The following is a 72089-nucleotide window of genomic DNA, read 5'->3' as shown; positions in this document are numbered from 1 at the left end:
GACCTAGTGGGCAAAAATATGATTTGGTGTCACATGTGGATAATGAAGCACTTATAGGAGTAAATTTAGGGTAAACTTGGCTAAAAGTTAAAGACACTGTGAGCGAGGCTAGCCCCGCTCGCTCATCTTCTCGTGACGTCGATGTGACGTTTAGCTCTGACGTATGAGTAATCATCCATCCACCCAGCAATTATGTCTTACTGCTTCACACACACACACACACACACACACACACACACACACACACACCGTACGTAGCAATATTTAATCTACTGTAAGTATGGATGTTCCTTAAATGGACTATCAGTTGGGGAGAAACAAATTTACTCGAAGGAAATTACTTATCCTTTACATGGAAAATGTGACTATTGGTAGTACATGCTGCATGTATGTAAGCGAGCAGTAGTTTCTGGTTTCATCCCTTGTTGGTTAACCAACCTCCCCCATACCCAACCTTTCAGAGACACGCCAGTCCTCGTCGACGGATCGACTTGGTCGGCTAGATTTCGATCGCCGATAGAGTCGGTCTGTCGGCTCCCTGCTACGGGCCGCCTTTGGCAAAGGCCCGTGCTCCCTCGTGCACGAGGGAGCAATCTCCCCCCCCCCCTCAACCTTTCCTTCCTCACACAATCATCCCCACCCAACTACCCGACAACATCTTTGTCGTTGGCGGGGCTAGCCTCGCTCAAAGTGCCTTTAACTTTTAGCCAAGTTTACCCTAAATTTACTCTTATAAGTGCTTCATTATCCACATGTGACACCAAATCATATTTTTGCCCATTAGGTCGGGGTCTCAAACATCCACTGCCAAAATAACATCCTTGTCCGACGCTTTGTTAAAGTTTTACTTGCGAAAAACAGGGGAACACGGCCCCTGAAACCGTTAATAGTTGCTCCCCCGGCTCTTGCGTCGGGCTGCTTCTGGGCGCCTGCCCGGGGGGCCCGTGCCTCCGTCGCTGCTCGACGGCTGTTACTCGTGTCTGTGGCGGCGGCGGAGGCATCCCCACCCCCGTACCGAGCTTTCAATTGCTCGCTTCCCCTTACAGGGCCGCCCTTCGGCCAAAGGCCCTGTCCCTTATTATAGGGTAAATCCTTAAGTCAAGAAGCATCCCATGTGCTCCATTTTCTTTGATTTCGATGGGTGCCTTTAGTATTTAGGATTAAGGAACTGAAACAGTCACAGAATTAATGGGCAGCTAGGGGTAAGAAAAGACTGGGTAGAGGAGGATCAGGTGTTAAGGGTGTCAGGGTGGACAGGAGAACTGTTCAATAGAGGATGATTCCGGCGAGAAAGAATATGTCAAAAAATACCTGGTTAAGATGGTTTATTACACACACACACACACACACACACACACACACACACACACACATACATATATATATATATATATATATAGATATATATATATATAGATATATATATATATATATATATATATATATATATAGATATATATATATATAGATATAGAGAGAGAGAGAGAGAGAGAGAGAGAGAGAGAGAGAGAGAGAGAGTGACTGTGAGAACGTGTGAGAACGTGAGTGTGATAGTGTGAGTGTAAGTGTGAGTGAGTAAGTGAGTGAGTGTCTGAGTGTGAGAGTGTGAGTGTGTGAGAATGTGAGTGTGAGTGTGTGTGAGTGTGTGAGTGTGAGTGAGTGAGTGAGTGTGTGCGTGTGTGAGTGTGAGTGTGAGAGTGTGAGCGAGTGAGAGTGACACACACACACACACACACACACACACACACACACACACACACACACACACACACGGAAATATGAAAAAGATATAATCGACAAATGCAAGGACCGACCTAAATTATTTTATAGACATGTGAACGGCAAATTAAAGAACAGAGAAACAATCGGTAAACTGAAAATGGATGAACTACATATGAAGACCCAGCAGAGATGGCAGAAGTGATGAACAACAGCTTTCAAAAAGTTTTCACAAAGGAAGACGAATTCGTACAACCACCGGGCCAGGAAGGAGGAAGGGTTATGCAGGAGATACAGTTAACGGTGCAGGAGGTCAAGGAAAGCTTGAACAAGCTGGATGTAAGAAAGGCGACAGGGCCGGATGAAGTATCAGGGTGGATCCTGAAAGAATGTAGTGAGCAACTTGCAGAGAAACTGCACTCCATAATGAGCGCCTCCCTGAGTGAAGGAAGGGTACCACAAGATTGGAAGAGAGCAAACATTGTACCAATTTATAAAGGAGGAAAGAGAGAGGATCCATTAAATTACAGACCGGAATCACTCACTAGTGTGGTTGCGAAGATATGTGAGAGGCTAGTTAAAAACAGGTGGTCGGATTTTTTAGTTAGAAATGGAGAGAACTATCTCGGATTGCCAGTTTGGATTCAGGAGAGGGAGATCTTGTGTCACCAACTTGTTATGTTATTACTCAAGGGTGACAGATTTAATACAAGAGAGAGAAGGTTGGGGGGATGGAGTGTACCTGGATTTGAAAAAGGCATTCGACAAAGTACCGCACAGAAGACTAATTTGGAAAATTAAAAATAGTGGTGGAGTGGGTGATGGACTTAGTAAGTGGCTGGAGGACTTCCTAACTAACAGGGAAATGAGGACAATAATCAAGGACAAGGTTTCCCACTGGTGCCCAGTGAGGAGTGGGGTCCCACAAGGTTCAGTGCTGGCACCAATAATGTTTGCTGTTTATATAAATGATATGGTGGACGGAGTGACCAGCTATGTGAGTTTGTTTGCAGATGATGCAAAGCTATTGAGACGAGTCAATGATGTGAAAGACTGTGAGGCATTGCAGAGGGACCTGGACAAAATATGGGACTGGAGTGGTACATGACAGATGGAATTCAACCTTGAGAGATGTAAAAAAATAGAGTTTGGTAGGAGTGGCAGAAGATGTGAATATGATTATAAGATGGGAAGTGAGATAATATGCAGAGGAGTGGAAGAAAAAGATTTGGGAGTGACTATCTCAGAGAACATGTCACCGGACAAACACATCAACAGGATAACGGGACAAACTATGAATTTGCTGAGGAACATAAAGACGGCATTTGTGTATTTGGACGAAGAGATGATGAAGAAAATAATAGTTACAATGATAAGGCCAAGGTTGGAGTATGCAGCAGTGGTCTGGTCTCCTCACAAAAAGAACATAAGAAAGCTGGAAAGAGTACAGACAGCGGCAACTAAGATGGTACCGGAACTTAGGGATCGGACTTACGAGGGGAGACTCAATAGCATGGGGCTCACAACCCTGGAGAGAAGAAGAGAGAGAGGAGACCTGATAGTGGTGTACAGGGTGGCGAGCGGGGTGGAGAATCTGGACAGAGAGGACCTGTGTATGTGGAGCGAGAGAGAAACGAGAGGACATGGAAAGAAGTTGAGGGCGACCACGTGTAGGCGAGATGTGAAAAAGTTTAGCTTCCCAAACAGAAGCATTGAGCTGTGGAATGGACTGGAGGAGGAAGTGGTTTGTGCAAGAAACATTCATGATTTTAAGGAAAAGTTGGATAAGAGAGGATATGGAGACGGGACAGCGCGAGCGTAGCTCTTTTCCCGTATGTCACAACTAGGTAAATACAACTAGGTAAATACACACACACACACACACACACACACACACACACACACACACACACACACACACACACACACACACGAAAACTGAAATGTTTCAGTATCCCATGAAATATCTCTCGTTTTCCTTATTATTCTCCGCCGCCTCTCTGTCATACTACTGATGACGTCAAAACCTGCGCATGAAAAGACCTGGTCTATTCTCTTGATCTTGTTGACACGTTTAACTGGAGCTCTTCCGGTATCTTGACCGCATTTGTAATGGGATGATCTTCGGCAGCTTGTAAAATTCTTTCATCTTGTTCACGAGTAGTTCTTCTGGGAGGTTCTTGCACGATCTATTAGATTTTCACTCTTTCCCCATCTATGGATCCACCTTTGCACAGTTGATCTTGATATTCCCAGCTGCGTGCTTATATCTCAAGTGGATAACCCAGCATCTCGTAAGCCAACAAGTCTGCCTCTCAGGACTAGATCGACGTTCTTGTGTGTGATTCATGGTCCTTCTTGACTGGGTCTGATTCACCTCTCAGGATGGCAGCGTCCTTATCACTTCTGTTTAATACCACATAAAGCCCACTGCTTCGAGGGAACGATCAAGTGTTTGGAAACTGGTGCGACACAGCATATAGGTAAACAAGGATCCCTGGTAATCAAGCTTGCAAGGCTATAGTGAAACCAAATTGACGAGTCCGTTGTGGCATTGGCTCCCGCTGGTACTTTCCTCCCCTCTGTTCTGCCACACAGTCCCAACACCTATCTCTTCCTCTCAGATGTTAGCTATGGGTAACATATGAGAGGAAAAAATACATGTTGGGACTGCGTGGCAGAGCAGAGGTGGAAAAGAAGAGCCTTGGTAGAAACCCTTAGCTCCATCGACGCCTTGTCACAAGTTGAAGAGGAAACCCCCATCCCTCCCTCCACCACACAAGCCACAAGTGCCCTGCCAAGTAAAACTGACCAGGACTGGCAGGAGGTGTGCTCCTCCCACCCCAGCTGGCGCGGCTGGTGAGAATCAGGGAAGCCCAAAAGGAAGGTGACTCACGACCCCCCAGAAGACGCCGAGACAGCCCCATCCCCTCTCCGCTGGCCGGGCCAACCCACCCAGGCCACACAGACCCCCCGCCCTCTGTCAGCAACAGAACCACCCCCCTCTCCTTGCCGATCCACTCCTCCTCCCCCCTCCCGCCCTCCCCGCCACTATCATCACTACAACCGCGGAGACACATCACGGCAAACACACCATCGCCCCCAACCTCTCAGGACTCAGGCAAGTGCCGTCAGCGCGGCCACACAGTTAATTACTGCACTGAGACCATTTGCGACTTGTGTGGCCGACATGGGCACCTCGCTAACTAGTGTCGTAATAGGCAGGCAAGAGGCAAAGCGAAGTCTTGAGTGTGCGTACTGCCAGTGGCGAGGACACACCGATGACGAGTGTTACGCTCGAGCCGCCGACACCAGACTGGAACGACTGCTTCGAGCAATCCTGTCTGAACACCAGCCACCCATCATCCAACCTGCTCCCTACCAGCAAGCGGTGCACGCCCCGCCCTACCCATCCTGGCATCATCCCCCGCACACACCCCTTCCGCTGATCCGATAAGGCGATACAGACACCAGCGGCCTCAATTCCGCCAACGTACGAGGCTTTAGGACCAACATCGGGGAGCTGACACATGCCTTCGTCCTCAGGCACCACATCGACATAGTGGTGACAGTGGAGACCTTCCTGAACGACACGTGCGCCACCACCTGTGATAAGATCCCCGGGTACTCGCATTGGGCCAGACGAGACCGCCACACAGGACAGGGGGGAGGCACTGCTGTTTGCCACCGAAACGGCCTGCAGGTGGACGCCCTCATGACAGACACTCCCCTGGATATGGAGATGATGTTCCTCCGCATCATTCTCGAGGACAGGAGCGCTCTGCTACTCTGTGTCATGTACCGGCCACCGTGGCAAGGCAGCGCCCCCCTCATCTACCTCACAGAGCACCCGGACGACCTTATGGCTGCCCACAGCTGTCAGTACGCGATGGTTGTGGGCGACCTAAATCAACACCGAGCTCACAGCGGTGCATGGATTGCATAACCATGCATGTCGCGTTCCCGACACATCAGCGTGGAGGCTCCCTGGACCCTGTGCTCACAGACCTGCCGCAGACTGCGTGCTGTGCTGCCCACTAGACCGTGTGGGCAGTTCCGACCGCAACGCCGTACTCACCACCATCAGCCTGGCCCCAGCGCGTGAAGAAGAACACCAGCGAGTCATCTGGCTATGGGACCACGCGGACTGGACGATAGGGATGGGCAAGTACCGTTAATTTGAGTACCGGTAGTACCGGTACCGAAAACTCAAGTACCGTTAGTACCGGTACCGGTACCGGTACCCAAAGGAGTTTTTTTTTCTTAATGACTTCTGATGAAATTCCCAAACAAATTTCCTGTAAAGAAAACCCTCTCTCTTCCTTCAACTTAATATCAACTAGAGTAGAAATGCAACGTTTAGGAGCCTTCTGATTAATGTAAAATCACTTAGGTTTAAGGACAGATCACCTAGTCTGTACTAGGGGTGGGCAGGTACCGGTACCAGTACCGGTACTAACGGTACCAGCTAAACGGTACGGTACCGGTACCAGATTGCTCGGTACCGGTACCAGTTGCTCGGATTTAGTTATTGGATTTATTGATAATTCTTCATGTCCGATTTTTTTTTTTAGGTTGCTAATAAATATTGTTATTGTTATTAGACTATGATCGAGTACATCCATAATAACTATACATGCTATTTTTTTATCGAAAAAATAAATATTCACTTCATTCAGAGAGAGAGAGAGAGATCACCACTTAGTAAGTGGATATCTCGGTGATATGGGTAGTGGGTACTCGATCATAGTCTAATAACAATAACAATATATATTAGCGTTTTCTAAAGACTCGTGGGACTCACTAACTTTTAACCCAAGACTTCGTTTTCTTTTTACTTGCCACTGTTAAATTCTCTCTCTCTCTCTCTCTCTCTCTCTCTCTCTCTCTCTCTCTCTCTCTCTCTCTCTCTCTCTCTCTCTCTCTCTCTCTCTCTCTCTCTCTCTCTCTCTCTCCTGCTACACCTCCAATATTTAATCATCTTATATAATTCATCATGCAATTCTTTATAGCCAGAAACTCTCCAAGGGATTCAAACTTTTTCGTTAATGCTTTATTGGATAAATATGATCTCTCTCTCTCTCTCTCTCTCTCTCTAAAAGTTAACGAGTCATACGAATTTAACAGTGGCAAGTAAAAAGAAAACGAAGTCTTGGGTTAAAAGTTAGTGAGTCCCACGAGTCTTTAGAAAACGCTAATATATATTGTTATTGTTATTAGACTATGATCGAGTACCCACTACCCATATCACCGAGATATCCACTCACTAAGTGGTGATCTCTCTCTCTCTCTGAATGAAGTGAATATTTATTTTTTCGATAAAAAAATAGCATGTATAGTTATTATGGATGTACTCGATCATAGTCTAATAACAATAACAATATTTATTAGCAACCTAAAAAAAAAATCGGACATGAAGAATTATCAATAAATCCAATAACTAAATCCGAGCAACTGGTACCGGTACCGAGCAATCTGGTACCGGTACCGTACCGTTTAGCTGGTACCGTTAGTACCGGTACTGGTACCGGTACCTGCCCACCCCTACTGGACGGCTGCAAAGCAGGCCCTGGCAGCGACTGCATGGGGCACAGTCCTTAACGGTGACCCACAGCTTGACGTCTCTGCCTTCACCACTGTCCTCAACACAGTCCAGCAGCAGCACGTCCCCCACCGTACCTACTCAACCAGCCCAAAAGACCAGCCTTGGTTCGGGTACAGGTGCCGTGTTGCAGCCGAAAGGAAACATAAGGCCTGGGCACGATACAAAAGACACCCCACACAGAAAAATAAGGCCCAACACAGACGAGCCTGGAAAAATATGATAAGGACAGCAAAGTGGGCAAAAGTAAGGTGGGATGCCGACAGGAGGAGAAAGCTGTCCTCTAACCAAACCGACCCGAAACAGTGGTGGGGGCTGGTGAAGGAACAGCAAGGCCTTACACCCCAGGAACGTATCCCGTCCCTGAGGAAACCTGACGGAGACCTGGCCATCACCAGCCGGGAAAAGGCTGACCTGCTGGCCTGTCACTTCAGTCAAAAGATGACAACCCAGGAACCAGACAGGCAGCCGCCCACCCTCCCCCAGCTCATCGCCTCAAGACTAGAGAGTGTGCTAATCTCTGAGGACGCTGTCAGGAGACATCCGAGGGGCGTCAACACCAGGAAGGCGCCAGGCCCTGACAGCGTGAGTCCATACCTATTGCGGCGATGCTCCGATGAGCTCACCACCCCCCTCGCCCAGATCTTCCGGCAATGCCTGCAGAGCGGGGTGTGGCCTGCACAGTGGAAGGAGGCCAGAGTCACATCCGTACACAAGAAAATATCCAGGTCTGAGCCAGGCAATTACAGGCCAATATCACTCCTCCCAATCATCAGCAAGATATCTGAGAGGATCATCGGGGAGCAACTGACATCCTTCCTCTAGGAAAACCACCTGCAGTCACCGAAAGTTTGGTTTTCGGAAGGGCCGCTCTACCTCCGACCTCCTCCTTCTCCTCTCAAAGTCCTGGCATGATGCCCTCGATGACGGCCACCCCTCTCTCGTGATTGCCCTGGACATAGCTGGCGCGTTCGACTCCGTTTGGCACCGCGGTCTGACGGCGAAGCTACAGCAACTCGGCATCACGGGGGACCTGCTGCGCCTGCTCTCAAACTACCTGTTAGGTAGGAGCCTCCGCGTACCACTCAACGGAAGCACCTCGACCAGTTTCCCGGTGGAGGCCTCCGTTCCACAGGGGTCCGTCCTTGGACTTATTCTGTTGAACATATACTGTAACGCCCTCCTGCAAACCATCCGGCAGCAAGCGCCTACGCCGACGACTGCACCCTCTCCAGAACATACAAGAGGGAGGAAACCCAGGACGTGATGGAGTCCGTCAACAGACAGTTGGCAGACATAGTGGCCTGGGGAAAGAGATGGCAGGTCAGGTTTGCCCCTGACAAAACCCAGGCCATGGTAATATCACGCTCTCCGGAGGACGCGAGGCAACTCCACGGCAGGCTGAGACTCAGGAACGACACCATCCCTCTGCAGGCCTGCGTCGACATCTTAGGCGTGGAGGTGGACTCTCAGCTGCGGTTCAACCGTCGCCTTGAAAGGGTGGCGCATAAAGCCTCCCAGAAGGTGAACCTCCTGCGCCGCATGAAGAACCTCCCTGACGCTGAAGGCCTGAACACCCTCTATAAGGCACAAGTCCGTCCAGTGATGGAGTATGCACCGCTCACCTGGATGGCCAGCGCCCGCTGCTACCTCAGCCTGCTGGACAAAGTGCAGAGGAGGGCAGAACGCCTCATCAACGGCACCCAGCACCACCGACCGAGCCAGTGGGAGACACAGCGATAACAACATCGACTACATCGACAACAACAACAACAACAACAACAAAAACAAAAACAACAGCAACAACAACAACAACAGTAACAACAACATTAACCACACGAGTGACGGGCAGGAGCAGCCACGAACCAGCTGGACAGCCTAGAGCACCGCCGCCGCGTCGCTGCCCTGACGGTGCTACACAAGGCACAAGTGGGCCTAGTGCCCCACCTGACGGACCTGAGGGCTACCTGGAGGAGGTCTGAGCGCACCACGAGAACGGTGCTGAGCAACGCCTCCCTCCTGGAAATGCCAATGGCCCGCTCCAGCACCCACCAACGTGCCTTTTCCATCGCACCGGTGGTGTGGTGGAACAACCTCACTGCTGATGTGGACGTGACACAACTGTCCACTCAGCAGATGAAGGTTGCGTCCCACAGGTGACTACTCCTACACCCACCGTAAAAGCGTAAATGTAAACACTTGTAAATAGCTGTAAACATGTATATAACTGTAATCGCGGCAGAAGCTTTTGAATAGCTCCCCACCGGTCGGGGGAACTTTGGATAAGGAAAATATTTTTGCCATGTAGTCTACTAATGTACTAAACATGTTTTTAAATAAAAAACAGAGAGAGAGAGAGAGAGAGAGAGAGAGAGAGAGAGAGAATTACATAGAATTGCATAGAAAATCAGACCACACAGACCCCATGGTCCAGACTAGGTGGTTTGTCCTTAAACCTAAGTGATTCTACATTAATCAGAAGGCTCCAAAACGTTGCATTTCTACTCAAGTTGATATTAAGTTGAAGGAAGAGAGAGAGAGAGAGAGAGAGAGAGAGAGAGAGAGAGAGAGAGAGAGAGAGAGAGAGAGAGAGAGAGAGAGAGAGAGAGAGAGAGAGAGAGAGAGAGAGAGAGAGAGAGAGAGAGAGAGAGAGAGAGAGAGAGAGAGAGAGAGAGAGAGAGAGAGAGAGAGCGTGGGGGAGGAGGGGAGCTTATTGAAGGTGAGCTGCTTTACCAAGTTGCTTCCACAGGCCCTACTCATGCAATGGAGATAGTGACGCTCAAGTCAACGAAAGTTTTCGCTCATATCACGGTCCGAGTCAAGAAATGTGCTTGTTCAGGTTGCGGGACCCATGTCATTGTCACTTCCTCAGCAGATGAGTCGCACCATTAATTTTGATGGAGGATGTGTGTGTTTTCACAAGCTTGCTTTACTTTCTTGTCTATCTAAAGCTTTTGAATCTATCCTTAACCGGAAGATTCAAAAGCACCTTTCCACTTCTGACCTTCTATCTGATCGCCAGTATGGGTTCCGCGAGGGGCGTTCTACTGGTGATCTCCTAGCCTTCTTAACTGACTCTTGGTCATCCTCTCTTAGCCGTTTCGGTGAAACTTTTGCTATTGCGCTGGACATATCAAAAGCTTTTGATAGGGTCTGGCACAAAGCTTTGCTTTCTAAACTACCCTCCAACGGTTTCTATCCTTCTCTCTGTACCTTTATCTCCAGTTTCCTTTCTGACCGTTCTATTTCTGCCGTGGTAGACGGTCACTGTTCTTCCCCTAAATCTATTAACAGTGGTGTCCCACAGGGTTCTGTCCTATCTCCCACTCTTTTTCTGTTGTTCATTGATGATCTTCTTTCCAAAACGAACTGTCCTATCCATTCCTACGCCGATGATTCCACTCTGCATTATTCAACTTCTTTTAATAGAAGACCCACCCTTCAGGAACTTAACGACTCAAGGCTGGAGGCTGCAGAACGCTTAGCCTCAGACCTTACTATTATTTCCGATTGGGGCAAGAAGAACCTGGTGTCCTTCAACGCCTCAAAACACAGTTTCCACCTATCCACTCGACACAATCTTCCAAACAACTATCCCTATTCTTTGACAACACCCAGCTATCACCTTCCTCAACACTAAACATCCTCGGTCTATCCTTAACTCAAAATCTCAACTGGAAACTTCATATCTCATCTCTTACTAAATCAGCTTCCTCGAGGCTGGGCGATCTGTACCGTCTCCGCCAGTTCTTCTCCCCTGCACAGTTGCTGTCCATATACAGGGCCTTGTCCGCCCTCGTATGGAGTATGCATCTTATGTGTGGGGGCTCCACTCACACAGCTCTTCTGGACAGAGTGGAGGCAAAGGCTCTTCGTCTCATCAGCTCTCCTCCTCATACTGATAGTCTTCTACCTCTTAAATTCCGCCGCAATGTTGCCTCTCTTTCTATCTTCTATCGATATTTCCACGCTGACTGCTCTTCTGAACTTGCTAACTGCATGCCTCCCCCCTCCCGCGGCCCCGCTGCACTCGACTTTCTACTCATGCTCATCCCTATACTGTCCAAACCCCTTATGCAAGAGTTAACCAGCATCTTCACTCTTTCATCCCTCACGCTGGTAAACTCTGGAACAATCTTCCTTCATCTGTATTTCCTCCTGCCTACGACTTGAACTCTTTCAAGAGGAGGGTATCAGGACACCTCTCCTCCCGAAACTGACCTATCTTTCGGCCACCTCTTTGGATTCTTTTTAGGAGCAGCGAGTAGCGGGCTTTTTTTTATTAATGTTTACTTTTTTGTGCCCTTGAGCTGTCTCCTTTGCTGTAAAAAAAAAAAAAAAAAAAAAAAAAGAGTTGGCCGTCATCACCGTTGCATTGGATGAAAAGAAAGAATAAAACGAAGTTGGAAAATGAAGAATGTGGGTTCATTCTATCTCGTAATATAGGAAGAGTGAAGAGGAATGCCATTCACTATTTCCTCCTTTGATTAATGATGACAGTAAATGTTAGTTACTTTAGAATGAATGCCGGTACTTAAGAAAAAGTTATCCAAAGCTGAAAGATGCAATACTTCTCTCTGTTAGGGACATTGTAGGCTGCTGAAGCAGGACTGGAGTGAGACCGTCGGTGGCATCTTGGAGGAAGAATGCAAGGAGAGGGCATGAAGTCACAAGAGTGAAGCCAGCTTGGCTCCGCCCCCTCCCCGTATTTTCACTCACGTGACCTTGTAACGTTTCCATGACGTCACGAAGTAAACATGACCGCCAAGTGTGCCAGTCTATCTTTGCTGGGGTACCAGCGAGTGAGTGAGAGACCGTGCCTCGTTGGGAAATCATAGTGAATGGAGTACTCTAAATATTATTTTGCGCTCTCTGCTGGACAGGACTTATTATGAGAGGATGGTCACTTAAGTCAGGCTTAGTTGCCCTAAATGCGGCAGCTTTACGTGGAAACCAAGGCAAGCGAAGACTTTATCTACATATTTAACAATAAGTGATGTTTCTGAGTGCCAACATTCATCTGCACTTGTACTACCTACCACACAAGCTAACCCACTCTTAGGGGGTCGGTCATTCACAAAGCGAGTGTCTACATATCTAACAGTAACTAATACTTGAACAATGGTGCTGGCAACATATCTAATAATAACTATGTGTATCAAAGTGCCAACATTCATCATCACTCATACCTACCATACATTAATAACTTTTAGGGCTGGCCACTACTAAATCTAGTCATGATGAATGAACTCTTAATAAAGGCTAAATAACTTGACAAACATGTGAAAATTCACTTCACTGTCGTACAATGTCAATAATCTTTGCTTGACACCACTGGAATAAGTTATCTGAATCTGCAGGTGTGTTATATGTTGACACTGGAAGCACTCACTAGGATTGAAGAAACACTGTCTCTACTCGTTATTGTGTATGACTGAAACATCATTCCTACCTGTCATGAAGTGCTTTCCACAGACTCCAGTGTTCAGGGTTTGAAGTCTGGGCTCTGGAGATCCTCGATAACCATATACTTCTTTCAGCGATTAACTCCCTCCGCTTACCTTGCCGCGTTGGTATTTTAGGCAGGCGGTAAAACGATAAACTTGGGTGTTTATCTGCATTATTTCCACACCCAATAACACACCAAAGATGTGGCATTTCTGTCCTCAGACGGGCCACCAGTGGTGATGTGAACACCACAAAATAAGGATAGAAACTCGCGTCCCGTCAAATACAGTGGCCATGAAACCTCCCCAAGGTCCCCCAACAACTTAATCGGCAGATCCCGCCAACCCAGAATGCACCGCGGCCGTGACGTCATGGATTGGCGTGACGTCACGCGAAACTTCTCTATTCCACCCAAAACATTGACCGACGGGATGAACGCACCACACCCACACACCTCAACATGTTGTCTCCATGCCGGTTGCTCTGCCTTTGGTCGCACCCACAGAGCCAGGAATGGCAGCATAATATTTCCTCGGTAAGATACAATGATTTTTGTTGCGAAACATTACATAAGAGGCGAGAAAACTGGGCTAGAAAACGAGCGACACAAAAGAATGCGAACGATTGCCTAGTAATGATTTCAAGGAAATCATCAGTAATTCCTTTTCCATGGCTTTTACACGCAAGCAGATCAAATTGCTGGAATGTAGAGGCATTTGGGTGCTATCAGAGATGCTATGAGCACAAAGCTATTTTCCAAAACATGTGAAAAAAGTGAAATTGGTAGGACCAAGTCACCTTCAACCACATTCTCTCTCTCTCTCTCTCTCTCTCTCTCTCTCTCTCTCTCTCTCTCTCTCTCTCTCTCTCTCTCTCTCTCTCTCTCTCTCTCTCTCTCTCTCTCTCTCTCTCTCTCTCTCTCTCTCTCTCTCTCTCTCTCTCTCTCTCTCTCTCTCTCTCTCTCTCTCTCTCTCTCTCTCTCTCTCTCTCTCTCTCTCTCTCTCTCTCTCTCTCTCTCTCTCTCTCTCTCTCTCTCTCTCTCTCTCTCTCTCTCTCTCTCTCTCATTCTTATTCTCTAATTATCATTATCTCTCTCTCATTCTCATTCTCTCTCATTCTCATTTTCTTTCTCATTATCATTCTCATTATCTCTCTCTCATTCTCATGCTCTCTCATTCTCATTCTCATTATCATTCCCCCTCATTTTCATTCTCTCCCCTAACGTCGGCTGAGTCACAGGGCAGTCTGTCTACCTGTTCCGATGGAGACAAGAAGGGGTGGTGGTGTTGGGATCTTTCTTTCGAATTCTTTTAAGAAGATTAGGAGAAAAGCATCAGAAAGGTGGGATACTTTTGAATTAGTGCAAGTCATCTGTGAAATTGATAGAAGGAAATGCATCTTTATTGCATGTGGTGTATCGACCTCCAGATACAAAAGCAGAGGTCTTTATTGTTGAATTTCGCACATTTTTGGAGTGCGTGAATATGGTGAGTGCAAATGTGTTCATCTGTGGTGACTTTAATCTATGGATTGATGATCCTGAAATTTTTTCTGCCATGGCCTTCATTGAGATGATGGACAGTTTCAACCTGATTAATAAAGTGAACGAGATGACTTCTTTAGGGGGTCATGTGCTAGACTTGGTTTTCAGCGATATAGACGGTGGTCTAGTGCAAGGGGTGTGTGTTGATGAAATATGTTGTATATCCCCGGTGCATAAATTGGTAACCTTTGAAATTTCATACGTGAGGGAAGCAGTGCAGAGAAAAAAGATTACGTTCAGATTGCGAAAAAAATTTAAACCAGAAATATTGATTAACTCTGTAATACAGGAAATTACTATTAAATGTCGTGAAATCTGTGAACATGGCTCGCGCGTTACGTGGAAATTGTGCTACCTGCCTGGTTAAGCTATGTAATGGTTTAGCTAAAGATGAGTATTACAGCCTCTGTCCTCTGATTGAAAAGGAGATAGTGTTGAGAGGTCATGCACCTTGGTTTAATGCGGAAATGCTGTGGGCAAAAAGAGAGAAGAAGAAAAAAGAAAGACTGTGGCGTAGGCAAAAAACAGATGAGGCAAGAAGAGCATACCAGGAGGCGAGAAACAAAGAAAATCGGCTTGTGATAAAACGGAAAAGAGAATACTATCGGAATAAGGTTGTGGAGGCAGGGCCTGACATCAATAAATTATATAAGGTGCTTGACAGTTTGACTGGAAACAGAAAGGTTAACAAGCTTCCGGATGGTTTCGCAGATGAAGTGCTGGCAAATAAGTTTTTAGACTTTTTTGACAAAAAAATTGAGTTATCATGAACTTTAGAGGCGACCGCGGTTACCATGGATCCGCTGTGGAAACTCCAGTCCCTGAAATAAAGTTAACAAGCTTTCAACAAGTGGATGTGGCTGTGGTGAAAACTGTCATACACAAGGTGAAACTGACGTACTGTGATAACGATCCCTTGCCGATAAGTGACATCATTAAGAGTGAAAACTTTAGTGATTTCTTAAATATTATGACTGTGACGGTTAACACTAGTATCGAAAACAAGACTTTCCATGAGAGTGAGAAAGCGGCGATCGTGAAACCTATCGTTAAAGGAAAACTGGACCCACAGTGTTTAAGTTCTTTTAGACCAGTATCCAACTTGACGCTTCTATCTAAGATACTTGAAAATGTGATCTTAAATCAGCTAATGGAGCATTTGCTAGTGGTGCAGGCTTTACCGGATAATCAATCTGCATACAAGAGGCTTTACTCAACTGAAACAACTCTCTGTTCGGTGGTAAACAATTTGCTTGTGCTTATGGATGAAGGGAAGTGTGGTGTTCTGATTTTGTTAGACTTGAGTGCTGCGTTTGACACGGTGGAGCACAGTCTATTGCTTCAGGATTGTAAGAATATTGGAATTGAGGGTGGTGCGCTGGATTATCTGAGGAGTTACCTTGAGAACAGAACTTACTGTGTGCAAATAGGTAAATCGCTCTCTACTCATAAACTTTTGCAAAGGGGAGTCCCCCAGGGAAGTATACTGGGTCCAATTTTATTCTGTGGTAATACTATCGGTCTTTAACGTTTGCTAAGAAGGCATGAAGTTGACTTTAAACTGTATGCTGATAATATACTGTTCTATTTGTCGCTGAGTGATGTGGAAAACACTGAAGATAAGCTGAGCAGAATTATGGATGATGTTGGGAAATGGATGAATTCTAAGCAACTGAAGCTGAACGAGGATAAAACTGAATGCTTGATTGTCAGGAAGAACAAGGATCTCAGGAGGCTAGATATTTCCACTCTTCGGATAAAAGATGACACTATGACTGTAAAAAAGTCAGTCAAAGATTTAGGTGTGATACTTGACTGCACTCTATCATTCAAAGAACAGATCAATCAGGTGGTGAGAATGGCAGGCTACCATCTGAGAAATATTGCCTTTGTCAAGAAATACCTGGATAAGACTATGAAGATGCTTATATATAATCATGTAACTCGTAAGCTGGATTATTGTAACTCACTTTATTATGACCTTCCTATATACCTGCTGAAGAAACTACAACTTGTTATGAACAGAGCTGCAAGGCTAATAAAGGATCTGCCCCCTCGTGAGAGAATAACACCTGCACTTATAGACTTGCATTGGCTACCCATTAAGGCACGAATAGTCTACAAAATATGTGTCTTGACTTATCAAGGAACGCGACTTGGTAATCCTGGATATTTGAGAAATATACTACAGGATTATCATTTGGACACCACCATGTCAGTGAGACACAGTACAGAACGGTATAGACTCTATGAGCCCAGGGTCAGCCTGGAACTGGGTTTCAGAGCATTTGAGAAGAGTGACCCGTGGCTCTATAATGAGTTACCGGGGGATGTTGAGAACAGTGACAGTCTGGCAATCTTCAAGAAAAAGCTGAAAACTCACTTATTCACTAAATCCTACGACTTAACAAATATGAGGATTGAGGACAACTTTTGGTGCTAATATTACTGTTATAATGTTAGCTACTACGGCAGCGGACCGGGGCTTGAAACCTCATCAACGTGGTCGTGGACGTGGATTTAGACTTGTACTGTTGGAAAAGCCTACAGTACTTATCCAGCAGTTCCTCAGACCGGGTCGTGGTGACATCGTCCGTACCTGTGTGGAGGACAAAAAGAATCACTAGAAGCCTCAGCGGAGACCTCGTCCAGGGCAGCTATGATGTCGTCAACTCCAGCTTCATATTAACAATAGTTACGCCTACTGAAATGCCAGAATTTTTCTCTTTACTTTACTACTCCCACACGACCTCTGCGTGTAACGAAACACGAGAAATTAATCCAGACAAGGAAAGGTTTTGCTGGCGCCGGGGATCGAACCCGCGACCAGCGAGACAGGAGAGCCGCTCCTTAACCAGTTAGCCAAAAAGGTACCCCCCTGGCAGAGGGAGTTATGGGAAGCTCGCCCATCAAGTTGCCGCAGCACTACACGACTCCCTTTCCTATGTAGATTAATTTCTGTGTGTTGAGATTTCCCATTTTCAATGAACTTCGAAGAGCATGGGCCATCACTCTACCTGTTACCTACTCGGGGTGACACAACAGAACCACAGGAGAGGATGCCACCGCCTTGCCACTAGTGAAATGCCAGAATTTTCTCTTTACTACACTCCCACACGACCTCCGTGTAACGAAACACACGAGAAATTAATCCAAACAAGGAAAGGTTTTGCTAGCGCCGGGGATCGAACCCGCGACCAGCGTAACGGGAGAGCCACTCCTTAACCAGTCGGCCAAAGAGGTACCCCACTGCCATAGGGAGTTATGGGAGGTTCGCCCATCAGGCTTAGTCGCCGCGGCACTACTCTACGACAGGGGACTCTTCCACAAAATTCAACCACCGATGACGAATCATAGTCCCCAACCAAGAAACTGCTCTGCTCCTCATCCTCCTCTTCCAGTATAGCAAATCTGTTGCAGCAATGAGTAGGGTAAATGGCGTGGGGGGCGGGTTTGGCTCCTCCTCTCACGGGAGTGAAGCCTACAGTGTCAGGTGAAGTTCTTCCATTCCCCTGTGGCGAGACACCATCGGCTGATGGCGGGGCAGGTCTTGCTGCGGCTCCTGTGTCCTCTGAGTCTGACCCCCTTGTCCGTCCTAGTACTGTTAGCACCACAAAAAACGATCATTAGACCTATCCAGTTCCAAACATACTGTTATGCTGGACGTGTACTTGGGTTCCGTGTCGCCGTCAGGAGACTCCGTGGGAGGGAGATATGTAAACTCTTTGCACAGCTTCTGTAGTTTAATATTCTTCCTTAGTAGTACACTTCACTCTGACTCTTCACTTACCACTAGCTTACTATGACTGGGACTGTCTCCTCTCGCCCTCTTCTCCTATATATATCCAGAACAGTACAGTCTAGAATGTTACAGTATATTTTAGATCATACAAGAACATGTAGCAAAAATATATGCGAGTCGGCAACACTTCCCGCCTGGCGTCTGGCCGCGCCCCACGGGGCGCGGACGGCTCGCCTTGCTCCCCGCCCCCCTGTTCGCTCCTCCCAGAGCCTTCTAGAGGCCCATGGACCCCGGGGGAAGCCTCCAGCACAACACTATCCCCCCCTCTTAATTGAGATCGTCCCGATCACACACTTAACTATATACAAACATAAGAGAATTAATCAAAAACATAATAATCGTCGTATCGCTGTGGACGCCTGCGTTGTCTCCGTCTTCTACTCGGTGCCTCCTGCGCGTCTGTCTCCTGGTGCGCCTCATAAGAACATAAGAACATAAGAACGCAGGAGTCTACAAGAGGCCGGTAGGCCTGTACGAGGCAGCTCCTTTGACCCTAAGCTCCCGTGTATCTAACCCCACCTAATATCGCTGTCCATGAATTTATCTAGTCTATTTTTGAATGTGACAATTGTATTGGCACTCACCACATGACTGCTAAGCCTATTCCACTCATCCACCACCCTGTTAGTAAACCAATTTTTGCCTATGTCCCTGTTGAATCTGAGTTTATCCAGTTTAAGCCCATTACTTCGTGTCCTACCCGGTTCTCTTACCAACAAAACCTTATGAATGTCTCCCTTATTAAAGCCCTTCATCCATTTATAAACCTCGATTATGTCTCCACGCACCCTTCGCCTTTCTAGAGAATGCAAGTTTAACTGCTTGAGTCTTCCCTCGTATGGCAAGTTTCTCAACCCCTGAATCATCTTAGTCATTCTCCTCTGCACCGATTCTAACATTTTGATATCCATTCTAAAGTAAGGTGACCAGAACTGAACCGCATAGTCAAGATGAGGTCTAACTAATGCTAAATATAGTTTGAGGAAGACTTCGGGGCTTCTGTTGCTTACGCTCCTTGAAATAAATCCCAGTACCCTATTAGCTCGATTTCTAGCTTGAATGCATTGTGCCCTTGGACGGAGATCAGAGCTCACTAAGACTCCTAAATCCCTCTCGCACCCAGACCTACTTATGAGAGTGTCATTTAAGCAATAGTTATGTGAGGGGTTGTTCCTACCTACACCCAGAATACTGCACTTCCCTACATTGAACTCCATCTGCCATTTATCCGCCCAGTCATACAATCTGTTGAGTTCACCTTGGAGAATACTAGCGTCCTGATCCGACTCAATTACTCTACCGATCTTGGTATCATCTGCAAATTTACTAACATCACTACTAATTCCTGTATCTAAGTCATTGATATAAATAATAAACAAAAGTGGACCTAATACCGGACCTTGTGGGACCCCACTCGTAACACAGTCAGATCTTTTACCATTGATTTGCACTCTTTGCTTCCTATTGCTAAGCCACGCCTTGACCCAGCTCAAAACTTTACCCTCTACTCCGTGAGCCTGTAATTTAAGCAACAGTCGTTGGTGAGGAACTTTGTCAAACGCTTTACTAAAATCAAGATAGATTACATCATAATTTTCATCTCTGTCAACCGCCTCAAATACTTTATTGTAGAAGGACAAGAGATTGGTGAGCCATGACCTACCTTTTGTGAACCCATGCTGCGAGTCGTGAATTAAGCTATGTTTCTCTAAATGCTCCCGAATGTTCCTGGCTATTATGGACTCCAGCATCTTGCCTATAACCGATGTTAAGCTAATTGGGCGATAGTTTGAAGCAACTGACCTGTCCCCCTTTTTAAAAATCGGCGTCACATTAGCTACTTTCCATAGGCTCGGCACATAGCCAGTATTTACCGACATCTTAAAGATGTCGGTTAGTGGGTCACTGAGTACATTACCTAACTCCTTTAATACCCTCGGAAATATCCCGTCAGGACCTGGCGACTTGTTCTTCTTAAGCTTATCTATCTCATCCTGAACTACTTGCCTGGTAATGATTATATCCCTCAATTTATCGCCATCCCCGCCCTCGTACACCTGAACTCTTTCCAGTATAGTCGTTCGATCCTCCAGTGTGAATACTGAAAGGAAGTAGTCGTTCAACAATGTGCTCATATTTTCGTAATTTTCTACTAGCTCCCCTGTGTTTGTTTTCAGCGGTCCAATTTTCTCCCGTGTTTTTGTTCTATACATCTGAAAGAAGCCCTTAGGATTACTTTTCGCCTCAATTTGCTACTTTGATCTCATAGTTCTTTTTTGCTATTTCTTAACTAATCTAGATAGTTCGACGTACCGGCCCCTGAGATGTGTTTCACCATTCTTTATTTTCTGATAAATTCCCTTCTTTAACCCAATCTCGTGTTTTAGTCCACGAGTCATCCACTTAGGATCATTGTTTTCTTTTCTAAGTGTTAACTGTGGTATATGCTGTTCTTGCCCCTCTACTATTACTCTAACTAAATTATTGTAAGACATTTCTACCTGGTTCTCCTGGCTCTCCAATCCGCAGTTCTGGCCCTCATGAATCCCTAAATTATCCCAGTTTACCCCTTCAAGATGTCTTCGAAGCCCATCGTAATTTGCTCTTCTAAAATCTGGCACTAACACTGGGTTTGGTTCGCGGGTTACCGCCCAGTCTAAGCTAAAACGAACCGTTCTGTGATCACTATTTCCTAACCCTCCGCCCACCTCCAACTCACGTAGCAAGTTCCCATTATTGGTTAGGACTAAGTCTAATATGTCATCTCCTCTGGTAGGCTCAGTAACTACCTGCTTAAGGAAATTATCTTGTATAGCTTCAAGAAAGTCCTCGGCTTCCAGGTCACCCACTAGATCTTCCCAGTCTATATTCCTATAATTAAAGTACCCCATTACGCAGACATTTCCACTCATACTCGCCCTGCCAATCTCCTGTAGTAATATACTCGTGTCCTGCCTGTTAAGGTTGGGTGGCCTGTATATAACTCCTAGAGTTAGTTTTTCTTTCCCTTTGTAAACGTCCACCCAAACTGATTCTGAATCCATGTTAGTTTTGACTGAATTGTTAACTATACATTTAAGTGAGTCTTTAACATATAGCGCAACTCCACCTCCCTTTCTGCCCCTTCTGTCTTTGTGAAACATCTGATAACCCGTCATTTCAAATTCTGATCTAAAATTTCTATTAGCAGTGTCTATCCATGTCTCAGTGATCGCTATTATGTCAAAATTTCCTGAACAAGCTTCACCCCTTAGTAAGTCTATCTTGTTTCTGAGGCTCCTGCTGTTAGTATAGAAGATTCTTAGCCCGTCTTCTGTTACTCCCCTAGAATTACTTCTAAGCTGCCTGGTTATATTATGAGCTAGATGTCCCCTCCCATTACTCCTCCCCCCCCCCGCCTATACTAAAAAATCCCTCAGGGTACCAAGTGCTCGCTCAAGGGAGTCTGAGAGAGCCTCAACACCCTTGAACGTCAAGTGTATCCCGTCACGGGCGTAGAGGGCGTCGTTGCCAAAGAAGAGGTCCCAATTGTCGACGAACAGCCACCCATTGCGCCCGCAGTGCTCAGCAAGTCTGCTGTTCACTGCTATCGCCCTGGACAGCCATCCATCGCCAACGCCCCTCCTTGGCAGGACGCCACACACTACTGGCGACCCACCAGCGTCACGTATCCTGCCTAACAATTCTCTAAAACGCCTGAGAAGGTCCTCGCTTGGCACACGAGAAACGTCGTTTCCGCCACAGCTGAGAAAGACAATGGGGTTCGATCCCTCGCTTGCCATACACGCCTCAATCCTGTCTGATATATGGCCCACCCCTGCCCCTGGGAAACACACCCTCGTCCTGTTCTTATCCTTGGAGCAAAAACACCTGTCAACATAACGAACCTGACTATCACCAACAACAAGAACCCGACGGTCGGAAGGGGGGCCAGGAGGTGTGGGTGAAGGGGGGAGGGGAGGGACCTGCTGTGAAGAACGAGGAGAAATTGTGGATGAGGTGGAAGGTGGAAAGGAGGAGGAGGAGGAGGAAGAGGAAGAAGGAGAAAGGGAGGGTGAGGTGGTGGAGGGAGGAACGGACGAGGAGAGGGAGGAGGAAGAGGGGGAAAGGGAAGGTAAGGGACAGGTGTTGGAGGGAGGGACGAACGAGGAGGCGGAGGACAAGGAGGAGAAAGAGGGGGAGGAGGAGGAGGAGAAGAGTGGGCGGGAAGAGGGGAGAGGGGGGACGGAAGAGGAAGGCGAGGAATTGGAGGCGGAGGAGGAGGAGGGGGAGGAGGAGGAGGAGGAGGAGGAGGAGGAAGGAGGAGTAGGTGAAAGGGAGAGTGAGGTGGGGGAGGGAGGGACGGACGAGGAGAGGGAGGAGGAAGAGGGGGAATGGGAAGGTGAAGGACAGGTGTTGGAGGGAGGGACGAGCGAAGAGGCGGAGGACAAGGAGGAGAAAGAGAGAGAGGAGGAGGAGGAGGAGGTAGGCGGGAGAGGGAGGGGGACGGAAGAGGAAGGCGAGGCGGCGGCGGAGGCGGCGGAGGAGGACGACGCGGAGAAGGAGGGGTGGGAAGCGGGGAGATCGGAGATGGTCGAGGAGGAGGAGGAGGAGGATGGGAGGGGCTGCTGTGTGGGTGAAGACAATACTGGAGAGGAGGAGGACGAGGAAGAAGAGGAAGAGGAAGGGAAGGAGGAGGAGGCGGGGCTTGTTGCTGCTGCACTAACCAGTAAGTGTACCTGGGCGGCGAGAGTCGTAACCCTATTCTCTAACTCTATGATCCTCTGATCATCCTTCTGAGTCTTAACGCAGAACCTACAAACGTCCTTGGAAAGAAAGTACTGCTTGGCCATGCGAAGGCCACACCCAGAACAACGCTTGAGGGACGTCATGGTGAAGATATGGGCGAGGCAAGACGGAAACAATTAGGCGCGTTAAGACGATAACAAAGTACGCAGCTGCGGTGAGGTCGTCAGGTCAAATCTCTGGGCAAAAATGTGGGTAGGCGGTGGCCGAACTGGTAGCGTACTGGGCTCACATTCACCGCGTGATGGACGACCCGGGTTCGAATCCCCACGCTACCACTCGGATTTTTCAGTCACCGCCGAGTGGCTTAAAACTACCCACATGCTGTCCTGAAGACCACCCATCAACCCGGACTCTAGAGGAAGCCGTCCAAGCGAATCAAGAACGAGTTCCGGGGGGCAGCATGAGCCAATGCAAGATGGCGCCACTATAAACACTCGCCTGCGCCAGAACGGGCTGGACCGACCATCAGGCCCCACCTGGAAGAAGCCTTGGGCCGACCATCAGGCCCCACCAGGAAGATGCCTACCGGCGCAACAGGCAGCGACGTAAAAAAAAAAATAAATAAATAAATCTAGGAGAACAAACCAACAGCTGCTGTGAGGTCGCAGTCAGGTCAATTCCCCGGGGAAAAGGGTGTGTCTCGGGTAAAAAGGCGCGGTTATTTCTACCCACCAAGACAAAACATCGTCGTCGTCCGCTTCTTGGGGTGTCCCTGGAACATCTGCCGAAGCCGGGAGGTTATCTCCCTCGGCTGAAAGGTCCAGAAGGCCTATGTCGTCGTCGACCTCCTCTCGGTCCTGGACGTCCCTTGCGTTTTCGTCGGCTGCTGGGTGTCTGTAGTTGTTCCAGATGTAGTTTCCCGGACCGTGGTACCTCCATAGGCGGTTGACGTGGACAACTTTCGGCTTGGTCCTTTCCGTTCTCCGGATTCGGTAAGTCACGTTGGAGAGGCGTTCTAGCACAGTATAAAGACCTTCCCAGGGGCTCTGTAACTTCGGAGACTGTCCTTTCTTCCTCTGCGGGTTGTAAAGCCAGACTTGGTCTCCTTCCTTGAAGTCAACGTGGCTTGCCCTCATATTGTAACCGCGCTTCATGGCCTCCCCGGAGAACTTCAAGGCACCACGGACTTGATGGTGCACCTCTTCCAGCCGTTCCTCTAGTTGACGGGCAAAACTGGAGGCGTCCCTTGGAAGGCTTTCCCCAGGAGGCCTTCCTGTCAGTAGGTCCACCGGCAATCGCAGCTCACGTCCAAACATCAGCTTTGCCGGTGAATACCCCGTAGTCCCGTGGGCGGCAGACCTGTAGTCCATGAGAAGCGCAGGCAGCTTCTGATCCCGCGAAGACTGATCAATGTTGCACTGCTTGGCCAACTCCTGGCCCAACGTCCAATTAAACCTCTCCACCATTCCATCTGACTGTGGGTGCAGAGGGGTGGTCCGGGTCTTCTTGATACCCAGGAGCTTGCAGCACTCAGCAAGGACTGTTGGCTCAAAATTCCTTCCCTGGTCGGAATGGAGCTCGTTAGGCACACCGAAGCGACAGAAGAACTCCTCCACCAAAACCTTGGCGATGGTAGTGGCTTCCTGGTCAGGGATGGCGTAGGCTTCCGGCCACTTGGTGAAGTAATCCATTGTGACGCAGATGTACCTATTTCCGTTCGTCGTCAGAGGCAAGGGTCCTGCTATATCCACTGCCACCCGTTCCATGGGGGCTCCAACCTGGTATAGTTGCAATGGGGCACGGTGACGCTTCTTGGGGACCTTCTTTGCATAGCACACCTCACACGCGTGACACCATTCTTCCACGTCCTTCCTCATGCCAACCCAGTAGAACCTTTGGCGCAGGCGACTCAGTGTCTTCTTTACCCCAAGGTGTCCGCTGGTGATGCTGTCGTGCATTTCTTTCAAGACGCCTTCCCGGGACTTCATAGGTAGCACCGTGGACCAGTAGTGGTCAAGACCATCATGAGAGACCAAGTGTCGCTGCAACACCCTGTTGTCCATCCGAAGAGTGTCCCACTGAATCCAGTAATTCTTGGTGGTAGGGTTTTCTCTCGAGATTACTTCCCACCCAGGTCGCGTTGACGATTGACTCAGCCACTCCATAATTAGTCTCAGATCTCGGTCCTCCCGCTGCAGTTTTCCCAAGTCTTCCCATGGCACCTCCGCTGTCTGTTCCACTGTAGTGCGGCGGCACATATTCTGGACGCTTTCCCTCTGGAGGCAATGTTGACACTCAGGTAGGCAGGGGCGCCGGCTCAAGCTGTCCGCGTTACCGTGTATTAGCCCAGATCGGTGCACAATAGTGTAGTGATGCTGCTCTAGTTTACCTATCCAGCGAGCAAGCTGGCCCTCAGGGTTTTTCAGTGACTTCAACCACCGCAATGCAGCGTGATCCGTGCGGATGGTGAAAGTTGCACCGTACAGGTAAGCATGGAAAAAGTCACGGCTCTTGACTACTGCCAGGAGTTCTTTCCGGGTCACGCAATAGTTTTTCTCGGCTGGGGTGGGCTTCTTGCTGAAGTAGGCCACAGCCCATTCCACGTCGGCACATGCCTGGGACAGCACTCCACCAATCCCCTCATCACTGGCATCACAATCCAGTATAAAAGGCTTAGAGGGGTCTGGGTAGGTGAGTACGGGCGAGCTGATGAGGGCCTCCTTGAGCTTCTCAAAGGCAACCTGAGTTTCCGCTGTCCACTCAAACTTGCGCCCCTTCTTCGTCAGGAGGTGCAGTGGTGCAGCAATCGTAGCGAAGCCTTTCACAAACCTGCGGTAGTATGAGCACAACCCGAGGAAGCTCCGCAGCTCTTTCACGTTGGTGGGTGTCGGCCAGTCCCTTACCGCAGCCACCTTCTCAGGATCAGTGCGTACTCCAGCCTCGCTCACGATGTGTCCTAAGTACTGGACCTCCTTTTGGTACAGGCAGCATTTCTTCGGGCTAAGCTTAAGGTGTGCAGCTCTAAACCGGGCGAAAACCTCTGATAGCCTTTCCATCTCCTGTTCGAAGGTCTGGCCAAGACAATCACGTCGTCGAGGTAGATGAGTGCCGTCTTCCAGTGAAGTCCCTCCAGCACCCTCTCCATCAGCCGCTCGAACGTGGCCGGCGCATTGCAAAGGCCAAAGGGCATGATCTTAAACTGCCACAGGCCTTGACCATAGGAGAAGGCTGTTTTCTCTTTGTCCTGCTCCGCCATTTTGACTTGGTGATACCCAGACTTCATATCCAGTGTTGAAAACCACTTGGAGCCCACCAAAGCGTCGAGCGTGTCGTCGATCCGTGGGAGTGGGTATGAATCCTTGATGGTGAGATAGTTGAGGGCTCGGTAGTCCACGCAGCACCTGAGGGAACCGTCCTTTTTCCTGACGAGCACTACAGCAGACGCCCACGGGCTGCTGGACCGCTCGATTAACCCCTGTTGCCGGAGATCATCCATTACCTCATCCATCTCCTTGCGACGGGCTGGTGCCATCCTTCGAGGAGCTTGCTTCACTGGGCGGTGGCTACCTGTGTCGATGTAGTGCTCTACCAGGTACGTACACCCCAAGTCCAGGTCTCCTGTGGAAAACACATCTGCATTCCTCACGAGAAGCTCCCTGAGCTGTTCCACTTGGGGCTCCTCTAGACACTTGGGGCTCCTGTCAAACAGATCCCGCAGGTAGTTGAGCAGCTCCTCCTGGGGCTTCGTCAGGGCTCTCCTGCAGACACAGGTTCTCGGTTCCTGGTCGATCTCTTGGCACAACCCCACCATGGTCCCTTGTTCTATTTTCTTTGGGCTGAAGGAGACATTGGCCACGACGACAGGCACTTCCGCTGCAGCAGGGTCTACCAAAGTACTACCTACAATCACCCCGTTTTCTACCGGGCATCTATTTCCACTCTCTACCACACACAGGCTAGCCGGGGGGGCACCCGTAATTTGACAGGGTAACAGCATCTCCGACCTCGGAGGAATAATGGTGGTGCGCTTGACCGTCACTGGTAGGTCTTCCTTGTTCACAGTCGTCAGTGGCACCCTCCTTCCTCCTACAGTCAGCTGCTTAGCGCGGAAGTCCAGCTCGCACCTGTGGGAGACAAGATAATCCATACCTAGGATGCAGGGATCGTCCATGTCAGCCACGTAGACAGAGAGGAGCTCTTCCTTTCCTCCGAGCTCAAACTTCACGTCCACTGGGCCTCTGAGCTCTGCGTAGTGTCCTGTGACTCAGCACAGTCGATGCGGCGTCTTAGGAAGCCGACGATGACTCACCACATCAGGCCGCACCAATGTGCGTTCCGAGCCTGTGTCGACGACCACAGGCCACAACACTCCGTCAACCTTGCCCTCCACTTGGCAGCTTGTCATGGTGGTTCTCCTGCACACTGATATCTTCGGGGCATGTACAGGACAGACTGGTCGTTGCCCCCGTGAACCAGTCCTTCTTAGTTTCCCGAGAGGTGGTCCCTCGTTGGGGGCACATTTTTCCGACACTCATTCTTCCAGTGCCCCTTTTCTCCACAGGTCCAGCACTTGGGTCCTTCCCTGGGCTTCTTCTTAGCGCCACCTTCATATTCCTTCTTCCTCTTATAGCATTCGTTCTCCTTGTGCCCAACCTTCTCGCAGTACCAGCACGTTCCTTGGAACCTGTCTGTGTCGCTGACAGCGCCCTTCCGTGCCCTAAAGCCAGAAGTCGAGTCGTCCCTGAAGCTTGACAAGCTAGACCTAACAAAGGACTCAAACTCCATGGCACGTGCCAGAGCTTCCTGCATTGATGTTGGCTTAGCTTGGTTCACTTGTATCTTCAGCTGAGGGCTGTCCAGGGCATCGATGAATTGATCACGCAACAAAACCGTCAGCAGGTCAGAGGTGGCACCTGGGTATGCCTTGTGCGCCATGCTCTCAAGGTCCTGAGCGAGTTCCTGAAGAGACTCGCCGCGCCTCCTGTTGCGGGTTCTGAACCTAACCCTGAAGAGCTCGTTCTGGTGCTTGGTCCCATATCGTTGCTCCAGCGCCTGTGCCAGCCCGCTGTAGCTGCCCTTTGTCGCATTGTCGAGCTGAGCAAGGACCTCCAGCGCCGCCCCTTTCAGGCTAGTGGCCAGCTGTACCGCGCACTCTTGGTCATCCCATCCGTTCCGGGCTGCCAACAGCTAAAACTGAGCGCGGTAAGCCTCCCAGGAGACCTTGCCATCAAACTCCTGAGGCTTCTTTCTAACAGGCGAACCCAGCAGACTCATGGGGCTAGCGAAACTTCTTGCGGGGATAAACTCAGGCGAAACAGGGCTCAAACTACCCCGGACTTGCGTAGGAGAAGCATCATGGGTACAACTAGCCCCTGCAGGCACTGGCTGTCCGTTTCCAGCCAAGCAGTCTTCAAGGGCCTTCACTCTGTCACTTACTTCTAATATTTCTTTGTGTGTCGTCTCCCGTACCACCTCCATCTCTTGTTGAAGGTTTGTGTGTTCTTTCTCCACTTCTATCAGGCGTTGTCCCAAGTTCGTGGTCACATCAGTCATTTCTCTTCGCACTGACTCACTTCCATCTTGTACTGCTTTTAGCTGTGGCTGTAATCCTGTGAAGCGATCTTCTAACTGTTCTTTGAGTTCTTGGAGTGTTCCTTCTTGTTGCTGCTGTGCTCTTTCTTTTTGTTCTTTGAGTTCTTGGTGTGCTTTTTCTTGTTGTTCTTTGAGTTCTTGGAGTGTTCTTTCTTGTTGTTGCTGTGCTCTTTCTTGTTGTTCTTTGAGTTCTTGGTGTGCTCTTTCTTGTTGTTCTTTGAGTTCTTGGTGTGCTCTTTCTTGTTGTTCTTTGAGTTCTTGGTGTGCTCTTTCTTGTTTCTCCCCCTGTAGTCTCAAGGCTTCCAAAAGTTCAGTCAACATGTCGTCCCCCTGGGCAGCTTGGGAACGAGTCTCCATGGCGAAAAAACAAATGGTTACACTCCTGACGCCAATGTTATGCCGGACGTGTACTTGAGTTTCGTGTCGCCGTCAGGAGACTCCGTGGGAGGGAGATATGTAAACACTTTACACAGCTTCTGTAATTTAATATTCTTCCTTAGTAGTACACTTCACTCTGACTCTTCACTTACCACTAGCTTACTATGACTGGGACTGGGACTCTCTCGCCCTCTTCTCCTATATATATCCAGAACAGTACAGTCTAGAACAGTGGTTCTCAAACTGGGGGTAATTACCCCCATGGGGGTAATGAAGCCGTTTCTGAGGGGTAATGAGGTATTTCTAAAATTAAAAATACTTTAGAGTAAAATTCAGTAAATTGATAAATAATAATAAAGTAGAAGTGCAGTTTTTTTTAACAAAACTGCATACCCAATCCTGCGAATGCATATAATTTTTTTGGGGGGGGCGTAAACCCCCTTTAAAATATTCGTATTCTAATGAAATTTCGCCCATATGTTCCCTCCGGTTAGTAAAGCATTATGTAAGAAATTTCATTAGAATACGATAATTTGTTCCCTTTCTCAATTTTTGGGGGGGTCAATTCCCCACTCCGTAAACCCCCTTTAATATTGAGGTATCAAAAAACTTTATAGCCCACGACACTCACACACCCCAAATTGACAAAATGTGTGAAGTTTCATTGATATCCATCAAGAACTCTAGGAGGAGATGCGTGGCGGACAAGAACTCGAGGACAGACGGACAGACGGACAGACAGACAGACGGACAGACGGACAGACAGACGGACGGACATCCGGCACCCACTATGATCGGGCCGAAACGTCAAAATCGAAACCTAATCCTGCTCTCGCAGGATTGATAAAAACATGTAAATTAAAGAATTATTTAATGACTAACTAATATCAAACATATGCATTTTATGCAAGTTATACCAAAAAGGAAGTTACATTTTTTACAACTTAGTTATAAAATATATTAAAATTTATTAAAAACTAGGATTCCATTATTTTTTCTGATTAATGTAGCAATAAAATTTGTTATATTTATCTTAATCACCAAAAAAAAGGTTTCATTCCAATTAGCTATAAATTTAAAGTAAAAACGCTTTAATTTTATCTCTTATCAAAGGAAATAATGCCTAAATTTCTTATTCTGTATTAAATACTGATTTTCTAATAAAAAAATGCATTAAAATGAGTAAATAATTAAATATTATATTTTCCATTCCTATAATTTCATGTAAAATAATTGTAAATGAACAGGAATGGGGGTTAGGGGTAATTGTCCTCTACCTCTGCGCTGTCAGGGGTAACAATGTCAGAAAGTTTGAGAACCACTGGTCTAGAATGTTACAGTATATTTTAGATCATACAAGAACATGTAGCAAAAATATATGCGAGTTGGCAACACTTTCCGCCTGGCGTCTGGCCACGCCCCACGGGGCGCGGACGGCTCGCCTTGCTCCCCGCCCCCCTGCTCGCTCCTCCCGGAGCCTTCTAGAGGCCCATGGACCCCGGGGGAAGCTTCCAGCACAACAATACTGTTATTAACGTCCTTGTATATAATTTTTTTATTACTTTTGTTCATTTGAATTTAAATTGTTTGGTGAATAAAATAAGCTTGTTAGTAGATTTACTGTCTAGCTGTAATGTAGCCTTATATGGTGTGTGTGAGACATGGCTTAATTCTGCCATCAGTGACTCTGTTGTCAGTATAGCTGGTTACAATTTCTTTAGAAATGATTCTCCTTCTAACCTAAGAAAACATGGTGTTGGAATTTATATTAGGAATGACATTAAGGTTGGTAGAACCTTTAATGATCATCCCAACACAGTTGGGGTATGTTTGCCGGATTTTGGTGTTACTGTCTTGGTTGTTTACAGACCTCCAATTACGTAATTCTTTGGTGGACAATATAGAGCTCTCATCTCCTACCTTGAGTCTGTTTGTGAGGGTACAGAACTTATTCTGGCTGGGGATTTTAACCTGCCCTCCATTTATTGGTCCTCTGACGTTCCTGTTGGTAGTTCTTTACTTGGTGAGCAATTTCTTGATTTTTTTTTAGTTCTATGGGTCTTATACAGTGGGTCAAGCAGGCTACTTATCTTCGATCCAACAATATATTGGATTTGATCTTTACCACAGAAAATTATAAAATTTCAAATGGAAGATAATAACTTACTTTCCCTGTATCAGTATGGTTTTAGATCGGGGAGATCAGTTTTTGAGCAACTGTTATATACCTATGACTATGTGACTCATTTCTATGATAGTGGTATGTCAGTGGTTATGATATTTTTTTTATTTCAAGAAAGCTTTCGATGTTGTTAATCATAGATTATTACTCACAATGCTGTCTAGTATTGGGATTGGGGGGTGTTTGCTGGGATGGCTGAAAGACTATTTAAGTGGCAGAAAGATGCAAGTAGTTGTCCATGGTAGTGAGAGTTATAAAGCGGATGTAAGGAGTGGTGTTCCCCAAGGGTCGGTAATTGTCCCTTGCTTTTTCTCTACATCAATCATGTTGTTTCAGAACTAAATTGTAAGTTTTGCTTACTTGCTGATAATCTAAAATTATACCTAGCTACTGCAATTTCTAAGTCTAACTATTTAATTTCTCATAGTATTTTGCAGAGAGACATTAACACTCTTTACAACACAAGCAGTTCTTGTGGTTTATCTTTCTCGGTTGGTAAATGTGCCAGAATGAACTTTTATAGGAATTTCCTTGATGCTCCTGTTCCTTTACCATATTTTATGGGAACCCAAGCCTTACAAGATGTAGATAACTATAAAGATCTTAGGGTCAGGGTGGATTCCTCCCTAAAGTTTCACTTGCATGTGAGAGAAATCACTGGCACAAGCTGGAGGCATTGGTTACAGTATTTTAAAGGGTACCCTTTGCAGATCTCCTGATTTCATGAAGACAGTTTTCATCTCTCATATTTGCCCTATCTTGGACTTTGCCTCTGTGGTTTGGTTCACTGGCTATACAGAAGACATTAGGCTTTTAGAAAATGTTCAGAGGAGGTGGACAAAGAAAATTACAGGTTTTCATGGTCTGCCATATAGTGAATGTCTCGCTAGATTGAGTCTTTACTCCATTAAAGAAAGGTTGAGCAGAGCTGATCTTATTATGGTGTTCTACATTATGAAAGGGATTTGTCCTAATCTAGGTCACCTCTTGGTTAAAAATCACAACAGAGGCAAAAGGGGCCACTCCTTCAAGCTTTTTGTTCCTCGTTACAACACTGATGTTCGAGCTCGTTTCTTCTCAGTGCGGGTCATTAGCATTTGGAATAATTGACCTGAATCAGTTGTCGTAGTGAATTCTGTTAATGCTTTTAAACGGCATCTCGACACTTCTCTTGGTCAAATTTTGTATGATTTTGATTGACTTAGGGTTGTTGAGTATGACTTTGATTTGTAAAATTGTGTCCTGTGCTGTGGTCTCCACTCGGGATTGCCAACCTGACTGCATTGTCTTGCCACTTGCTCAAGAGTATTATGGCAGTGGTTTGTGTGGTCTTGGTGATGCCACATTAGCCAACCATCAGATCATTTAAAGGACTCTCTACTTGCTGTCTTGGTTGGAGGCGTCACTTGATTCTAGATGGGGTTCTCCCCATCTAGGTAAGAAATCCAATCAAAAGACAAGTGAATGACTAAGTCATGTGTGATTATTCCCCAAACAGGGAGTCTAGTAAGGAACAAAATGGGAACAATTAATATAAGTACCAAAGGTGTGTACTATATATCATATTAGAGATTTGTCAATAGAAAAAAAAATCTAGCATATGTGGGTTTGCATACAATTTACAAGAAAACTACATGCTATATTAACTCTGCACATGAGAAAACCTTATCCTGCTTGTATAGTGTACAGTATATGTATGATAAAACATTATGCCTTTCACAGGATTCACATGCAAATTAAACAATGTATTGACTAGCTTCAAGGTATGAGTGTGTCCCATTTGGGGCAATGATCTAGTACAGAGTCGAGTTTACTGTAGAACACCTCCTTCTCATCAGTCTCACACATCTTGATCTGTTTTGGCCCTTGAGCGTGCTGCATTCACTAGAGCTAATCCATTGCCTATCTCTTAGACTGGGGCCAGCAACCTGGGTGGGATTAGTCTCTGTTGCGCGCACTGACCTAAGGCAGAATAAAAACGCTGCTGGACTATATCCCAGTTTGACACCACCCTCCTGCAGTTGGTTGGAACAAAGCACTCCACTCTCGCAGGCGACAGGTCGGTAATGCGTTTGGTTTTGGGTGCAGGTGACCTGGTTCCTCTCAGGCTCTCTCTCTACTACTACTGCTACTACTGCTACTACTACTACTACTACTACTACTACTACCTCCACTACTATCAGCACTACTACTACTACTACTACTACTACCTCCACAACTATCAGCACTACTACTACTACTACTACTACTACTACTACTACTACTTCTACTACTACTTTTTTTATTTTATTATACGGGCCTCCATCTATTAAGAGTTGCGTTGTGAGCGGTATATTCTCTCATATCCTTTCACAAAGCAATTCATTGGCCCCACCCCGCCAATGACTGTGGCCGACAACCATCTCTATTTAATATTACAAACCTTACTAAACATATTACTTTTAAGCTAACAGAGCTTGTGGTTAATACGACTATCAACCACCGTCGCCTCAAAGTCCAGGTCGGCAATGCGGGTGGTTTTGGGTGCAGGTGACCTGTCTCCTCTCAGGCAGACCAAGGCTGACCTCAGTGGGGAGAAGGACAGCCTGCATCTCATCTAGGCGACCACACTTCTTCTTGGCTGCTGTTTCTTATCCGCCAGTGTTTCGGCGAGTCTTGCGTAGAAGCTCTGCGCCCTTGGTCCCATCCCTCCTGTCGTCGTGAATACTAGCGGGGTGAAGGAGCCTTGGTCCACATTCTGTATTCTTTCTTCATATGCTCTGTTCTTCTCTTGTTCGTTTCTTCTGTGGGCTGCATCAAGGGTCAGGTCTCTGTGGCAATGGGCCACTACTACTACTACTACTATTACTACTGCTACTGCTACTACTACTACTACTACTACTTCTACTACTACTACTACTACTACTACTACTACTACTACTACTACTACTACTACTACTACTACTACTACTACTACTATTACTACTACTATTACTACTACTACTCATCACTACTACTACTACTACCAATCATCACTACTACTACTACTACTACTACTACTACTACTACTACTACTACTACTACTACTACTACTACTACTACTACTACTACTACTACTACTACTACTACTACTACTACTACTACTACTACTACTACTACTACTACTACTACTACTACTACTACTACTACTACTACTACTACTACTACTACTACTACTACTACTACTACTACTACTACTACCCCTTATGCAAGAGTTAACCAGCATCTTCACTCTTTCATCCCTCACGCTGGTAAACTCTGGAACAATCTTCCTTCATCTGTATTTCCTCCTGCCTACGACTTGAACTCTTTCAAAAGGAGGGTACCGGGACACCTCTCCTCCCGAAATTGACCGTTCTTTCGGCCACCTCTTTTGATTCTTTTTTGGGAGCAGCGAGCAGCGGGCTTTTTTTTTTATTGTTTTCTTTTTTTTGTGCCCTTGAGTGTCTCCTTTGTTGTAAAAAAAAAACTACTACTACTACTACTACTACTACTACTACTACTACTACTATTAGTACTACTACTATTACTACTACTCTTACCGCTACTTCTACTACTACTACTACTACTACTACTACTACTACTACTACTACTACTATTAGTACTACTACTATTACTACTACTCTTACCGCTACTACTACTACTACTACTACTACTACTACTACTACTACTACTACTATTAGTACTACTACTATTACTACTACTCTTACCGCTACTTCTACTACTACTACTACTACTACTACTACTACTTTTTTTTTTTTTTTACGGGCCTCCATCTATTAGAGTTGCGTTGTGAGCGGTATATTTTCTCATATCCTTTCACAAAGCAATTCATTGGCCCCACCCCGCCAATGACTGTGGCCGACAACCATCTTTATTTAATATTACAAACTTTACTAAACATTTTATTTTGTTAACAGAGCTTGTGGTTGATACGACTATCAACCACCGTCGCCTCAAAGTCCAGGTCAGCAATGCGGGTGGTTTTGGGTGCAGGTGACCTGGTTCCTCTCAGGCAGACCAAGGCTGACCTCAGGAGGGAGAAGGACAGCCTGCATCTCATCCAGGCGACCACACTGCTTCTTGGCTGTTGTTTCTTATCCGCCAGTGTTTCGGCGAGTCTTGCGTAGAAGCTCTGCGCCCTTGGTCCCATCCCTCCTGCCGTCGTGAATACTACCGGGGTGAAGGAGCCCTGGTCCACATTCTGTATTCTTTCTTCATATGCTCTGTTCTTCTCTTGTTCGTTTCTTCTGTGGGCTGCATCAAGGGTCAGGTCTCTGTGGCAATGGGCCATGGGATCAAAGATCCTTATATCAAAATATGCCCTTTGTCCACGAGTCCAAAACCCTCTGGCGCTAACATCCACTCGTGCTTCGTTCGAAACATTAGCGGTGCGTCTGGCGAGGTGTTCGCCTTGCAGAGGGAGCAGCATGGGTTCCACAGTCACGTCGTGGCAGACTTCTTTCAGCATCTGAGCTGTTACGTCTCTTACTTCATCATGTCTCATGCAGACGAAACCTCCTCTCTTGCATGTCATGGCATGATTTTGGTTGAAGGGTGAGCCACAGTTACACATGTTTGGGAGCCCATCCACTGGCCAGCCATACCTGAGGGCAAGGGCATCAGTAAATTCTTTTTGTTTAAGTTGAAGCCTTTTGCCCTGATAGGTAGTGTGGTTAGCCAGTTTGAAGCGCCCACTTCCTGTGCAATATCTGTCCTCCTCCTTGTGTCTTCTGGGAGTTCTCTCATTAGGTCACTCAGAGTGTCTCTGTTTTCCTTCTCTGTTTTTGGAGATTTCATTCCTTAGTGACCTAATATCTTGAGGGTTGTCTTCTCCCCTTTCATTTTGATTGGTAATATATCCGGTCAAGGAGGCTGTGATTCGGATTGAGTTCCCGAATTCAGACTCAGCCAGATTTTGCGGGTTGGTGATGCCGAGCCCACCCATTCTTGGCGGCAACTCCAGCAATCTTCTCTCCTGGTCACTGGGACATCTCCCATTTGCTATCGCCGGTATGAAGGTGTTTCTGATAGCATCTTCCAGAGGTTCTAGTAGCGGAGCAACATCAGGAACTGTCCTCATGAGGTAGTTCCATTTATGCTTGACACCGTACGTAAATGCTGCGTAGGCTGCCTGCGGTTCTGTTTTGGCGATCTCGCTCAGTCTCTGCAGTTCGGACTCCCAGCGCTTTACAGCCGTTTTCACATATTCGGTTTTGTATTCAGCTGTTCCAATGGCTGCCCCGAGGTGTCTTTCTCCAGTCACTGACAGTTTCACGTTACTGCCCTGGAATGCTGTTTTGGCCCGATCGTATGCCTCTGGTTTTACAATCACCACAGACTTCGTGGCGTTGGGATGGTACCCTATTTTAGGGCCATGTTCATTGACGAGGTCCCACCATTTCCTGAGGTCTGCAGACTTTCCTACCCCGGTGAGGTCATCCGCATACGCCACCTGTTTGACGTTGGTGTTTTCATGGCGGATGATGTCCTGCAGCTTCATCATTCCCAGGGCAAACATTGCCATGGCCACTGGGTCCCCCTGGGTGGTGCCCTCTGAGGATTGTATGGCCACCGGGTCTCCAAGTCGTTGGTCATTATGACTGCTGATGAACAGTCTGGCAGGTTCCTTGTATGTATTTTCAATATATTGGGCGAATATAGGGCACTTGATTTTGATGTTGTGCAGTGCTGTTTACCTATTGATGTTGTTGAACGCATTTGCAGCGTCCACCATCAGCACCGCCTCGCATTCTGGGTCTTCGAACATTCTCCTGACAGCGTGAATGGCCGCTTCACATCCAGCCTGCTGACCCGCACACACTTGGAGGTTTCCCACCGCCTTCCTCGTCGTCCTTCACCACCTCCATGACAGCCTTGCCTATGATCCTCCTGAGCACCTCCCCTATCCCGATGGGGCGACAGCCTGGTTTTTTATCCAGCGGGATGAGCCGGCAGGCCATCAAAGGCTCGAGGTGTTGGCAATTCTCTGACGCCAATTTTCTTGCTAGGGCGGCTATTGCGTCGCGAAGATCCACAGCTGGATTCCCAAAGATGTTCTTACTGAGGAGGTGTTTCCACCCCTTGGCATCCAAGCCTGATGGTCCAGCCGCTCCCTGCGTGTGAAGGGCGTGCTTCCAGATCACGTCACCGCTAATATGGTCGAAGACAACTCGATGCGGTGGGGTGTAGTCTCCAAGGAATTTCATTTCTGGGTGTGCAGGTCTAGCATCTGGATGCTTGTCCTTGAGGATCTGGCGTGTCTCTTCCGTCATGGGAAGGACTCCCGCTGCCTCATCTTCTATTGACAGTGATCTAGTTGCCATGGCCACTTTGCCTTGTCTCATCTTGTCAGCAAAGTTTCTAGCCCTGTCGTTACTGTCCTTCTTGCGACTGTTACGTCTGCCAAGTCTCTCCTGCAGTGTTTTAGCCTCGTCAAGTAGCTTCCGGACGTCCCCTTTCCTCCACAGCTCCATTCTTCTTTGTACCGCCTTCACGTCCTCAGATTGTTTCGACTTTTTGTGAGTCCGTTGGCATATGAGGTGCGGTAGTATGGCCAGAATCTTTAAAGCGTAGGGGGCGATTTGCGTGGAGTTGTTGTACGCTCTAATGAGGTAGGTTTTCTCCTCTATCAAGGTTTTGGTGGCGTTACATCTCGGGGCCTCAAATACGTTATTGGAAGAAAACGTTACCACATGATTGTAAGCGTCTCGCACCCACTCCTCTGTCTCCTCGAGTGTCCACCTCTGCCAGAAGCGGAGCTCGCGCGAGGCGTCCTCACCCTGGTCACCTTGCCCTTGTCTCTCGCCACCTGCACCCCCCTCCACCTGATCATCTCCAGCGCCTTCATTGGCCTGTCCACCCAGCACCACTTGTGGTTGCTCCCCATTTTCCACATCCTGCCGTTGATTGTTTGGGTTTCGACAGTCTCCCCCTCTCTTACAGTTCACACAGGGCTGGCCTCGTCTTACGCATGAGCATTGAACACAGTTTTGATTTCGAGACGAACAAATGCAACATTGAGGGGGCTCCATTTCGGTGCCATTATGCATGCTAGTGTATCTTAGTTGCTATTTGTGGTGATGAATAGAGCAATAGTAGTAGACCCCACTTGACTCTTGTCTCCCCATATACCTACACACAGACATATACTTACATATGCTTACTCTACCTTTACGGTAATATTAGAATGATTGTTTATTTTTCCACTACCATTGCTCCTCGCCAACACTTTACAATTTTACTAATGCACCTGACCCTACACATTAAAGTTGAGTAGTAGTAGTAGTAGTGATATCATTACCAGCAGTTCGAGTCAGATACTCTGTGTTTTATGGCCCTCAGGCGAGGGTGGGAAGTTACTGGGCAGCGGGGCGGGGTTAGCAGGGACCCGGGAAGTGAGGGGATGTGCGTGGGTAGCGTTAGGGGGGTGGGGGGGGGGGGTTAGAGGCTGTTTACTGTTTGCCCTCGGTCTTGAAAACTGACCCACCTCCGCCCATCCCGACACGCCTGCCAGAACTCACCACTCCCCTATAAATCACTGACATTTAATCTATTTGACATACTGAGAAAATATATTGGATGATGTACATGGAAAAACTATAACTTGCTCTCTCTTCTCTCTCCCTCTCTCTCTCCCCTCTCTACTATCACACACCCTTCCCATCCTCCTCTAACACTCTCTCACCCTCTTCTCCACTCTCTTTCCCTCCTTTCCCCTCTCTCCCTCTTTCCCTCCCTCTTTCCCTCAGCTCTGCTTTCCAATTTTCCACCTTCCGGCCGTCCGCCACAGAGTCGAGCGTCGCTGACAAGCACCGAGGGGACGTGGGCTTTCTTCCGTAACCACTTGACCCAATATTTATCGTTACACCGATGTTTCTCACACTGCCGGCCAGCACACGGCCTCTCTCAAAAAGCAGTAATTCGTAATTAACACCTGCATCGTCAATGGCACCAGATTGCACTGTATTTCGTTACGTTCACTGCACGTTCACGCGTACGAAGGTATACATTCCAAGGCGGTATCGGCTATAGGACCTAACTTATGACACAAAACAAAGGAGCTAATCACAGCACGTCCTCTCCCTACGCTACTACTACTACTACTACTACTACTACTACTACTTCTACTTCTATTAGTATTACTACTATTACTACTACTCTTACCGCTACTACTACTACTACTACTACTACTACTACGGGCCTCCATCTATTAGAGTTGCGTTGTGAGCGGTATATTCTCTCATATCCTTTCACAAAGCAATTCATTGGCCCCATCCCGCCAATGACTGTGGCCGACAACCATCTTTATTTAATATTACAAACCTTACTAAACATATTATTTTTAAGCTAACAGAGCTTGTGGTTGATACGACTATCAACCACCGTCGCCTCAAAGTCCAGGTCGGCAATGCGGGTGGTTTTGGGTGCAGGTGACCTGGTTCCTCTCAGGCAGACCAAGGCTGACCTCAGGAGGGAGAAGGACAGCCTGCATCTCATCCAGGCGACCACGCCTAACCTAACCTAACCTAACTACTACTACTACTACTACTACTACTACTGCTACTACTGCTGCTACTACTACTACTACTACTACTACTACTACTACTACTACTACTACTACTACTACTACTACTACTACTACTACTACTACTACTACTACTACTACTACTACTGCTACTACTACTACTACTACTACTACTACTACTACTACTACTACTACTACTACTACTACTACTACTACTATTACTACTACTACTACTACTACTACTACTACTACTACTACTACTACTACTACTACTACTACTACTACTACTACTACTACTACTACTACTACTACTACTACTACTACTACTACTATTAATAGTACTACAACTACTTCTACTACTACTACTACTACTACTATAAATGATACCTCCACCCATGTTTATTTTCTCGACACTTAATCGTGGAGGGCTCCATAGCTTGGAGGTCATTAGCCCCAACTCTGTTCGCTAATGACTGTGGCATCCAACCATATCACTAATACTACCTAGCACTAAATCCCCTATCACCTATTACGCCCAGATCCCCCTTTCCTTCCCTACTCAAGTCACTCCCGACCCACCCTAATGTCACTCTCCACCACTGTGGCTTCATAGTCCATATTGGAGATGTTGGTGGCTTTTGGGCCAGAGTGTCTGGTGCCCCTGAGACATAGGATGGCCAACCTGAGCAGGGAGAACGAGAGGCGACACCTCATCCAGGCGACAACGTGGCTCCTTGGCTGATGCTTCTTTTCTGAGATTAGCTCCGCGAGGCGTGCGTAGAAGAATTGGGCCCTGGGACCCATCCCGCCGGATGTGGTGAAGACGAGGGGGGTGAAGCTGCCCTGATCCAAATGTTGGATTCTTTCACCGTATGCCCTTGTCTTCTCCTGCTCGTTCCTGTGGTGGGCGGCTTGCAGGGGCAGCTCACGGTGACAGGCAGCCATCGGGTCGAATATGCGGATGTCCATGAACGCCCGCTGTCCGCGCACCCAGAATCCGCGGGCACTTACATCAACCCGTGCCTCCTGTGAGGTATTGGCCGTCCTTTACCGAAGGTGTTCGCCCTCCAGGGGAAGCAGCGCCGGCTCGGTAGTGACGTCTTGGCATACCTCCCCGAGCATGCTGGCTGTCAGATCCCTCACTTCATCGTGTCGAATACAGACGAAGCCTCCCTTTTTACATGTCATGGTGTGGGTGACATCATTTGGTGATCCACATGCACAGAGATCAGGCAGTCCCTCAATCGGCCAGCCATATCTCAGAGCAACGGCGTCGACAAATTCTTGTTTGTTGAGGCTGAAGCCCTTTGCTCTGATTGGTAATGACGTTAGCCAGTTAGAGGCGCCTGCCTCCTGTGCTGTGTGTATTTTTCTACCCATTTCTGTGGACAGGTGGTGTGTAAGACGGTTCAGCTCGTCTTTTTGGGCCTGTTGCCTTTCTTCTGAGATTTTTCTTTTAATTTATCTTATTTCTGTTTGGTCTATCTCGCCCTCTGCCTCCTGAGCGATGATCCTGTTGATGAGTGACCTGGTAAGGCTGATGGAGTTTTGGTTCTCCTTATCAGCCAGCTTCTCAGGGTTGGTGATCCCCATCCCACCCAGTCTTGGGGAAAGTGATAGCGTATCCCTCTCCTCCTCCCCCAAAGCATGAGATTTCACCAGCGCCGGCAAGAATACATTCTTGACGTCATTTTCCAGTGGTCGGAGGAGTGGACTGATGCCGGGGATGGTGCGCATCAGGAACGTCCACCGATGTTGGATACCATGGGTGTACGCTGAATAGGCAGCGTGTGGCTCAGTCTTGGCAATGGCAGACAATGCATCTATTTCCCTCACCCATTCAGCTACTTTGTCTCCCACGTATTACTACTACTACTACTACTACTACTACTACTACTACCATTACTACTACTATTAGTACTACAACTATTACTACTACTCTTACCGCAACTACTACTACTACTACTACTACTACCACTACTACTACTACTACTATTAATACTACTACTATTACTACTACTCTTACCGCTACAACTACTACTACTACTACTACTACTACTACTACTATTACTACTACTACTACTATTAGTACTACAACTGTTTATTACTACTACTCTTACCGCTACTACTACTACTACTACTACTTCTACTTCTACTACTACTACTACTACTACTACTCGTGAACCATAGGACTAACCCTTAGTACCCCGCGGCTACCGGGCTGTGCATCGCGTCGCAGGACGGTCCTAGTATGGAGCTAACTTACGAAGGGACCAGTGACTTACAACCATCGCCGTGACTAAGTTACGACCACTTTTGAGCATCCGGTCACTGGCGGCGGATGCTCAAACGGTCCTAAATCCGCCATTGTGGTTGCAAGTGCTGCCCCGTGCGATGTTCAAAAAACGTCCTAGACGCCATCTTGTGACGTCAGGTCGCCCCTCAGCCTGACTGCTCGGGAGCGGGACTAGATCCGACCAGTAGGGATGGGCAAGTACCGTTAATTTGAGTACCGGTAGTACCGGTACCGAAAACTCAAGTACCGTTAGTACCGGTACCGGTACCGGTACCCAAAGGAGTTTTTTTTTTCTTAATGACTTCTGATGAAATTCCCAAACAAATTTCCTGTAAAGAAAACCCTCTCTCTTCCTTCAACTTAATATCAACTAGAGTAGAAATGCAACGTTTAGGAGCCTTCTGATTAATGTAAAATCACTTAGGTTTAAGGACAGATCACCTACTCTGTACCAGTTTCCGTCCTAGGCTCCTAGCCCGTCGCCATTGAAGGAGTGTTTCCGCCTCATCCACATCTCCACCTCTATACACAATATAAGGTACGTGTTTGCACTCCTACTTAGGTATAGCTTTACATTATGGTGGCAAGAGTCACAGGAACGCCTTTTACGCATGACGTGTGGGTTAGTTGTGGAGATTTAAGTGTAGCCGATTTAGGCGGTGGCTTGGTTGGCATACATCAATATTTTTTAATCTCATGAAGCTCTTATAGCCTCCATACATGTGTATAGCTTTATTTCAACGTGGCAAGGTTCACAGGAACGTCTTTCACGCATGATGTGTGTATTAGTTGTAGAGATTTAGGTGTAGCCAATAAGGCTTTGGCTCGGGTGGCTTGAATTAATATTTCTTATCCCATGCACCTGTAATAGCCTTCATACATGTGTATAGCCTTATTTCAACGTGTCAGGGGTCACATAAAGGTCGCTCATGCATGGTTTGTGCATTAATTGTGGAGATTTAGGTGTAGCCAATAAGGCTTTGGCTCAGGTGGCCTGGATTAGTATTTCTTATCCCATGAAGCTGTAATAGCCTCCATACATGTGTATAGCTTTATTTCAATGTGGCAGGGGTCACATAAATGTCACTCATGCATGGTTTGTGCATTAGTTGTGGAGATTTAGGTGTAGCCAAGAAGGCTTTGGCTCGGGGAGCTGTACTCATATTTTTTAAACATGTTTCTTTCTTTATTATTATTGTTATTTGCTTTACGTCCTCAATTTATTTTTAGATAACAGCATCATTGATATTTCTTTTCCTTTTAAGGGCCATTTAATTAGCTTACCGTAACATTGATATTTCTTTACCTTTTAAGGGCCATTTAATTAGGTTACAATTATGTGTCTTAAATAATTACCGTATGTTCTAGTCCTCTCTAGTAATGTAATTATTTCTGTGTTTCACAGATGGAGCTTGTTGCGGCATACATTTTCAATCGCAGACTGTGCAGGGAAAGGAGATATCGGGACCCACTCGACCCACTACATGTCAGTGATGAACACCTGTTGCAGGTGTATAGATTTCCCCGTCAGGAAATCATCAGGCTCTGTGATGAGTTTCACCCCCACCTGGAAAGGAGAACCAGGAGGGCACATGCACTCCCAACACACACCCAGGTTCTGGCTACACTAAGTTTTTTTGCGAGTGGCAGCTTTCAAGGTGTTATTGGAAATGGTGTTGGAAATAACCAATCAAGGGCCATTGATAAAGTAACTCGGGTACTTTGTGAAAAGGCCAGTCATGAGATAAAGATGTCAACCACAGCAATAGATATTAATAGAATTTTTAAGATAGTTTTCATGCATTTCATAATGATAAATAATGCATTAATGAATTTTCAACTTCACAGGAGACACTGCGTATCCTCTAGAGCCATTCCTGATGACCCCAGTTGGACGGTCGACAACACCTGGGGAGGAGCGCTACAACAAGTCATCACAGGACAAGATGCGTTGTCGAACGGACCTTTGGGATCCTCAAGTCAAGGTGCAGGTGCCTACATAAGTCAGGAGGAAGTTTGCAGTATGACCCCAAGAAGACTATGAAGATTGCGACTTCTTGTATGCTCCTGCACAACTACTGAGTGGATCGCTGCAGAAGAAGTAACAGTTCAGCCTGTGAGAAACAACAGACTGATTCCTGGTCAAGTTGTCAGGCAGGAATTTATTAGAAACTTCTTTTCCTGAGTATAGGTATGCATATATGTAGACCTTGCAGTTAGTAATAGATTACTTTCAAATGTGAATGTACATAAGAACAAAACAAGAAATCATAATGGCCACATGTTCGGCATTCTTGATCATAATTTATATGGCGATTATTATTAATATCTAATTAATATCAGCTTAGACCTGCAGATTGCATATGGTGCACCGGTGGCCGAGTGGTCAGCGTGTGTACGTGGTGATCCAGAGGACTCGACTCCCACCGCAAGACGCTGAGAGTTTTCAACCATTGACAAGTGGCGGAGGGTTACCAACATGCTGCCCAGCAGATCTTCAGTCAACCCTAACTTCAGCGTCTTTGATCAAGAGGGGCACCACCTCCACACCACTCATTCTTATCACCTAGTTTGATACCCTACTTGTCCATCTCACATGCCCCATGTATCTCAGCATTCTGCACTCTTGGCTCCATGTCATCCTCTCCAACTTGTTGGTTCGTATAGCATAACCGGCCTCACATACATAGAAGTGTTCAATATACCTAGGCTATAATATTATATTTAACGACTCTTATACGAGGTATCGCCCCATACAGAGGTGTCGAAGTAAGTCTGTCTGATGGTAGGCTGGCTGACTGCTGTCGGGACCCAAGCCAGCATGCCCTGGGGGTTGTGTGCGGGAGGAGGAAAGAGGGAAAAGGACAAATGGTGTGTGTGTCATTATCAGGGGTAACCACTACTGAGTGCAAACACTCAGTAGTTGTAGTCAAGGCTTAATTAAGTTGATGAGTGGTGTTAGACTGAATGAGCAGGTTTTTTACCACATGTTAGTGGGAACACTTGATAGGTTTTGTTTGTGTGTTGGTGCTACTTGTTTCTTGTGTTTACATGTTAGTTTATAATTAGACTGAGTTCTAGGTGTTATGAGCGACAATTTAGTCTTGTATGGCTGAATCCTGTCCCTTGAACCTTAATTCATCATCAGAATCTTTAAACAAATATATTTACCTTAAGTAATATTCTTAAAGTCACGCTACCCATATTATTTGGCAGATGATAACCCTGTGTGCGATAACGGTGCCTTATAAGACTTGGTAAATAAACTACTAATTTTACTCTCTGGTTTAAGTGATCAACAATTAATTCTACTTTGAGGTATAATTAACCAACATTATTAAGGAGTGCCCATGCCAGGCACGACATTAAGAATATTTTTCTGTTGACCAGCAGACTTACTATAGTCAAACCATTTCAAAATGTCTGTTGAGGCAGTGGCTTCTGCAGGTCCTTTCCTCCCTTCTGCTTTGCCACATAGTTCCAATTACCTATTTCCTCTGTTTCCTGTCCCCTCTTTCACAAACTGGGCACCTATAATGCACCACTACTTGATTTACATTTCTCAGCCCTGAGCATCTCTTTGTGGCACCACTTAACACTCCCTGTGCACAGGGCAGAGTTAGTAGCCATTTCTCTTCCACACCAAGTACCTTCCTGTATATATGATTTCTCAGTAATTACTTATTTGTTGTGCTGTATTAGCTGTTACGTGCTACATCAAGCTGTAATATCTACCCAAGCTGCGGGTTAATCCAATAAAAAAAAAAGTGAATGACTAAGTCATGTGTTATTATTCCCAAGCTCCATTGGCAATGGCGAGTACACATTATATAACTGAAGCATATTACACATTCATTGAACACAATTAAAACTAACTACCCTAATCAAATTAAATCTAACCTAACCTGATCTGACCTAATTGAACTAAATATAAGGTAACCTGGCCTTAATGCCTGCTCCCAAAATGAAATAAATGGAAATAAATCTGATATCAATTTGCAAAATATACCTGAGGAACAAAAGATGGAAAATGACAAGAATTGACTAAAAACTGACTAAAAATGACAAGATCAACGCAATGTGACAGGTCAGAATTGAGTCTTGAAAATGATTTATGATGATTAACACCTTCCCGGCGGCAGGGCAGATGTATGTACTACAAAAAAAAAAAAAAATGATCTCTGTATAGACGCTGTCGACTTTCATCCATACGTGTATATATAGATTCCCCGCAAGTGGGCATTCCAGATTGACGTCTATATATAGACTCTGCCGCAAAACTGAACAAACATTTGAATCTATATATAGATGTTATTTAAGTTTGATTGGTTATATGTATATTGATATATTTATATGAAGGTTTAGATTCTGTATCAGTGTAATCACTGACAGTAGATGAGTCAGAATCATCAAAATCATCTAAAAAATCAGCATCTATATCCTCAGCTACCAAAGAAATCATTTCTTCCGTCTTAAGAGGTCTCTTTCTCCTTGACATGATAGACTAATAATAAAATAAAATAGGAAAAAAATGCATAAAGTCCCAGTGTTAGCTGATGTGCATAGCACATCCGCCACCGACAAAGCACAAGCGGTGACTGTCCTTGAGAGGCAATGTCGGTAAGTGTATGGGGGTTTGAGATGCCAAATAACGATTTATTTTGTTAATTTTGTTAGCAGTAAGGAATCATCTATATATAGACCATGCTACAATCTAGTGTGGGCAAATGAAAGCAAACGTCTATATATAGACGCGCCGACAAAAGTCCCAATTTCGAAACGTCTATATATAGATCCTCTGCCGGGAAGGGGTTAAGAATGACAACTGTCAGCTTTGAAAATTACCTCAGCTGAAATAATACTGCATGAATTTAATCACCTTTTACATCCCTCCAACATCCTATACCATTCCCTCTCCAACATCCTATTCCATTCTGTCACTGCTGTTATCATAAGCCCTTTTCTCTTATATACATCACTCAAGTAGCATGTGCTCAATCATATTGTCGACCCCCTTTCACACATACATGAATGTCAAATCTTGCTTCCCCCATCAGGCACCAGTGCTCCCACCTGCCTCTCCCTTGTCCACTGCCCTTGCTAGGCCGGCCCCCAGGACTTTCCTCTCCTGAGCACTGTCAAATCTCTTCCTCAGCTCCCTCATCTCTCTCCTCAATGCATGTATCATGCATTCCTGAGCCTCTAACTTCCTCTTGTACCTACACACTTTGCAAACGTTGTTCACCTCTAAAACACACACCTCTGCTGCACCTGACAACTGCCCCACATCTAAAGTTCTTGACCATCGTTATTTCCAGCACGGTAACCTCCTCTCTGGCCAATACTCACTAGTCTTCCCCATCTTAGCTTGGCTGTACGGACAAGAAAAAATACTTACTCGCGGTAGTTTTCGTCACTGATGCCATTTGTTTGCAATCACCTTCCTTGATCCTGATTGGCTGTCTTCTTTGTTTCAATGATTTCCATTGGTTGCAATCACAGCAGCTGGTGAGCTGCCCGCCCTCTACCGCCTCACTCGTGGACCATAGGACTAACCCTTAGTACCCCACGGCTACCGGGCTGTGCATTGCGTCGCAGGACGGTCCTAGTATGGAGCTAACTTACGACGGGACCAGTGACTTACAACCATTGCCGGGACTAAGTTACGACCACTTTTGAGCATCCGGTCACTGGTGTATTATTAAGAGAGACAAGGGTAGCAAGTAATTAATTGACATTGAACAATTTTTTATTCAGTATATACTTTCTGAGTAGGAAAAGTAAAGATTTGCTGCTAAATACTAAATAGATATGGTTTCCTTTACAGGAAAAAAAAAAGATAAAAATGTTCCAAAAGAAATATATATATATATATATATATATATATATATATATATATATATATATATATATATATATATATATATATATATATATATATATATATATATATATTTCCTCTGATACCACAAACTTATCTTAGTGCCTTCCATGTATCTGATCTAAATGATGAAAGAAAGCATAATCCTGGCTGTTATATCTTTTATATTTTGCATAAATATCACATGTGTTTAATGTATTTCAAAAGAAAAAAAGTGTTCTTTTACACAGACAATAACTAAAATTCAATGTGTTTACATTTTATAAACTTGTAGCCAAATTGAAGCTCATACATCTTGTTGCATCTTTTTTCAACAGTGTTTATAATTTTCAATGCACAATATTTTTTTTAGTAAATATCCAACAATATTAGAATTGTTCAAAAGTGTACAGTAGTCATTTCTTTCCTTATGTTAAAAAAAACTTCAATAAATAATGCAGGTATCATGTGTATAAGTATAATAACCTTTTCATACATATTCGGGCCAAATCATTCCCACAGCAAAAGAGAAAAACCATGTTTTATACATAAACACAAATAAATACATTACCTAACAACAAATTAAATATGAATGTGAAAAACAAAAAAAATCAATTATAACAACAAAATCAATTATAACAAAAAAAATATTTTAATAATAATTGATATATATATATATATATATATATATATATATATATATATATATATATATATATATCTATATATATATATATATATATATATGGTAAGGCACCCATCTTGTATATCAGCTCCCCCCTTCACCTCGAGCTAGATCTGCCACTGAGGGGTTTATCGTTACCAAAAGAGTGTCAAAGGTTGCTTTTCTGAAAGCCTGGAATCTCGGCTTTTTAATGACATGTGATGGCCATCTGAGAAGCGTAGTTGTTACAAGTTATCACACATAATGTAAACAAAGGTTGCAAAAATTATGTGTACGAACCAAAGCAGAACAGGTCGACCGGGGTGATTCGGACCTTAAGGTGGACCAGGGTGATTTGGACCACCTACTTTCTTTGGGCTCTGGTTTCTATATAAATGGAAGTTATGCTGTTTTGCATATCCCATGTAGTTGAGCAACTATTCTAGCATTTTGAGTGTGATTATGGACCCATAAATCGATGTGTAACAAATGCTGAAACAAAAATGAATGAGATGAAAATGTTGACAAAATTAACTTCCGGCGAACTTTGTTTACAAAAACAGCTGCTTCGGTGAACTTTGTGATGACGCACGGTAAGAGTCGCAGAATATCCTTAAAACTTGCAATCTATATAGTTTTTTCCTCTATCTTATCATGGAATTATCAGAAAAGTCCTAAGATCACTTGCTTTTTTCATATTCATGTTCAGTTTTGCACCATAATCACCCCAGTGATGAAAACATGTCCGGGGTGATTATGGACCAGCTGTAAAGCCCATTGGGAGAGAGTTAGTTGGTAATGTACATTTTTTCTTTCAATTCAGGTTACTGAAAGCAGCCTAGAGGTGACTATTTTTAAGTGTGCTACCAATTATAAGTGTGACAGGCAACATGCCTAGAAAATATATAAGAAAAAACAGCAAAGACCCAGAAACAAAAGCGAAGATTAAAAGATGCAATACAAGGTGTTAGAAACAAACTATACACTGTAAGTATCCTGCTAAGATGTTCAAAGTCAGTAAAACAACCCTCTTAAGACATCTGAAAAACAATGTGAGTGATGACAACTGAGGGTAGTGAATCTGATAAGCCAAAATGTGCTGGAAATCCATTCAACCTCCCAAAAGAGTGTGAAGAGCAACTTGCAGTGTCTAACAGTACTGGCAAAATGGAGTTTTGGGCTTGCTCCTAGTGAGTTATGTGATTATGTGAAACAGTTTGTGACAGAAAAGAAGAAAGAAGAATCTTAAGTTGGTGATTACATAAGAAAATATTGCAGATTCAAAGACAAAAGGCCTGGTGAAGATTGGGTCTACTATTTCTTGAAAAGATTTTTTTGTGTGTGTGAAAAAGGCATCAACACTTGAAAAGGGCTAAAAAGAGTGCAGTTAGTGATCCTGAAGTCACTTACAGTTTCTACAGTTTAGTTGAAAATGAATTCAAGAGACTGGGAATTTCAAACATGCCTGAGCGTATATGGAATGCAGATGAAACTTTTTTTTTTTTTTTTTTTTTTTTTACTGTGAGGTCCAAGTCATGTCATAACCAAATTACATTTGTTGTTAACCTCTGGATATGACAAGCTAATATTTTCGAAGGAAATTAATGATTTTTATATTGGTCCATAATCACCCCAGGCTGGTCAACAATCACCCCAGAGTATTGTCTAAATCATCCCAATTTTTTGTACAATGTGGTCCACACTTTTTTGGGATGTATCTTTATAAGTTACAGTGGAAATTAGTTTTAACTCCAGTACCACATAGGCAATGACTCACTTATATTTGCATTGAATAGTCTTTTTTTTGTGTGTGTTTCAATAAATATGGGAACTAAATCAAAGTCTGTCAAAACCTGCTCTGAATCACCCCGGTCGACCAATATCTCAAAATCTAAAAATGGTACAACAAATGAGGCATGGATTCCTATGTTTTAGGGCATGGCAAACCAAATATGGCAAGATATTTGATCTTTTGGCATGGTCAATCACATCTTTTTTACTTTTTTGGACAAATGATATCACATTTTCTGAGAGCCTGGAATCTCAGCTTTTTAATGAGATATGATGGCCATCTGAGAAGCGTAGCTGTTACAAGTTATCGCACATAATGTAAACTAAGGTTACGAAAATTAAGCGTATGAACCAAAGCAGAACAGTAAGATATCTCAAAATTAAAAAAAAATTATATAACAACAAATGAGGCATGGATTTCTATGTTTTAGGGCATGGCAAACCTAAATATGACATTGGCACTGCTGTATAAGGTTAAGGTCATGACTTTTTGTCATAGTCAATCACATTTTTTTACTATTTCGCACAAATGATGTCATATTTATCTCTATTTTCCCCGTCCATAATTTTTGTAAAGACAGATGTATACATTCTTGAAATACCAATGAAATGCTCTTTCAAATGATATATAACATTTGTATAATATACATTCATAATAATAATAATAATAATAATAATAATAATAATAATAATAATAATAATAATAATAATAATAATAATAATAATAATAATAACAATAATAATAATAACAATAATAATGAAAATATGTTTTAGGCATTTACTATGTAGGTACATGTTCTCATATCCCAGAATTACAAGTGTTCAGTGAAATCAAGACAAGAGCATTGTGTTTTATCTTTTTTCAGGTGCAAGATCAGTAAATGGCATGGAGTATTCACAGCTCACTTGGCATGTATGCATATTTACACCCAAATGAATGATGACATGCAGCTGATGACGCAAATCATAATTTCCAAGGGTGTAGATATGCATTAGGGTGACACTTATTTGTCGACTTATGAATTTCAACTGGGACGAGCAGTCAGAATGTTCCATTTGCTCAAAAAACACCGTGTAAAATATTTTTGAAAAATATTTCTATTTAGAGGTCGCTCAATGAGCTTAAAGTTTAACATTTTTTAAAAATTATGTTACTATGGTTCTTGATTTATAATTATAATTCATAATTAAATTTTGGCTAGCATTTTAAGTAGAAGACTAATCAACACAATAGAAATACCAATTTATGCACAAAAAACAAATTAAATAAAATCAAAGTAAGGCACAGCACCCACTCTGTATGTCACGTTATTAGAAATAAATAATGAAATACATGAATAAGGTGTAGCCTAGCAACCACTCTGCATGCCATGTGATTTATATCATACAAATACTTGTATATATATATATATATATATATATATATATATATATATATATATATATATATATATATATATATATATATATATATATATATATATATATATATATATATATATAAATATACATATATATATATATATATATCTATATATATATATATATATATATATATATATATATATATATATATATATATATACAAACACAATATGGTATGGTATGGCGCCCATCTTGTATATTAGCCCCTCCTTCACCTGAAACTGGATCTGCCACTGTTCATTAATGTCATAAAAAATCCTGTAAAATTTGGGAACAGCCTAACACTGACTCACTACTGCTTCCGATATGCCGTGGTATCTACAGTAGTTGCTTGGGTGATGCTGTGAGAGACAGATGCACAGTCACTTCCCTCTCTACTATAAGCAGTTCTACACTGCAGCCTTGACAATAAGCCCCCCCCTTACTGGTACCATGGCATCTGGAACCAGAGCTATGACAAGTGTCACCCTATTTGATTCATTCGAGTCTACTATCATGGGGAGCATGCTGCCAACATGCAAACAGGTGCTTCAATACTATCTCTACCTCCATCTTAACCAGATGATGACGACAAAGGAAGCAGCGGCGGAAACGATCAAACTAGTGAGTACCTTATGGGATCGAGCACGTATTCCAATACAGAAAGTGCAGCAAGCAAGAGAGAAAGTTGTACGACTACATGATTACTGGAAAAGTCTAAAGAAGAACAAAAACAGGCAAACAGAAAAACAACAGAAGAACGAGAATGATTTCCTTCTGTCCCTTGATCGCCTCTTTGACATTGCACATGAAGATGCAATTTCAATGATTACAATCGCCGAGGACAGGGAGTTTCTAGGAGCACAGAGGGAGGAGGTGCACAGGGGCACAATGGCAACAACACAGGACATGTCTCTTGCACGTTGAGAAGAACAAGGAGAAGAAAGAACAGCGAATGAAGCGCTCTCAAGCTGAAAAGCGTAAACTGGAAGAAATAACTGAACTCGTATCCAGCTCTACATCAAGTTCCAGCAGCTCCAGTCCCATTCATTCCCCTTTTCAGTGTCGTGGTGCAGAAGAGGCTGCTGACAGCTGTGTTGCAGGGCCACCTTCAGTCGTCATACCCCCAGTAAAGTGCACCAGGAGCTCGAAGAAAATCATGAATGCACAACTCTCAGCCTTGATGGATAGAGCCAAGATATCCGATCGTGCAGGAGTTCATGTGCTTGCAGCAGCTGCAAAAACCCTTGGTCATGACCGCAAAGAGGTGGTGTTAAACCGCAAGTCCTTCCAGCGAGACCGGATGAAGTTTCGTGCATAAGCTGCCAAAGAAATTAAAAATTTGTTCAGGCCTTTGGTGCCACTGGTTGTGCACTGGGATGGCAAGATGGTGCAGACAATGGCAGGTGGTGCTGCAGCTACAGGTGACTGACTTTCTGTTCTGGTATCAGGATATGGCGCTGCAAAGCTATTGGGAGTCCCAGTCCTTCCCAGTGGCACTGGACAAGCAATGGGCGATGCTGTGATGACTGCTCTCGAAAACTGGAGAGTAATGGATCGCATTTCTGCCCTATCCTGTGACACCACAGCTTCGAACACAGTGATTTCGGCAGGGGCATGTGCCATAATTGAGCAACGGCTCAACAGTAGAGTTCTTCACCTCGCTTGTCGTCACCACATCATGGAATTGGTGTACGAGAAGGCATTTACAGCATGCATCGGCCGTTCCTCTAGGCCTGATATTTCTCTCTTCAAGCGATTTCAGACCAAGCGGAAGGACTTTGACAAAGCTCTGCCTGAGCTGTTCACAGACAATGACATGCCTCCACATCTTGAACGTGGCAATGACCTCATGATTGAGTTCAACCAACTACTGGAAGAACACATGCCACGAGACGACGACAGGGAGCTACTAGATCTATCTATAATCATCTTGGGTGGACAGCCAAGGTGTGGGATTAGGATATTGCGTCCTGGTGCCCTTCACCGTGCCCGCTGGATGGCAAAAATCATCTACGCCATCAAAATCCACCTGTTCCGAAATTCAGAGCATTTTCGCTTCACTGCAAGCGAAAAATATGGAGTTCACCGATTCATCACTTTCAGCATCTCGACGTACATTGTGTCTTGGTTTCGCACACCATCTCCAGCTGCAGCCCAGGCACAAGACCTTCAATTTCTTAATATGCTGGTGTCTTACCCTGACAAGGCAGTGGCCAAGGCGACAGCTACAGTCTTAGGGCGTGTAAAGATGTGGAATAGTTAATGATATTTAATGTAAGAATGTATGTGTCAACACACAAGCTTAGTGCCTTTGCTAGGATATTAAGGAACACGTAGGTGCTTATGGTTGTGAGAACAAAAGCTTGGCTGACACTAAATCAGCAAATGATGACACCGGAACGTTGTAAGTTCCGGTGAGCATCACCGGAAGATCAACACTTCCGATGAAAGAGCAATGCACATATATACCTTCGCCACACACTCAAGAGAGGAGAAGATCCGGGGCAAGGATCGAGACTAGACGAGCTCCTCCGTCCTTGGGTGTGGCTTTTGTCTTTTTTTTTATGCGGCCGCTCACATAAACTTTGTAACTATTGTGTAAATTTGTCAATACCATTTTTATACTAAAAAAAACACACACCTTTTAATGTCCCAGAGAGAGAGTGAACTAAAGTGAACTCAAAGTGAAATACGGCTCCACTCAGCCAAACATAATCTACCTCACTTAAATTAAAGGGCTACTGTGTTATCTCGCCATCTTCAATCAACTGGTGAAGCATGCAACGGCAAACCGGACCTGACGAGAGATAGCAGCTAGTTCGTGCCCTTAACACAAAACATAACACTTACCCGCAGTTACACTATAAAAACCTGTAACAGGCGCCATCTCTGGTACTTGAGTGAGAAGCTGGTTGCTCCTGCATTTTTTATGATCACCTGGCTATTGAGACAAAGAGGGAGATGTTGAAGGCTTTACAGGAGGAAGAGGGCTCTGACGATCCTCATCGACGAGCAGCAGTCAAGCTAACATCTACTGCACTTGCAGAGAAAACTGTTGCAAGTTTTGTGACGTCTGCCATGCCATCCTTCTTTGAGATCCTTGGGTTGGATGCAAGTTTCCTGACACTTAACCCAATGAAGTGGCCCGACAATAAGGGATACATCCACGCCTCCTCCTGTGTCAAGGAACTGCACACTGTGAATGACTTTGCTGAGCGGGGCATCGCCCTGATTCAGGACTTTAACCCTGTAAGCTCCAACGTTTTCAAATTTTCGTGCTTCTAGCATTGTACTCATTTATCTGAACAATGATAATGCTCATGAACACTAAGTACTGGTACCAAATCAATAGTGTAAAACAATAATGAATAATGAGTGAAAAGAAGCTACTGGAAAGTAAAAAGAAAAAGTGTATAGAAAAACCGGAGGTAACTCTTTCTCTCCCTCCTTCCCTCCCTCCCTCTGTCACTCATCACAGGCTTGGAGGAAGAATGGAGACATCTCCACTCGGCAAACAAATGTCGTACACACGCATCATGTAGCTACCTCGCCGTTAATTTTATTATTCAGAAAAAATCAGCACAAAATAGACAGCGATGGTGATAAGAGATACGTACAGGTGTGTCTGAGAGAGAGAGAGAGAGAGAGAGAGAGAGAGAGAGAGAGAGAGAGAGAGAGAGAGAGAGAGAGAGAGAGAGAGAGAGAGAGAGAGAGAGAGAGAGAGAGAGAGAGAGAGAGAGAGAGAGAGAGAGAGAGAGAGAGAGAGAGAGAGAGAGAGAGAGAGAGAGAGAGAGAGAGAGAGAGAGAGAGAGAGAGAGAGAGAGAGAGAGAGAGAGAGAGAGAGAGAGAGAGAGAGAGAGTGGTAGAGAGAGAGAGAGAGAGAGAGAGAGAGAGAGAGAGAGAGAGAGAGAGAGAGAGAGAGAGAGAGAGAGAGAGAGAGAGAGAGAGAGAGAGAGAGAGAGAGAATTTTTGCCACTTAGGTAAGACACACTAACACACAGACACATCCATGGTGGAGAGCCTTTGAATTTTTTTTTTTTTTTTTTTTAATCATTAGTAAGTTTCTGATACGTCAAGGGGGTGGAAATAGGTCGACCAGAAATATAATTTTATCCATTGCTGGGGCGGCGCGGCGCGGCGGGGACAGCGAGAGCTTTTATACAGAGATAAGAATCATAAGTATCACACTATAGGCATTGCAAATACCCTTAGAAGAAAGATTCGTTACATCGTGATAATAAATAAATACCTAAATAACCTGGTCAGGAAAGACGGACAATAAGACACAATCAATCAGTCAACTTGCATTTCCATTTCTATATCCTCGTTTTGACATTCAGGAAAAAAAAAAATTCACCCCATCAAAATCGTACCAGTAATTTGTCTAGTTAACTAATCACATATCTTAATTTCTCTTTTCCATTATGGGGAGAAAAAAAGCAGAAGGATAACCAGCTCTGAAACCTGCTGCAGGAGAGAGAGAGAGAGAGAGAGAGAGAGAGAGAGAGAGAGAGAGAGAGAGAGAGAGAGAGAGAGAGAGATACAGTCACTCAAGGACGTATATGTTTTTTCTTTATTAGTTATAAGAATTGTCTGGCCAAAGTAAAAGAAATAAACAAATGTTATAATGTACGAGACAGTTATCACCTCATGGTAATACCAAAATAAGTATTGTATGTACCAGAATTCATCATTCAAAACAAGCATGTGTAGCCGCCGCCACCCCCAGAGACACCCCCGCACCCCCATGAACGACACGCACACTCGAACGCACGCGCATAGGTTTCCTTCCTCCTCCCTTGTGCATTTATTCCTGCCCTTGTCTTTTTCGTTTCGTCATACTACCCCCTTCTACTAGTTGTACCATCACACTTTGTACTGCCTGGGGGTTGGGATAGCATGTCCCTCCCTATTGTTGTTTACTTGCAACAACAAACTATCAATCAATCATCAATCACAAGCTTGTGTCACTGGCCGCACCGCTACCAACGACGATATAGCCTATAGGTTTCCTTCATTTTAGTTACCAAAGCCAGTTTGTTTGTTGGTCAGCTAAAGCTTTATAAACAATAAATGCAAAACATGCAGTACACAAAACAGGTATATATATATATATATATATATATATATATATATATATATATATATATATATATATATATATATATATATATATATATATATATATATATCGTAAGTATTTGTGTATTGTATAGGTTATTGTACATCTGGTAGTCTGCAGCCATTTCCAGTCGTTCCATAATGTATTGACTGTGTTTAAAAATGATGGGCGTCGGTTTCTCGAAATATTCGTGTGTAGCTAAATAACGAAGATTCATATGCCTCTTATTGATATCACACATTAATCCAAGGTATTTTCTGCATTTTTCTGGAGGACTGTTTTTCTTTACAATCGATAATAACAAAAGTGTATCGTTTTGATAGAAGTGGCTCAGGAGGGCCAGATTTGCCCCCCTCTGTGCTTGTAGGGTTAACCTGGCCATCACAAAGACGAAGGACAGAGGCAGTTCCTCTTCAAGTAGTGGAGAAGAGGAATTACCCTAATGCCCGTAAGTCCACATTGACTTCGAATTAGGCTACACTGAGTGGGAGATGGGCGACCATGAGACCCCCCCATGAGGGGATACTCGAGAAGAGGGGGACCTAAAATCAGTGCTGTGAAATGAAATGTGTTTACAACTTTATTTATTGCATCAAATAAGGTGACTTTTAAATTCTAAGTGTCAAACCATTTTCTAAATCACCTATGACGGCACTAAGAAAATGTCCATTCTCTTTGAAAAAAAATAAAATTCAAACTCATTGAGCTACCCATAAATATTATTATTTTTAAAATAACTTTGCATACCTTGTTTTTGGAGCAAATGGAACATTAATTCATTGAGCTACCCATAAATATTATTATTTTAAAATAAATTTGCATACCTTGTTTTTGGAGCAAATGGAACATTTTGATATATGTATATATATATATATATATATATATATATATATATATATATATATATATATATATATATATATATATATATATATATCTATATATATATATATATATATATATATATATATATATATATATATATATATAAATATATATACTTGTAACAGTAATAGTATCGTGGTATCGTATAGGTTATTGTACATCTGGTAGTCGGCAGCCATTTCCAGTCGTTCCATAATGTATTGACTGTGTTTCAAAATGATTGGCGTCAGTTTCTCGAAATATTCGTGTGTAGCTAAATAACGAAGATTCATATGCTTCTTATTGATATCACACATTAATCCAAGGTATTTTCTGCATTTTTCTGGAGGACTGTTTTTCTTTTACAATCGATAATAACAAAAAGTGTATCGTTTTGATAGAAGTGGCTCAGGAGGGGCCAGATTTGCCCCCCCTCTGTGCTTGTAGGGTTAACCTGGCCATCACAAAGGACGAAGGACAGAGGCAGTTCCTCTTCCAAGTAGTGGAGAAACACCGGAGGAATTACCCTAATGCCCGTAAGTCCACAGTGACTTTGAATTAGACTACAATGAGTGGGAGATGGGTGACCATGAGACCCCCGCATGAGGGGATAATACTCGAGAAGAGGGGGACCTAGAATCAGTGCTATGAAATGAAATGTGTTTATAACTATGTTTATTGCATTAAATAAGGTGACTTTTAAATTGTTAGTGTCAAACCACTTTCTAAATTACCTATGACAGCACTAGGAAAATGTCCATACTCTTTAAAAAAAAATAATAAAATTCAAACTCATTGAGCTACCCATAAATATTATTATTTTTAAAAATAACTTTGCATACCTTGTTTTTGGAGCAAATGGAACATTAATTCATTGAGCTACCCATAAATATTATTATTTTTAAAAATAAATTTGCATACCTTGTTTTTGGAGCAAATGGAACATTTTGACTGCCCGTCCCTGGTAAAAAAAAAAAAAATCAAATACAGGTCACCCTAATATGCTAGCACGTTTCGTAAAAGATATTATGTAATACTTGTTTTCTTTTTCAGGTAGCCATCTTTGAATACTGAAAATATGGCATGTCGAGAAGGAGGTAGTTCCATGGAGTCACGGCAGAGAGAATGAAGGTCCCCATTCCTGTATCTTCCATACTTCAAAGAGCAATGAGGATCCCGGTGTAGGTCTGACGAAGGTCACAGATATTGCATCCTGGCAGTCTTTGCTTGAAGCTGCCCACATTCGTCAGTTTCAAGCTGTCTTCAAGGTAGCAGAGAGTCTAGGTGACGATGATGTGCATGCTCCTGATGTGTACTATCACAGGGCATGCAGAAGTGCCTTTACCCACAAGAAGACTCTGGCTAGGTTGAGAAAATAAAGTCCTGGAAAGCCATTAAGCAATGTACTCAATGACATACAGGACAACTTCGAGCTACCCAGAAAGATGGCTCGTGGATCCATGTTCTCAACCAAAACAACCAGTGTGTGACAGGATTTGCATAGCATTTTGCAAAAAGCAGGACAAATACAGAAAAGGCATTCACACAAGGGAGCCTCTTGTGAAATGTGCAGAGTTGCGTTGTGATGAGAGTCCGCAACATAGCAATAAAGAGAAATGATGCTGACATCCTAGCAATTACTTCCAGGGATTTTGTTGCTGCTGAGGCACACTATCATCGTGTTTGCTAGCATCACTACACTTGCAGTGGTTCCTTGCACTCAAATCAGGCAGAATCCACTAACCATGATGACAATCGTATTGTCATGCTGAAAGTGAGGCTTACAAGAAACTGTATGCTTATATCAGGAATACGATCATACCAGAATGCTCTGTTGTAAAATAGTCACATCTGTTAGATAAGCTGATCCAGTTCATGAGAGCAGACGGTAGTGTGACAAATTAAACACTCTACCTAAACACACATCAGTAGAAATCTTGCCAAAGAATTTGGCACTAGCATTTATTCAGTTTCTGATCATGATGGGAAAGTCCTGATATTCCCCGATAGTCTCACCCGGGAAATGCTGGTCATAGAGAATAGGGCTCTTAGGAAAAAGATATATGATCTTGAAAGATCAAGAGATGGCATTGAAGCCTCATGCCAGGTTGTTGCCAATCAAATCCATCAAGATGTGAAGGATCTCATTCAGGACCAGCCATGGCCACCTCTACCAACAGAGTTGGACGCTTATTCCTCTGTTGTGCCTTCCTCCCTGAAGTCATTGCTGTCTTGTCTCTTACCAGGCAATGATGAAAAGGAACAACAACTCAGAGACTCATTTGCCATGGGTCTAGTGCAGTGGCCCCCAACCTTTTCTTCAAGTGACCCCAATCATGCACCTCTAGACATGACCACGACCCCACTAGTTTAGTTGTAGTGAAGACTCAATACTCGAACGTCTTGGAAGTCGAACTCTTCGATACTCGAACGCAAAAGTTCGACTTGGTACTCGAAAAAATATCTGGTACTCGAACGTCCGCACATGTGGTTGTAAACAAAGGGTCCTGGCCTCTCCCTCCCCGCCGCCGCTGCCGCCACGGTCGTGAGAACAACAACATTCTCCTGCGTTGTCTGTGTTTTTCATTTAGAAACTTACAATGACACCAAAGAGGCTTATTAGTGGTGAAAATAAGCCTAAAAGGAAGAATGTAGTGACGACCATTGAACGAAAAAAGGAGATTATTGATAAATACGAGAAAGGAGCAAGAATCACCGATCTTGCAGCTGAGTATTGTATGGCGAAATCTACAGTAGCCACCATACTGAAGAACAAGGAGGCCATTAAGGGAGCTGATGTGGCGATGGGTGTGAAAAAGCAACTTAAGCGACCTGCGGCAGTGGAAGAAATGGAAAAATTGTTGATGGTGTGGATAAACGAAAGGCAGATGGCTGGTGATTCTATGTCAGAGGGCATAATTTGTGCGAAGGCTAGGCGGCTCCATGGTGATCTTATTTGTGATACTACCTCTGACTCCAGTGAAGATTTTAAAGCTAGTAAGGGGTGGTTTGGGTATTTCAAGAAGAGACTGGAATTCATTCTGTTGAGGCACGGCGAGGCCGCAAGTGCTGACAAAGTTGCCGCCGAGAAGTTTGTGCCTGAATTTAAGAAATTTGTGGATAACGAGCGTTAAGCCCACAACAGGTCTTTAATTGTGATGAGACAGGCCTGTTTTGGAAAAAAAAATACCAAACAGGACCTATATAACAAAGGAAGAGAAGTGTTTGCCAGGACACAAGCCCATGAAAGACAGGCTAACCCTGCTTCTGTGCGCCAATGCTAGCGGCGACTGCAAAATTAAACCGCTGCTGGTGTACCATTCGGAAAACCCCAGGCCATTCAAGAAGAACGGTGTGCAAAAGAGCAAACTCAGTGTGATGTGGAGGGCAAACAAGAAAGCCTGGACAACCAGGCAGTTCTTCATGGAGTGGTTTGTGGTGTCTGCACCTGCAGTGAAGACATACCTAATAGAGAAGAATCTACCACTCAAGGCCCTCCTGTTGATGGACAATGCCCCTGCACACCCTCCAGGCGTGGAAGAAGAATTGGGTAAGGGGTATAAATTCATCGAAGTGATGTTCCTCCCCCCCAACACCACGCCACTGATCCAACCCATGGACCAGAATGTCATCGCCAGCTTTAAGAAGCTGTACACAAAAGCACTTTTTGAGAGGTGCTTTGAGGTGACTTCTGAAACAGAGCTCACTCTGAGGGAGTTTTGGAAGAATCACTTCAATATCCTCCACTGCCTAAGGCTTATAGATAAAGCCTGGGGTCAAGTTTCTGTGAGGTCCTTGCAGTCTGCCTGGAAAAATCTGTGGCCGACCTGTGTGACAGCCAAGGATTTTGAGGGATTCGAGCCTTCAGTCCAGGAGTCTGCTGTGGTGGAGGACATTGTGTCTCTGGGGAGGGCCATAGGCATTGAGGTGGACAGTGATGATGTGGAGGAGCTGGTGCAAGCACACTGAAGACCTCACCACTGGCGAGCTGCGTCAACTTCACCAGGAACAGCTGCAGGAGGTAACTGAGGAGCTGTCTTCAGGGGAGGAGGAGGGGAACAGCAAGGAAAGAGTCTCCACTGCAGAGATCAAGAAATATTTGCGGCAGTGGACAGAGTTGGGAAACTTTTTGGAGAGGTGCCACCCTGATATTGCTGCCGTACACAGAAACATAAACCAGTTTGATGAAAATTTGATGCAGCATTTCAGAGACATTTTGAAAAAAAGGTAAAGGCAGATCACATTAGACAGATTCTTGTTGAAAAAGGATTCTAGTGAGAGTGCAAGTCTTAGTGAGCCAAAGCCCTCCACTATTGGGATCACAGGAATCACACGAGGAGACGAGTTACCAGACGGTGACTCGTCCTCCGACAAATAACCTCCCTCCTCCCCTCCTCTTCTACGTTATCCATCACCAGCCTTCACTTACGGTAAGTACAAATCAAAATTTTTAAAAAATTTACATTGAAATTTTTGTAAACTTAAGGTTTTGCTAAGGTTAGAACGAATTACCTGATTTATAAGCATCGGTAGTCGAACTTTTTGATACTCGAACAGCCATTTGGAACGAATTAAGTTCGAGTATTGAGTCTCCACTGTACATGTGTTATTATAATGTAATAACACCATGTTTGATCTTTAGAGGTCTTGGGGACCCCAGGAAAAATGCTCATAATCCCACTTGGGGTCGCGACCCCAAGGTTGGGAAAGGGGAGTCGTGTATGCTATATCTCATGGCAAAGTCAAGACTTCCAAGCACATACTGTTGGCTTTTGCTGTAAAGTCACTTACTGGCAACGTCCAGCTCATCAGAATCCTAAATAGATCCGGTCAGTGTGTCTCCTACAACGTGCAGGAGGGAATTGACACTTCACTGTGCATGTATAAAGTAGAACAGGATGGTGTGGTTCTTCCAGACCAGGTGAAGCCATATGCGCCCACGACTCTAGCCTGGGACAACATCGACAGGCTAGAAGAGACACTGACAGGTTGTGGAACATCTCACAGGGCCAATGGCATTGCAGTGCAACCTCGGGTGTTTGGTCCTGATCCACCTAGACCAACTCATGATGTGCCAAAGAACAAACAGAGAACCATCTCTATATCTCTGCCAGTCTATGCTGCAGGAACTAGGTGTGGTCCTCCCACTAGATGCTATGTTGAGGCCCAGACAGATGTCTGTGCTGATGCTTTGTAGAAAAAATTTTATGGCTGCTATGCAGACTGCACTATGCCACAAATCAGTGTCCATAGCTGGACAGGTTACAACATCTTGGCATCAAACCCTGTGGATGTTGTTCCCAGTGTTGTCAGCTACCTGCCGACCATAAATGCCCCAGCCACCCAGATAGCAACTGTTCATGAGATTCTCATCCAAAGTAAAAGAAGCATGACTTGCCTGCATATGAGATACATGTCAGTGGTCTTCAACCAAGCTGCAAATTAACAGATTCTGTGGGCACATAGGGACAGCTTTCCCAATACTGTGCCCAGACTTGGAGTCTTTCACACCATCTGTATATTCTTAGGTGTCACTGGAAAGCGTTTCCAAGATGCAGGCCTCAGGGATGTATGTATTGAATCTGGAACTGTGGCAGAGGGGTCTGTCAATGGTGTTTTGGATAGCCGTAAGTACAAGAGATCTCTGAGATTCCACAAACTCATATACGAAGCCCTCTTGAGACTGGTGTGGGATCAGCTTTTCCCAGTGGCTCACAGAGAACCATCCTGATGCCCATGATCTAGAGACGAGGGGCGGTCAGAAAGTTCTGCAATTCGGTATGTAAGTTAGCGCAACCAGTCGTGTCCTGTTGTGTCTAGTTAGGACAGGTTCTAACGTGTTCACAAACAGTACCACTCCGCTCCCTCACTCCCTCCTCAGTCATAAGGGAGCGACCAGTGGATGCGGTTGGCAGGAGTCGGCACAATGGACATGATCGAGGACCATGCAATGATCAAGTTCTTGATAAGAGGGGAAGAACGCGAAGGAGGTCCACGACAGGCTGGTTGCGGTGTACAACAACACTGCCCCTTTGTATGCCACAGTCACACGCTGGTACAAGGAATTTCGTCATGGCCGTGAGTCCCTTGAAGATGACCCCCGTTTGGGACGCCCCTCCGAGGCGACCTCTGAAGACACTGTTGATTGTATGGAGGCAATGATCATGGAGAATCGGCGGGTGAAGGCGGAGGAAATTTCGTTAGAGATTGGAATTTCTCATGGAAGCGTATGCACCATTATTCATCATCACCTGGGCATGAGCAAAGTTTCTGCTCGTTTGGTGCCCCAAAATCTTTCTCTGCATGATCGCCTTCAGCGCCGCACAAGTTCGGAGGAACTGCCGACTCTGCACAATGCAGACCCAGCAGGATTTGAGTCGAGGGTCATGACATGATGAAACGTGGGTCCACCACTGGGACCCAGAGACAAAGCTCGAGAGCATGGCCTGGAAACACAAGGGATCCCTGACACCACTCAAATTTCGGACCCAACCATTGGCTGGCAATATCATGGCCACCATCTTCTGGGACGCTGAGGGAGTGCTGCTGGTGGACTTCCTGCCGCACGGATCTATGATCACGGAGGAGTACTACGCTGAAGTACTCGGTCGCTTGAGAGTCTATCCGTCAGAAGAGGCGGGGCAAGTTGACCCGTGGTGTCCTCCTCCTCCACGACAACGCTCTGGTCCATAAGGCCCGCCATGCCCAGGCTGCTCTGAAGGACTGCGGCTTCGAGCAGCTCAATCATCCACCCTACAGTCCGGACCTGGCCCCCAGTGACTACTTTCTGTTCCACCAGCTCAAGTCCTCGTTGCGGGGGTGGAGGTTCCACGATGATGATGAGGTCAAGGAGGCTGTGGCAATGTGGTTGGAGGAGCAGTTGGAATCCTTCTGGCTGGCAGGAATCCAGAGCCTTCGTGACAAGTGGTTCAAGTGTATTCAAGTCAAGGGTAATTACATTGAAAATTATGTGGTTATCATTTTCGTTCCTCCGTAATAAATACCCAAATTGCAGAACTTTTTTACTTCCCCTCATATATTGCCCCAAGACTTGAATGCCTTTCCTGAGGGTATATCATCATCCACTGTAGAAGAATCACTTGACGGTGCAGTCTTCAGAAATGTCTATCATGCAGTACTTCTGTGAATTCTTGCAATATCTCAGGTCTCAGCACGGTCCACACTGCGATAACTACTGTAAGGCGAGTCAGCCCAACAACGTCGTCCACGGCAACGACAACTTGCACCCATCGGCTACACGACGCCGCAGGGCCATCTCCTGCCGCAAACGTACCAGTCTTACTGTCCTACCTGCCATAGGCTAGGGCCTCACGTGACCGAGTACGCAGTACAGTGTGCCGGTTGCCAGCCCAGCCCAGTACCGCCACGCCAAGCAGTGCTGACACAGCAGCGCCCTGCCCAGTCTCACCCCCCCCCCCACCTGACCTCCAGGGGGGCAGCCAACGCCTTACTCACCCAGTCTCCAGCGCCTTATCCCTTGTTTCCTGTTCTCTTATTTTTTCTTATGTGGAATAGTGCCTACAAGCAAGCTGTTTTACAAGGTACTTAGGTCTTTGTTGTTCTTTTTTACTGTTTTTGCTATTTTCACAGGCAGCCACCATCACCCGGCGGGCAAGCACTAACTCCCTATTGCCCCCCCACCCATCCACCTCACGGCCTGCCATCCACTCCACTACCTTCCAGCTGAGTCCTTTCCTGATTTTTTTTTTTTTTTTTTTAACGTTATCTAGTTTCGTAACCCCACCCCTTAACCATCCTCTTTTCCCATTCACACTTTTCGTTCCTAAAATGTTTCATTAACTAATGTATAAATAGGACCGGGAACTTCTAGAGGCGTTGTCAAAGAGAGAGACAGCATTTGCGGAAGGGCAAGTACCAGATTCTGACGGGGCTAATTATAAACATTTTCGAGACGGTAATCGCATGCCTAAAGCAGACCCCGCAATCATACCGGATGAGAACAAACCTGATGCTGCTCCTACAGCGGTCACAATTATTCATGATAACACAAAAGCCCCTCATTTCACTGGGGAGGAGGGTGACATTGATGTTCATACCTTCCTCTGTATCGTAGATGATCTCATCCCAAAACGTCGCTTAATGACCGATGAGGAAAAGATAAACACTCTCCGGGACCTTGTGGATCCCAGTGATTGCGCTGCACGGTTCATCATAATCAGTGATTATTTTACGAGAACAAAATCTTTCAAATCCCTCCGCCAACAGATCATCTCTGTGTTCGTGGCACAGTCAGAGCAAGGCCCAGTCTTCGTTCTTTTCAAGATGGCAGAGGACCTTAGGAACGGTTGGGGGAAGGTTCCCGTTCATTCATCGGCAATTGTGAGCGATGTCATCTTGCAGTTTAGCTCCTCTGCGTGGGAAACAGACCACCAGGCCGTTACCACTGAAAACCTAGGTCTCATCCTGGGTTATTTAGACTTCTTACCGCGCGTTAGCGATAAGATATTCGAGAAACTCAAGGAAGATGACGGCCTCAAGCCCAATTCTATTATACTGGAACATGGAACCCCCTATATTCATGTCCAAGATGATAAAGCCCCAAAACTGGTGCGATCGTTCGCAGCGGGAAGAGCGTCAGGTCGGTCGTCGGAGAGGTCAAAGCCTGACCAGAGGAGACGGGGCAGTCGATCCGGTTCTCCGGACAGGAGGGGGTGTCCCTCACGTTCACCATCTCACTCTCAGAGCCGCAGCAGGTACTCCAACACTCTTCTGCAACTACTGCCGTAAGAAAGGCCACACCTCTTCGAGGTGCTGGCGCAAGGATTCATCCCCCTCATGTTACTGCTCTTACCATAATTCAAGGAGCCATAGCTCGCAGGAGTGCAAGGTGCTCCGAGCTTGCAAGAGCTCGGGGGAAGACTGGCACACGGCCTCGCCAAACCCACCGTAACGTTCCGGGATGACCAGTTGCCAGGGGACAGTGTCAAAGTAAATGTAATGGACACGAAAAAGAGGGCTAACATTGGCTTATTGAAAATGGATGTCGAAAACGGACGCCTACAGTGCTGGCGGTTACGGAAGACGCTGATGCTTAAATACTCAGTTGTTAATGAATAATGAGGTTAGAAATGATACTAAGTGGCTGCTTACCAAAATCAATAGCGTACAGGGTACCCTTGGCTCTTCTTAACCATCTGAAGACTCTCGGGGAGGGAGTCAGCCAGATTTTGTAGATATTCCTAGTTAATGTTGTCCCAAATACCTTAGATGGCGTTTTGAAGGTGCAGAAGGGAAGAAGTGTCCCGATCTTGTAGCTGATGTTTGATGAACGCCCAAAGGTTCTCTATTGGATTAAAATCCGGGGAATTTCCAGGCCAAACTAGTTTATCTCTAATTTTTCAGTGTGGCATAGTGCCCCATCCTGCATGAAAACTTCAGTTTGACGCCGATCCATGCAGGGTTCAAGTTCATCCATGATAAGCTCAAAGTAGCTGTTTTGGTTCATTCTAATGTTCTTTGGTAAGAACACTAGTTTGTCAGCACCATGGTATGAAAAGCAACCCAAGACCATGAGTAAATCAGGGTGTTTTACCATACACTTTGTGTAGCGGAGGTCATAGGGATCACTGCCGCGGGGGCGGTAAACCCTTCCTCTTTGGTTGTCAGTCACCACAAAGCTTGCCTCATCAGACCATAACACCTTGCGCCATTCATCAAGGCCCCAATCTTTGTACTGAGTGGCAAAAGCTAATCTTTTAACATGATGGGCACGTGCTACCCACGGCTTAGGCACAGGCCTGCAACTCCTGTAATCCAGATCCCTCTTCAAATAATCTCTCACTGTTTGCTTAGCCACTCCTGCCAGCAAACACAGGTTCTTTTGCTTGATTTCCCAGCTTGTAATGCCAGGTTGGGCCTATACTTCCCTGCGAATGACATTCAGAGTCCTTTGAGTAACTTTTCGCCTAGGTCCTGCTGGTTTATTTGGGGATGGTACAATGCACGTCACACTGGCAAGATATTTTATGGCCCAACGCTGCACTGTTCTCAGTGAGATTCCCATGTTTGCAGCTATTTCTTTATTAGATTTATTATCCCTAATTAGTGGACATATGGCTTCAATCTGCGGTTCTTTGAAAAGCTTTCTCGGCCCTATAGTGCACATGGAAATGTCAGAAAGGTGAGGAATTTGACAGTCAAACACGCTCCTAAATGGAGTGATCAGTGACAAACATCCACCAATTGTGAAAGGCAAATAGACACTGGTGCTGGCTAGCTACACGGAGCTGAGAAAGGGCTCTCACGTGAGTTGCCAGATGTAACTTTTTTTCCTGATCCTCGAAGATCAGAGTGAGACAAAGGGGGTCAGGCGAATTTGGCGGTGGCGGATGGCGCATGACGATCCGTGCCTTCCGCCACTGCCAGCACTGTAGAGTGCGTTCGGTTAGCACTGTCTCCGTCGACTCCTTTCGTAGCCATGGCGGTGAAGGCCAGATGTAGCGGTGCCGCCATAAGTGTCTTTTTGGACACTGGGGTGGCGGCCAACGTCATTAACCTCCTGACTCTCTGAACACTACTTAATACGGAAGGGAAACGTGTTTGTCCTCGAACCACTTTCAGTGTGTCTCGCAAGCCTCGACAGCAAAGACTATCCAGTAGCCTGGTCCACAAATGCATGTTAATTTTAAAAGTTTCAAGGAAGTGCACTCCCTATATGTGCCTGTACTGTGTGCCAAAATTTAGAAGATTTCATACATATTTAACCCTCGACTCAGGCCAAAAGTAGCCGAATCCGACTCCACACCCCTGGGGACAACAACCCATTCTCGCACGCATCAGAATCTCTGAACACCCTGCTATCACGGAAAGTCATTCCTCCTGACATTGAAAAGTCTCTCCTTCAGGCTGAAGACCACGGAAGAGCAGCCCTCTTGAAGTTCCAGCAGGAGAGGCTGGAAACGGATCTTGGAAGCCTGTGGGATGTCCTGCATTGTCTTCCGGTGAAAACTTTCAAGGACCTGGCGAAGAAGACCAAGGTGATGCTCGCCCGGAGCAGAGATGGCTGTGGCAGGATCCACTGATTTCATGAGACGCGTTCTTCTGGGCGTACAAAGGAACACAAACCTGGATGTGAGGGAGTTTATGGTCAACTATGAGCTCTCTGCTTACCCGCTAGCTCTCTTTGATGAACGTGGGGACCTGCGGGTGATGGCTAAGAGCGCTCTCCTCAACGTCATCAAACCATCGTGTACAGATCCCACGTCACCCTCCTGCAGGACATCATCACACCAAGTCCTGATTCTGGATGGCATGGCTCTTCTCCAAATGTTTCCAGCCGGAGTGAAGATTTTCAATGAACTCTGCATGGCGTTCTTCGAGATGATCACCCGGTCTATGGGTTACCAAGAGGTCCACTTGGTTTTCTACCCATATGACATCGGAGCCTCACTCAAGGACAGGACAAGGCATTCCCGAACAAAGGCTGCAAGTTGCTCTGTCGACATTCAGCCTTCTACTCAAATCCCGGCAGGAATGTCGATGGCGAAGATTCTCTCCACGAATTCAATCAAAAACACCTTGACAAACCTGTTCGCTACCGAGTCCCAGTCCTTCCCGTGGACGTTCGCCTTCGTGTGCTCATGGAAGGACAAGATCATTGGATCCCCGGGGAAGGACGTGAAACCCTTCGCTTGCGCTCATGAGAAGGGGGACACCAAAATAATCTACCACCTCTCTCGTTTGCCAAAAACCACCGATGTCACCGTAGTGTCCCCCGATACCGACTTTCTTGTTCTGCTCATCTGCCACTTCAGCAGGATTCTGAAAGAAACAAAACTCCGCCTTGGAAAGAACTTATACAACATCGGCGACGTGCATGAGACGGTCGGACGGCGAACTGATGTAATCACCACCTTTCATGCACTGATGGGATGCGATACCGTCGGATCCTTCTTCAGGAAGGGCAAGCTGGTCGCCTGGGCTGTCTTTGTCAAAGCCAACAACACCACACTCGCCGCCCTGGCCAAACTTCAAGGAGGGCAGAAGAACGAAGAATCTCTCAAAGCGGTTCTGCTGTTCATCAGCCAGATATACATGTATGACTGTCCACTGCCGCAGGCCAGGTGGATTGCCCTGCAAAAAAAGAAGGTACAGCCAGCTCTCACACCACCAACGAAGGGTGCAGTGACGCAACACATCATGCAGGCGCAACTCCAAGCTCTTGTTTGGGAAAGAGCGTTAGAGCCGTCCCTGGTGAGGCTGAGCCCCACCGCCTGCACTGCAATCAGTCTTGGAAATCATCCGGTGCAGCTGCAAGGCCACCTGTGACACCAATCGGTGCTGTTGCCACCGCCAGGAGATAATCTGTTCCGACCTGTGCGAGTGCAGTCCGGACAAATGCCTCAACGATGACCCGAAACACGACTTCGCTTTGGACGACGAGGAAGAGGATGGGAATTTCTTATGATTACTTGTGATACGAAATTGACAGTTTTTGCTGCCACACCAGTCGAGTACTGATGATTACGTTCCATGATTCCATTCTGTGATTCAGTTCCGTTACCGTCACCACTGAAGTTATTGTTTGCCTTTGGTTGTTATGAATTTTCAATAAAATTAATAAACACTATCCCGCACGTGGATGCAACATATGCGTCACTAAGATTGTCTGGTCAAAAAGCGCGGTTTCTGATTGATGCAACTTATGCGTCACTATGATTGTCTGGTCAAAAAGCACAGCTTCTGATTGACGCAACATATGCGTCACTATGATTGTCTGGTCAAAAAGCACAGCTTCTGATTGACGCAACATATGCGTCACTATGATTGTCTGGTCAAAAAGCACAGCTTCTGATTGACGCAACATATGCGTCACTATGATTGTCTGGTCAAAAAGCACAGCTTCTGATTGACGCAACATATGCGTCACTATGATTGTCTGGTCAAAAAGCACAGCTTCTGATTGACGCAACATATGCGTCACTATGATTGTCTGGTCAAAAAGCACAGCTTCTGATTGACGCAACATATGCGTCACTATGATTGTCTGGTCAAAAAGTACAGCTTCTGATTGACGCAACATATGCGTCACTATGATTGTCTGGTCAAAAAGCACGGCTTCTGATTGACGCAACATATGCGTCACTATGATTGTCTGGTCAAAAAGCACGGCTTCTGATTGACGCAACATATGCGTCACTATGATTGTCTGGTCAAAAAGCACGGCTTCTGATTGACGCAACATATGCGTCACTATGATTGTCTGGTCAAAAAGCACGGCTTCTGATTGACGCAACATATGCGTCACTATGATTGTCTGGTCAAAAAGCACGGCTTCTGATTGACGCAACATATGCGTCACTATGATTGTCTGGTCAAAAAGCACGGCTTCTGATTGACGCAACATATGCGTCACTATGATTGTCTGGTCAAAAAGCACAGCTTCTGATTGACGCAACATATGCGTCACTATGATTGTCTGGTCAAAAAGCACAGCTTCTTATTGACGCAACATATGCGTCACTATGATTGTCTGGTCAAAAAGCACGGCTTCTGATTGACGCAACATATGCGATGGGTCCACCTCCATCTCCCTCGTAGGAGACGGTGGTAGCAGGTTGTTCTCCTCCGTGGGTCCCGTCCTCTTCTTACGTCGATGGTGCCTCCTCCTGCATCCTTCTCCATGGGGTGATGTCCTTTCCTTCGGGGTCAGCTCTTCGCGCCGCTGTCACGTTGCTGCCGGGGCCGCCGATGACGGCGTCCTCTGCAGTCTGGCAGCCGGGATTCTGCAAAGTCGAACGGGGCACCTGCGGTTCCAGGCATGGTGCCCGGAACTGCAGTTGGGACACACAGCCACCGGGCAGGCGTCGCCATCCCGAAGGTGGCGAACGCAGTCCCTCGTGGCGTGGTCCCTGCTGCACACCCCGCACAGCTCCTTCTGCCGTTGACACTGCCGTTGTCTGTGACCGAAGGCCTGGCACTTGAAACAGGCACCTCTCCGCTGCAGCAACGCAGGGGTGCGCCAACACCGGGTCCAGTGGGAGGTGGGCAGGGTACCCCAAGAGGACATCTTTCACCGTCGCCTCCTTCTTCTCCAGGGTGATGCCAGCAGCAATCTCGTCCAGGGTGGTGGCGTGGTCCCAGTCCCGTGCATGGATGAGGAAGTCCCCCGCCCGGGAGACCGTCACCCGGAGACGCAGCTTCCGCTCGTCCTCCATCCACCGAATCACCTGGTAGTAGTTGCTTAAGTCCGAGGACACCAGCCTCCACTCCGGCAGGGGTCCGTTGGTCCGGTCCTCCACGTCCTCATCTTGCCGTGTCCTCCGTCGGGCCTGTTTGTTCCATACGTGGGTCCAGCCACCGCCATCCCCGTCGTTGGGAGTGGACTCCGTGGGCCGCTTCCTCGTTGCCGCCACGCCAGAGGCGGGAGCAGAACGCTCAACCGGGCCATCTGCAGAGGCAAGTATGGGGGAGCAGCAGTGATGAGAGAGAGGTGCTCACGGAGGCAGCCGCAATTCAATTCAACAATTTATTGATAGCAATACATGAGATACAGAATAAAATAA

At 45.6% G+C, this 72089-nt stretch overlaps 1 protein-coding gene and 1 long non-coding RNA gene across 3 annotated transcripts; both read left to right on the top strand.

The window, feature by feature from the left end:
* Positions 1-41895: 41895 nt before the first annotated feature.
* On the top strand, positions 41896-45113 carry LOC126980228 (uncharacterized). 2 transcript variants are annotated; one of them, XR_007732981.1, is made up of 4 exons: positions 42279-42373; positions 43241-43450; positions 43684-44026; positions 44192-45113. It is a non-coding gene; the product is annotated as an uncharacterized LOC126980228 (long non-coding RNA). The 2 variants fall into 2 exon arrangements; XR_007732980.1 differs by having other exon boundaries at positions 41896-42373; positions 43241-44026.
* A 15673-nt stretch (positions 45114-60786) lies between these two features.
* Positions 60787-61512, top strand: LOC126980615 (tigger transposable element-derived protein 1-like). The gene has a single exon (XM_050830717.1). It carries the CDS (start codon positions 60787-60789, stop codon positions 61510-61512), a length of 726 nt encoding a protein of 241 aa, XP_050686674.1.
* The last annotated feature ends 10577 nt before the right edge of the window (positions 61513-72089 follow it).

The sequence above is a fragment of the Eriocheir sinensis genome, chromosome 44, assembly GCF_024679095.1.
Source record: "Eriocheir sinensis breed Jianghai 21 chromosome 44, ASM2467909v1, whole genome shotgun sequence".
NCBI lineage: Eukaryota > Metazoa > Arthropoda > Malacostraca > Decapoda > Varunidae > Eriocheir > Eriocheir sinensis.
The sequence above is the reverse complement of the archived record's forward strand: the minus strand, read 5'-3'. Positions and strand labels throughout refer to the sequence as shown.

What these genes read in the sequence shown, in the direction of transcription:
- LOC126980615 (XM_050830717.1), top strand. Translation starts at nt 60,787, where the DNA reads ATGAAAGACAGGCTAACCCTGCTTCTGTGCGCCAATGCTAGCGGCGAC.